The 70954-nt window shown below is 37.9% G+C and overlaps 2 protein-coding genes across 6 annotated transcripts; one reads left to right on the top strand and one right to left on the bottom strand.

Moving 5' to 3' along the window:
- Window positions 1-17393: 17393 nt before the first annotated feature.
- LOC140833063 (methionine aminopeptidase 2B-like) lies at window positions 17394-48295 on the bottom strand. 4 transcript variants are annotated; one of them, XM_073197471.1, is made up of 7 exons: window positions 48106-48294; window positions 47870-48022; window positions 36009-36108; window positions 35763-35908; window positions 35553-35644; window positions 35338-35432; window positions 19831-19877 (listed from the first exon to the last, which is right to left on the bottom strand). In XM_073197471.1, exons 4-7 carry the CDS (start codon window positions 35870-35872, stop codon window positions 19875-19877), a joined length of 300 nt encoding a protein of 99 aa, XP_073053572.1. In that variant the 5' UTR covers window positions 35873-35908; window positions 36009-36108; window positions 47870-48022; window positions 48106-48294; the 3' UTR covers window positions 19831-19874. The 4 variants fall into 4 exon arrangements, with proteins under 4 accessions (XP_073053569.1, XP_073053570.1, XP_073053572.1 ...); XM_073197470.1 differs by lacking the exon at window positions 19831-19877 and adding an exon at window positions 26346-27087 and having other exon boundaries at window positions 48106-48295; XM_073197468.1 differs by lacking the exons at window positions 35338-35432; window positions 35553-35644; window positions 35763-35908; ... (1 more) ...; window positions 47870-48022; window positions 48106-48294 and adding exons at window positions 17394-18446; window positions 18566-18709; window positions 20085-20170 and having other exon boundaries at window positions 19781-19837.
- On the top strand, window positions 37050-40934 carry LOC140833062 (uncharacterized). 2 transcript variants are annotated; one of them, XM_073197467.1, is made up of 5 exons: window positions 37050-37474; window positions 37994-38939; window positions 39019-39828; window positions 39951-40069; window positions 40152-40934. In XM_073197467.1, the coding sequence occupies exons 2-5, from the start codon at window positions 38003-38005 to the stop codon at window positions 40635-40637; spliced, it is 2352 nt and encodes a 783-aa protein (XP_073053568.1). In that variant the 5' UTR covers window positions 37050-37474; window positions 37994-38002; the 3' UTR covers window positions 40638-40934. The 2 variants fall into 2 exon arrangements, with proteins under 2 accessions (XP_073053568.1, XP_073053567.1); XM_073197466.1 differs by lacking the exon at window positions 37050-37474 and having other exon boundaries at window positions 37924-38939.
- Window positions 48296-70954: the final 22659 nt, after the last annotated feature.

Consider the following 70954-nt stretch of genomic DNA (forward strand, 5'->3'; position numbering starts at 1 on the left):
TAGTACACACTCTATACAAGCTGTCTCAGCCTTACTCTGATCATATATCTCTGATCCTGAATCGGTTCTGATTCAGTCTTTACAAATACATGCTGCAATCAACTCAGATAACAATACTACAACATGTAATAGGGAAAGCAATAAATCATGCTAGCACATCAAAAGCAAGGAAGATGACTCGATCTACCCCGCTCATTCTATTCTATCTCAGTCTACAGAACCTAAGGCTCTGATACCACCTGTTGTGGGGACCCGGGCTCTAACTCAATTCTTTTGGGATTTATTGAATATTTTCTAAAAATTGCGGGTCAAATTTTTTTTTTTTCCTTTTTAAAATTTATTCAAATGTATATAAATCATTCATAAGCAACACTTTATTTCATTCAAACATAAATAGATACAAGTCTTGTTCTATTTTCATAATACAAACTAGTGTTCACTACCAATTACAATTTACATAGAGTACATGTCTAGTAAGAACCACTAGTAATCCTCCATGCCCGTGATCACCACTCTATCAATCTCTCATTCTCGTCGAGACCCTGATCATGTCCCACCTGTTGCCATGCACACATACAGATACAACAACAGCCGGAAACTCCGGTGAGAACGAATCCCAGTATAAAACATGTTATACATGCATGAATAAGACGTCACTGTCTGTCACCTACCCTCCCAATCGGGGTAACGGTACGTCTTATTCCTAGATTTTGGTCCTGTCTGTATCGAATGTCTACAATCGGAGGAAGTCTGCTCCTATGCGTCGATACCACAGAACATCTAGAAATTTGGCAAATCTGCCAACGACTCTCCTATCTTAAATGCTTGAATATAAATCTATAAACAAAGCATTTACATAACACAATATAAACAACGACTAGTATGTGATTTTGGGAAACTCGAATCAATTCTAATTCGAGTCATATCTCTCCGAATTCACATGAATTATACCTTTCTTGCCGTTGGAATAAATCGAGATCTCGAAGTCGAATATCATGTCTATCAATCCAAATCTGAAATGGGAATGTTGAGAGGTACCATATCAAAATACAACTCAAAGCAAGTCTTGTACAAATCAATAATCGATCTCGGTACAATTTTCGACGACATAACGGCGTGATTTCTCAATACCAATCAACTCAAACAATGATAATCTATAATAATCAACTCATAACCATCACCATATATGCACCATCATCTCAAAATCGGTATATCCTTATATACATATAAGCTGGAATTTCATACGAATCACATACGACATTCGATAATCGATCCGTTTACGATTCTACGACATCTATGATCTCAAGAACATATAATCACAAACATATCCGAATTTCCTCAACATGTCAACTTCAAAACATGCTGAAAATATATAGAAAGTATACCCTTTTGAAGCCTTTGTCAAGAGGAACACGAATCTCGTCTCGGATTTAATTTTGGATGGCTAGATGTTGCACAAACTCAATTATAGAATGGGAGAAACTTTGAAGCTTTCATGCTGGTTGTCTCGGTGCTCTGGTTGCTGAAATGGAAAGGAAATGACTCATGTTCGAAGTATATATATATATATATATATATATATATATATATATATATATATATATATATATATATATATATATATATATATATATATATATATATATATACCATGCCATGTGTCAACTTAAGATGCAAAGGTGGATCTCTCGCATGCAGCACCGCGGGTGCGCTTAGCTCTCGGCAGCCCTATTCAAAATTCAGAACTAGCGACAGCGGGTGCTCTCTTGTTTTCACCGCGGGTGGGGTAACCCTACTGTAGCTGCACCGCGGGGGTGTTCCTTCTGGCACCGCAGGTGCGGTGTGGCTACTGTAAAAATGCTCCAACTCTTTGTCCATCAACCGCGTGTGCGGTAGCTTCCTAGCGCGGGTGCGCTCATGCTACTGTAATTCTTCCACATTTCATGAGTCAAAACCGCAGGTGCGGTCCATCTCGAGGAGCGGGTGCGGTCTTCCTTGCATTTGAAACTATAATTTTTCATGCCTTTTCCATGTATTCCTACTCCCATCTCACTTACTACTTCTCATTACATGTCATGCATACTCATATCTTCGAATATGACATCAATGAAGACTAATAAATCTCAAGCCTTACATTTCATGTCATGCATTCTCACATCTTCGAATATCACATCAATGAAGACTAATAAATCTCAAGCCTTACATTACAGAATTCAGGACACTGTCAGGACTCCTAATATTTTTCAAGTGTAAAATGACTGTTTTGCCCATGAAACCCTAACTTTCCCATTCTACCCTCTGACCTTAAAAAGACGACCCGAATCCATCCCAACTTACCATAACACCTTAAAATACACCCATAAACATTTCTTAGACGTAAACCTAAGCTCTTCGACTAAATTCGTAATTTGTTTTAAAACTTGAACTAAAGTCTTGGTTTTATCTCGAAACTTAACCAAACTTTGCCAAACTTTAACCATAGCTTCCTAACACTTAACCAACCTTTTTTCAACCCAATTCAAGCCATTTAGAACACATATAAACCACCTGGTAGGCTACTGAATTTTCTGCACTCATTCAAACAAAACCCTAATTTTAACAACCCCCAAGTTCCTTCGACCCTAGGCCTTAACCAACGTGACCAGCCCCTAACCAGCCATCCTAGGACCTAGAAAGAACCCTTAGGACCCTACTGGACCAACCTCTACATCCCATGCACGAGGACGTGCATGGTTCCTTCTAAAACCCGTGCGGCACGAGTAGCGCAGGCCTCCCTTGCGGCTTCTGCCCTTTCGAGCCTCTCCAGCCTTGCGTGTACCACCATGGCTCGTGGCTAGGATCTTCACGAGCTCCAGACCCTCGCTTGGATAGCACCCCACATGACCCTCTCCCTTATTTCTTCCCTAACCTGTGCCTTAGCTCTCTTGGCCCCAAAAATCATGCAGCCATTTTTCCTTCATGTCCATCCCTTGTGCAGCCCCATCTAGGCCTCATAAAAGTCCCTAATTCATGCCCATATGGTCCCTAACCTGGCAGCCCCCTCATGCTATCAAGAAACATCAAATTATGCAAGATAATTCAAGTTCTTCCAAGTGCAAACCCTTGAAACGAAAATATTATGATACTTTTATACTTTTTTTATGCAAGAACACATATTCACAAATAATATGGTATGAATGATGAGAAAAGAAGGAATAAAACGTGCCTTTGCGTGATTCACGCAAGAAGATTCAATTCTAGACACGAAGGGACGTTGCCAGAGAGATGGGGAAGCTCCTTGATGCATTATTCTTTCAAAAACCGATGTGAAAAGCAAAAACGTGGGTGTTTGCATGCGTGTGTGGTAGGGAGAGAAGCTCTAGGTTTCTTGTGTGATATGAAGTGTTTTGTAGTTTAGAAACTCCATCTTTTGATATAAGTAATTAGGTAAAAATATATGTCCAATAAAAGTTGGTATAACAGACCCATTAGATCCATTATAATGTAGGAAAAATATCTCGTTTAGGAAAGTTCTCGAAAATAATAACCGAGCCTCCAAAAAGTCCATGTTTTCTTCGAAAAACGATTACCGGTTTAAGATACAATTCGGCAAGTAATAACATCTCAAAAGACCACATTTTCGAAAATCACACCTTAAATATACCATATATTAAATAATTAAAAATAATAATTTAATGAAAATATTTTCCCTTTACAGTCTCCGGTCTCCATTCCTCGGTCGCGCTTCGAATAACCCTTGAAAATACAGTTTTATGGATTCTAATAGAAAATCATATTTTAAACATATAAGCATGCCTACCAAATTTAATTGGTGCCATTAAAATGATTTAATTAAGCATTTTCTATTTTCCTAGGTTTGCATGCAGTTGGATTACATTATCGCATTTTGGACCTTACAAATTAAATCCCTCAACTTTAGAAATATGACAATTTAAGAGTCCTTAAAATCCTAAATTCTACCCATAAATTAAATACTAACCAATTTACTTAATTAAAACATAAAATAATTATTATAATATTGTGTCATGAGTGAAAAGATTTAAATCCCACTGCTTTTCAAAATTTGCTAATTAAAATACTTAACGTCTTTATTTCACTTGATAAATTAAATTATACCCTTAAATGCTAAAATTCATAAATCCCTAAAATGTATAATTTTTTGACTTAAAATAAAAATACAACATTAAATTTTTGCCCCTCTATCGTCTCCGGTCTCCTTTCTCGGTCTGACATCGAATATTCGCATGAAAAGCTAAAACTCGAGAAAAAAAATTAAATTGCATGCAAATAAATATATATATATATATATATATATATATATATATATATATATATATATTCATTTAAAATAATTTAACACATAGCATGTATCACCTAAATTAATAATTAAATAAATAAACTATTTCAATCATGCATGGGATTTACGTGTACTGGTTTTTTGGCACTACAACTTTCCTTCGTTTGACCATTACCCTCACATATTTGGATCAGTTTCTCCCACATGTTCTTGGCAGTACAACACGTCTTAATATTGTTGAACGTATTCTTGTCTGGTATCCAAATTTTCCTTTTATTTCTTCACTAGTCCATTCCATTCTTGGATTCTCGATCATTTGCGGTGAACCTTCTGTAATGGCATTGGAAGTATTTGCTTTCATGATTTTTACCGGCCTGTCTCTGATACCTTGTCACATGTCATCATCATGTACAGCTAAATCAGCATGCATCCTTATCTTCCAATCGCCAAAATCTTTTTTAGAAAACAACGGAATATTATTGAAGGAAGCCATTTATGTATAGTGTTCAGAGACAATAATTAACCTTTTTTTATACCACTTGTTAGGATCAGAAGATTGGTTCAGATGGGGTAAATAAAAAATCTCAACAAATTTGCAAATTAATTTGTTTGGACTAACAACACTGAATTGTAATTCTTGTTAGTTGGGTATCAATAAGCCAACGTTGGATATTGAGCAAAAATAGGCTCACTGAACGGTTTGAACAACAAAAGGACAAGAATGAAATAAAATTAAGCTATCAAAGAGAATGTATGTAAAAGTAAATGAAATAAAGAGTGGCCAAAAAATGTTTATGGATGTTCGGAGATTTGAAGAATTCCTACATCACAATTTCTTCCACTCAGGAAGGATTCCTCTAGAAAGCTTTAGGAATTACAAGCAATTTGCAACAATCCACTTCAACGGGATTTATTTCTTGTCTATTGAAACTCCTAAAAATCTCACAGCTCAAATAAGATGATAATTAAGATTCTACTGTAAATTACAAGTATTTCTCAAAAGAATATACTAGCACGAATTGATACTTCATTATCAAATAAAAACTTTTAAGGGTGTGCAGTAAAATACTTTGATTCGTTTGACTTTCAAGAACTTGATATTCAGAATAGTTAGCGAGACTTGAAAGATAATCCAACTGATCTATTTATAGTCTTTGATTGCAACGATATTTGGTAGTCGCTTCCAAATAGAAAGATATTTGTGCCACATCATTGTTCTTTCTGACAAATGGTATGATTCGATAGTACGGATGGACTCTGACTCATTAACGGATCAATGAAGATGTTAAGGTACGGAAGATTTATCTGATATGTCAGTTGGGCTCTGATCCTTAATAAGAATAATATGGAGATCTTAAGATACTGTTTGTTGACGTGATTGAATGATTTAGAAGAATAAGTAGTAGCCCTTGAACCAGTGACCCTTGATTGGTTGTCTTCCATCAGTTTTGCTTTGAGATAAGTTAGTCTAGGAAGATTAGTTTTGCTCTGGAAATCAGTTACACGTGATTGTATAGTTATTTTTAAGAATTCAGTTCAGTTAAGCTCTATAAAAAATTCTCTTTAAATCAGTAACCTTGTAAATTCACCAAACCTAATTGATCCAACACTTCTTGAACTCCAGCTCACGCGTGTATTTTTAGAGAGATGTACTCTCCCCTCTCTCTAGGGAAAATTGCGCGCTGCTCGTGGTGATTTTTCTGCTTTGGCTTCGCGATTTCATTAGGAATCTTTTCTACTGATATTGCACTGGTTTACTTACTGATTAACAGCAAGATTGAAGATTCATCTCATTCAATCTCAGTTCCTCGGCCCTGCTGGGACTCGCGTCTCTTTTCTGTTGGCTTCGCGATTTTACAGGTACTTCGCTGAAACTTTTTGTAGCTTTGTTAATCGTTCAGAGGGTGAGGTGTTGGTTTGCTTGAGTTGCTGGAGCTCTGGTTTTCTTATCAGTGTTGTTTTTTGTTGGTTGCTATAATTCTTGATTGACAAATTTCACTGGTCCTTCAAGTGCTCGGCTAGTGTTTGGGTAATTGTCCCAGTGAGAGTTTTATGGCAAAACTAGATGCCAATTCTAGCTGCTCGCTTCCTGATGTAGTGACTAAGACAGGAACAGGGAAAAGTGGTTGTTTGATATTGAATAACACATAGCCTATATTGAATACGACAGCCCCTATTTCAGATGCTCATGGTTCGGTGGATTTGGCTTCGAGCATACTTCCTAATACAGATAACAGCAAGTCAGTGAGTACTCAAGAACAGATGAACATGGGTATCACAAATACCAATGAAGTTGTTAATGGTTCAGGGGATATGGCTATGAACCCAAAGCAAAAGCAACAGAAAGTTCCATTTGTTAATTTGTTCAAGGATAATCGTATGGCAGATGAGAGTTGCAAACTGAAATGTTTTGCTCCTGGCACAAACACACTGAAATTCTCTCTTGATGATATTGACTCAGTTGAGAAAACATATGGGTTCTGTCTATTGGGATATGTTATCAGTGGGAGACCATCTTCTAATGTGTTCCATGATTTGGTTAGAAGATGGGGGAAAGATGTTCGTTTCCAAACGCATGAGAGTGGATGGATTGTATTCTCTTTTCCATCTTCTGAGCTAAGGGCTGCCATTCTATGTGGAGGACCTTATTTGATCCAAGGATACCACCTTTTCATTAAGGAGATGCCTCGATGTTTCAGATTCAGAGAAGAAGGATCTTAAAACAGTTCCGATATGGGTTCAAATTCATGGACTGCCTCCAGATTGTTGGAATCATTTTATTCTAAGTAACATATCTTCTGAGTTAGGGGCTCCATCCACATGGATCTCCTAACTCAGGGGCGCAAATGCATGAAATTTTCCAGAGTGTTAATAGAGATTGAAGTAGCTTCCGCTAGGATACATGCTATAAAAGTAGAACTGCCTACTGGTACCGTGGATGTGCAATTCGTGTATGAACAAATGATCAAGTTATGTCCAGTTTGTATGAAGGCTGGTCATGTTGCTGACTGCTGTCCTACCAAGACAGGTGGGGAGAACATTAAAGGAGATAACAATCAAACAATAACGTATGCTAGGATGAGATCTAAGAGTGTGGTTGTGAGGACCCGGACGCTAATCATTTTCTTAATCATCCTTGGGATTTAATTATCAATTCAGATAAACAGGGTCTAAAAATTTTTTCTTTTTAAAATGTAACTGCGGAAGGTAATGGAATATTTCTATTATACAAATCAGTATAACCAAAACAAATCTTGTACAACATTCATCTAGTTCAACTAAGGTTCAACTACTATAATCAAGTAATGAAACCTATCTATATCCAAGTCCGGCATCACCACTCTAATCTCGATCTCTCATCATCTTCTCGACCCCGATCTTGTCCCACATGTTGTCATGCACATATACAAAACAAGACAACAGCCGGATAACTCCGGTGAGATATAAATATCCCAGTATAAAACATGGTATATATGCATGAACACAATATAAATCATAAAGCATACTATCATGCATAGAATCAATAACAATAGGTTCCATAGTCTAGGAAACCAAATCAGATAAGCATGCAATGACAATGGTTCTCCAAGTCTCTGAAACCACAATAAAATAAGCATGCAAGTAATAACAAGGGATTCCCTGATCTAGGCACCAATCTATCTAAACATGCCAGTCAAATCAACTCATATCTTGACTCGACTCGATTCTAACTCTAGGGATCCCGGTGTGAATAAGACGTCACTGTCTGTCACCTACCCTCCCAATCGGGGTAACTGTACGTCTTATTCCTAGACTTCGGTCCTGTCTGTATCGAATGTCTACAGTCGGAGGGTGTCTACGACCGAACATCTAGTTTGACAAATCTGTCAATGACTCCTATCTCAATGCTTGATTATAAATCTATAAACACAACATTATCATATCAGGAGGTTTGAATATAAATCTATAAACAATTCAAAACATATCAAAAGATACGATAACAATCTAGTATGTGATTTTGTTGGGAAACTCCAATCAAATCTGATTCGAGTCGTATCTTCCCTACAATCACATGAATTATACCTTTGTCTTCCAGGTCTGACGAAGACGAAGTCTGGTATTCCACTCTGTCCATATCAATCTGATAATGAAAATTCATAAAAATACTATATCAGTATATATCTCAGTTCATAATCTGTTCTGATCAATATCAATGACATAACAATGCAATCTCAATCAATATCAAATCTGATCAGATGTCAGTCTGCTGATGTTTCGACGGCATAACAATACAATCTGAATAACCCCGTCAATCTCAACATCACAAATATAATACCAGAACTCATAATCGGTATCAATACAATTCATAATCTAAATACTAACACAATTCTGATATAGAATCTCAACTGAATCAACTCTGAAATTCATAACAATTTCATAAACAGTCTGTTCTTTAATATGACTTCAATGGTACAATATCTACTGTAGCAGAAACATCATATCTGATTCATATTCAATTCTGACAATATCATAATTTCAAATCATGTCTAAACGTAATAAAACTTACGTCCTTGTGTAGCCTTTGAAGAGAGGAACAAGAATCTTAACTCGGAATATAATTCGGATGGCTAAATCTTGCACAAATTCAAGTTTGAATGAAAGAATCCTTTCTCCTCTTTTAAAATAGCTCTCGGTGCTCTTCAAGAATCTGAGGAAAATGACTCAGCTCAAGTATCTATATATATATGTGCCATGTGTCAGTACAAGGAATAAAGGTGGACTTCTTCGCATGCAGCACCGCGGGTGCGGTCTGCCCTCGGCAGCCCTTTCATTTTTCTAAAATTGCCGACCGTGGGTGCGGTCCTGATCTTACCGCAGGTGCGGTCACCCCACTGTAGCAGCACCGCGGGTGCGGTGATGCTTCGGTCTTCCCTTCATAATTTCATTTTTAATGACCGCGGGTGCACTCCTGTTCTAAGCGCGGGTGCGGTCTCTCTTGTACTCAAAAACTCTAATTTCTCATGTCTTTTCTCCCCTCATTGCACGTCATGCATTCTCATATCTTATGAGTCCCATGTTAATGAAGATTAATAATCTCGAGCCTTACATTTCTCCCCCTCTTAGATCTGAGTTCGTCCTCGAACTCATAAGTAATCAATTCAGATATACTAGAAGAATTATATAATAGAGTTTAAATCAAAACTCAAATATCTGATTCCAGTCTGGAATAAGAATTCACTAAGTATAATATCATGACACTTCTCTAAATTCTTTTGACAGCATCAATCTCGCATTACTGGCTATACAACATTCGTATATGCCAATCTATAGCTCATAACATATCAATACCATCAGCTGTTATCAAATCTGTTTATCCCATTCAAGGATATATGAACTCTTCGGTATCAAATACCAACAGTCATCGTCCGACTTTGGCATATTAAGTCTATCTAGTTTGAGCTATTTTCATTCTCTTCTGAATTTAGCTACATTTTCTTTGTCATATCTCTGACCGTATCAGATCCTGTTTCAAGTATCTTCGAGACACGATTCCTATACCAAAGAATCTCTGCAGTACTCACTGTATAATGTGTCATCTGTAACTATCTCATTATCCATCTGCTAATCTGAATGCAATAATTCACACAGCGACTATATATCATATCAATCAGTGCTAGCATCCAGCACTATAGCTCCATAAATATCTTCCAATATCTGGATAGTATACTCTGGCTATCTGTCAATCGGTGAATAATCTACGAAATAACTTGTGGTATAATCTGCCATAAGTGCAAAATAACTTAACAATCACAATCTGATATAGTCTGGTTCTACATTCTGGTCAATCTGACCATTTTTCTGACATCGATCTTTGTCATTTGGTCATGTTTGTACGTCATCTTGTACAAACTAATAAATATAGATTGAACAATCTGTCAATTACATTCATATCATATCGCCATCTGGAAAGTATTGCAGTAATCTCATTACGAAATTCATCAAATTATACTCCCCATGTCAAATCAAAATATACAAATTCTGTAATAAATCTTCTGATCTCTATCATTCTATCTTCATTTATTGGCGATTCAGACGTTTCAGTACACATTCTGCCCATATTTCAGCATAAATTCTGCCATAACCGATGTAATCTGTCTATATCAAAACTGTCTGTCCGAATATTATACATTCTTAGTCACCAGAATGAAAACTGAATTCATTACTGTACGCTTCTAACATTATCTGTCATTTCCGATTCGAACTATTGATATAACTAAATCCGTTAATAATAAAATTAAAGAAAAATACCTACCTGGTATTCGACTCTGACTATCAATATCAAATTCTGCTGTATCATTCTGAAACATTTGATATCACAAGATAATCATTCTTATACATTACAAATCACATATCTGTTACTCTGATCGATGTTCTGCTCTGATTATCGAATTCAAGTTCTTAACATTCTGATCAAATTTTTGACTTGCTGTCATTCTCGAATTCAACTCTGATTCGGTTTGAACTGTATATAATCTCAACGGTTCACAAAATCTGTATCAAACACTAACTCAGAATAACAGTAATATCAAATCAGATTCAGACAGTAAATAATCTATACTAATCTAGTAAGTTCAATAAGCTTATAAAACTGCAATTTCTGGCAATAATATCAAAATTCTGATTAACTGATCACATCTTCTGACTGTTTATATCAACTGCTATATCATCTTCAAATATAATATGCCCCAAACAATACAATCTGTATCAATACTGATCTAGAAGCAAACAACTCTCAAGCAGTTCAAAGCATAATCAGATCAGATAATCTGCCAATTCAGACAAAAATAAATTTCTGACATTTCTGAAATTTCTGATCTTTCTGATATCGATATTGTTATCAGCCCCTGATCACAATCTCAACTGCGTCAAAATCAATCGGTATACTAACTTCAGATATCGCATACTCTGAATATAATCTGTTTCAAGCAGGATTCTTATCTGGATAATTTCTGTATACAATCATCACAGTTCTCAAAATATTCAATAAAATCTTCAGATATTCGATTCGATCAATCAAATGCTGCAATTATATCAAAATCTCATAGATACAATGAGCATAAAATCATCAGAACATCTCTGAATTTACTAAAGCATGCCAAAGAGAAACACTCAATCAGATGTAACTCCTGGTCGGTATTCTTCTACTGATCTTTCCATTCATTCTGTATTATCCTGTACATTCAATGTTATTCTGTACTGAATTCTAAAAACAAGACCTAAATTCAATTCTGAAATTTATCTTTCTGATATAAAGAAATTCTAAAATCTTATCTGGCAACATCAGCCAATTCGCACATCATTGGCAAATCTGTCAATGTTAGGCTCGATTCCAGTACATCTACTGAATACATAAGGATACCATCTGTTCCTTTCTGTAAAAATCGAGTCATAAACAATCTAAATATCACAGGAATTCTAAATCTAGAATACTTACTGTGAAATCTCTAATCATCAACCCTTTCTGGTCTGAATCTTACATTCTCCTGAAAGGAATCTATAATAGTTCTGTACTTTTTCCGCATATTAACATCAATAATGCAGTCAAATCAGAAACACAAGTACATCATAATCTAACTCGGTCTCATTCTCATCTTACTGTAGTATACAACATGTTACGGAAATCTCTGATATCAATCTTTCTTTCTCAAACAGGAAGGGAATCAATACTACAGTAATTACAGACCCAACAGGTACAGCATATATCAATGCAACTCAGTCAAAAATAACTGTAGAAATGCATTAGTATATATCAATACATATGTAACATACTCATAAAAGAACAGTACCTGCCACTATATCATCAAGTGTCTCCTGGGGCTGTTCTTCGGTCACTGCCACCAGATGATTCTGCTCCCTGAAATCTTCGGGAACCTCTTTGGGGACAAACTCTAGTGAAGTGTCCCGACTGTTTACAGATATTGCATCAACCAAGTACTCCCTGGCAGTATTCGGTGGGATGTCTTCCTCCACAATTTCTGCAATATACACCAATATAACTCGAACTGGAAACACTGGGGCCAGATGAATCACTCGGTTCATTCCCAAATTCTTAAACTGTTTCTTCTGAATTTTCAGCTGTTCTGTCTTTTCACCACTGCTACTGCCAATCTCAACTCTGGAAGGCAGTTGATGTGAACTCAGTGCTGGAAGATCATATGATGCTCCCTTTCGTCCCATCAGGACTGTTTCTGCTCTTTTGGCCCTATTCAATGTATCAGCAAAACTACTCGATCGTTTCACATTCACCCATGTACGTATCTCTGGATTCAATCCCTTAATGAACTGATTAGATATAGTATCATCATTTCTAGCCACAGAAGGGGCAAAACGTAGTAAGGTGAAGAATTGTGCCAAGTACTCATCAATACTCATCTGATCCTGTCTTAGGTTTGCAAACTCTTCACTTCTGTCCTCTCTATACGATACGGGGAAAAATCTTTGATAGAATTCAACCTTGAAAATTTTCCACGTAATCACTGAACAACTCTGTTCTAAGGCTCCTTTGGTTAGTAACCACCATCTTCTTGCAGTCTCTTGCAACTGGTTCTCAATCAACTTGATTCTACAATCATCTGTGAACTCAAGAAATTCAAATAACATTTCTGTGTCCTCAAGCCAATTCTCACAATCTACTGACGTCTCAGTACTCTTCAGAATCGGCGGTTGAAACGACTGAAACCTCTGCAACTGTGTTTCCATCTGAGTTTCGGACATATCTGTCTGTTCAATTGAAGTATTACCTCTTTCCGGAATTCTTCGGGGAGGTATATCTGATTACCAAAAGCATTAGTAACCCAATACAACAAATCTGTTCTAATCTTTCTCTGATCATCTTACTGCAGATCAGGAATCAAATCCGATTCATATTCAGTGATACATAATACCAATTCCAATCAAATAATCAGGGAAACATGTACCTCACAGCAGTAACACATAGTCTCATGCTAGCATACATGTAAGTCAACACGATAATAAATCACATGCTAGCAATCACATGCAAGGAAAGAAAACTCATCTACCCCGCTCATTCTCTTCTATCTCAATCTAACTCAGTCTAAAGGATCTATCGCTCTGACACCACCTGTTGTGGGGACCCGGACGCTAATCATTTTCTTAATCATCCTTGGGATTTAATTATCAATTCAGATAAACAGGGTCTAAAAATTTTTTCTTTTTAAAATGTAACTGCGGAATGTAATGGAATCTTTCTATTATACAAATCAGTATAACCAAAACAAATCTTGTACAACATTCATCTAGTTCAACTAAGGTTCAACTACTATAATCAAGTAATGAAACCTATCTATATCCAAGTCCGGCATCACCACTCTAATCTCGATCTCTCATCATCTTCTCGACCCCGATCTTGTCCCACATGTTGTCATGCACACATACAAAACAAGACAACAGCCGGATAACTCCGGTGAGATATAAATATCCCAGTATAAAACATGGTATACATGCATGAACACAATATAAATCATAAAGCATACTATCATGCATAGAATCAATAACAATAGGTTCCATAGTCTAGGAAACCAAATCAGATAAGCATGCAATGACAATGGTTCTCCAAGTCTCTGAAACCACAATAAAATAAGCATGCAAGTAATAACAAGGGATTCCCTGATCTAGGCACCAATCTATCTAAACATGCCAGTCAAATCAACTCATATCTTGACTCGACTCGATTCTAACTCTAGGGATCCCGGTGTGAATAAGACGTCACTGTCTGTCACCTACCCTCCCAATCGGGGTAACTGTACGTCTTATTCCTAGACTTCGGTCCTGTCTGTATCGAATGTCTACAGTCGGAGGGTGTCTGCTCCTATGCGTCGATACGACCGAACATCTAGTTTGACAAATCTGTCAATGACTCCTATCTCAATGCTTGATTATAAATCTATAAACACAACATTATCATATCAGGAGGTTTGAATATAAATCTATAAACAATTCAAAACATATCAAAAGATACGATAACAATCTAGTATGTGATTTTGTTGGGAAACTCCAAACAAATCTGATTCGAGTCGTATCTTCCCTACAATCACATGAATTATACCTTTGTCTTCCAGGTCTGACGAAGACGAAGTCTGGTATTCCACTCTGTCCATATCAATCTGATAATGAAAATTCATAAAAATACTATATCAGTATATATCTCAGTTCATAATCTGTTCTGATCAATATCAATGACATAACTATGCAATCTCAATCAATATCAAATCTGATCAGATGTCAGTCTGCTGATGTTTCGACGGCATAACAATACAATCTGAATAACCCCGTCAATCTCAACATCACAAATATAATACCAGAACTCATAATCGGTATCAATACAATTCATAATCTAAATACTAACACAATTCTGATATAGAATCTCAACTGAATCAACTCTGAAATTCATAACAATTTCATAAACAGTCTGTTCTTTAATATGACTTCAATGGTACAATATCTACAGTAGCAGAAACATCATATCTGATTCATATTCAATTCTGACAATATCATAATTTCAAATCATGTCTAAACATAATAAAACTTACGTCCTTGTGTAGCCTTTGAAGAGAGGAACAAGAATCTTAACTCGGAATATAATTCGGATGGCTAAATCTTGCACAAATTCAAGTTTGAATGAAAGAAACCTTTCTCCTCTTTTAAAATAGCTCTCGGTTCTCTTCAAGAATATGAGGAAAATGACTCAGCTCAAGTATCTATATATATATGTGCCATGTGTCAGTACAAGGAATAAAGGTGGACTTCTTCGCATGCAGCACCGCGGGTGCGGTCTGCCCTCGGCAGCCCTTTCATTTTTCTAAAATTGCCGACCGTGGGTGCGGTCCTGATCTTACCGCAGGTGCGGTCACCCCACTGTAGCAGCACCGCGGGTGCGGTCCTTCTAGCACCGCGGGTGCGGTGATGCTTCGGTCTTCCCTTCATAATTTCATTTTTAATGACCGCGGGCGCACTCCTGTTCTAAGCGCGGGTGCGGTCTCTCTTGTACTCAAAAACTCTAATTTCTCATGTCATTTCTCCCCTCATTGCACGTCATGCATTCTCATATCTTCCGAGTCCCATATTAATGAAGATTAATAATCTCGAGCCTTACAGTGGTATGGCACAGAGCTACTTCTCGTGGCAGAGCTAGGATGTCTAGTACACATAACCATGCTCCACCTAGACAAGAGAGAGCTACGGCTGACACATCTAAGAATCATGGAGTGCATGCTCCGGAAAATAGTACTTCGGTAATTAATGTGGAAATTGAAGTTCAAGATGGCAGTAAACTCCCTACTGTACTTACCACTGATGTGCAGAAATGCATTGACAAGGGAAAAAGTGTGCTAGAAAGCGAGTTTCCCCTACTGGGGGAAAACTCGAAAAAACAGGCTGCTGATGATGGCCCTTATATCGAAGTTATAAGCAAGAAAAATAAGAAGCAGAGCAAACATAAAAAAAACAATCTTTGAGTAAGAAAGGGCAGGAAAATGTAGAATTGTCTAAATTTTTCGAAGACATGGGGGGAGACAGTTCATGTGTTACTGAATTGGTGAATTTTGAACAACAAGAACGGAGATACGAGATACTTTGGGAATATGGAAAAGGGTGGGCCCTGATAATGCCCCCAAATATCAATGATTATAGCTTGATGGAATGTTAGAGGCTTGCACAAGCCTCTAAAACAGAAGAGTGTTCAAAGCATTATGAATACTCGTAAGATTGATGTTATAGGTATTTTGGAGTCCAAATTTGATGAAAAAGCACTCTTTTCTATGATGAGAATTCGCTTCACAGGAATGAGAGTTATTCATAATTTCAGTCTCAATGCTAAAGGGCGCATTTTTGTCTTGTGGAACCCGAATAGGGTTGATTTAAATGCTGTGAGTATGACTGAGCAATCGGTGCATGTCAACATATCTTGTTTGGCATCTAAATTGAATTTATGTCCGTCGTTTGTATATGGGTTACATACAATTGTGCAAAGAAGATTTTTGTGGGATGATTTGAAGGATTATGGGGTAAATGTTCGCTTCCTTGGATGGTTTTAGTGATTTTAATACGGTACTATCACCGGCTGAAAAAAAGGGGGGCTAGTGGTTAGAAACTACGACATCAAAGATTTTGTTGAGTGTGTTGCTACCCTTGACTTGTTAGATCTTCGACAAATTGGGTGTGTATTTACTTGGAGCAATCCTAAGTTGTGTAGTAAGCTTGATCGTGTTCTTGTGAACCAAGCTTGGGTTGCATCGAATCTTGATGGTTTCGCTGATTTCGTAGCTCTGGGATGTGTCTCGAACCATACAATTAGTATTGTCTCTTTTATTGAGCCAACTGTGAAGAGACCGAAACCATTCAAATTTTTCAACATGTGGGCTTTAAGTGATAGCTTCCTCGAGATAGTTGCTAGGCACTGGAAGTTTACTCGGCATGGTACAGCGCAATTTAAACTTAGACAATTGCTGAGTAATCTGAAAAAGCCACTTAAGTTCTTAAACAAGAAACAATTCAGTCATATATCTTCAAGGGCCACCTTCGCTAAAATCAAGCTTGAAGATTTGCAATATGATATGTTGAATTCGGGGACCACTCCAACAGATTACAGTGTAGTAAAGAGGCATACTGAGTTGCTATTAGAAGCTGAAAGGTCATTCATTGCTCAAAAAGCGAAGCTCAGTTATTTGCAGCAAGGTGACAGGTGCACAAAATTCTTTCATGATTTGATTAAAAGAAATAACAAAAGAAATGCTATTGTTGCAATTAGGAACTGTGTAGGTGCTACTGTCACGGATCAAATTCATATTGCCGACCTATTTGTTGATTATTACAAGAGTTTGTTAGGAACACATGTGGACAGGAGTCATGTTGACAGAGAAACTATACTTGATGGACCGTGTGTTGATAGTGACAATTGGGCTGCACTAACAGAGATGGTGATAGGTGACGAAATCAGAGCTGCATTATTTGATATTGATAATGACAAAGCCCCTGGACCGGATGGTTTTGGCTCGCTTTTCTTTAAAAAAGCGTGGGAGATTGTCAAGCATGATGTTATAGCAGTTGTTCAATACCCAACCAATACAACCAATATCTTACACCTCTCTTGGAGAGGCCATGGTGGCAAAACTGAATCCATCATGTGAACAAGTACTGAGTAAGATGCAATATCAGAACTTCATATATGCGTAGAGCTATTGGCCATTACATTTGATTTTCCGCATCCCAACATTACAAGTTGGCCGACACATACCTAGACCCAAGATGACTACTAACAGTTCTATTGTTATTATATATTCTTTAGAATGGTCCGTTTAGTAACTTTGACCAGCATTCCTCCATAATTAAAATTACCAATAAGCTCATGCCAACTGATAGCTTCTTATTTTAGCTAGATATTTCTCAAATTAGGTCTTAAAAGAAAAGAGTTCAAGGCTAGAATCTCTACATTATTAGTGGCATGATACCATCACAATAACCGACACTATCTATTATAAAACTGTCTCCTAGTTTAATAATTCAGCTGGTGTATAGCTTTAATTTTTATAGCTTCTCTAACGATTCTTCGGATTTTTTTGTTCCAAAAACAATTATTTTAACCCAAAGACATTAGGCGAAGAGGCTAAGGTTTGAGCTAGCCAGGACTCCACTAATGCGTGATAGTAGTTTTAAAACCAACTTTGAGATTTATCGGAAAAATACTAGCAAAAATTCAACCTTGGGAGAAAAATCATTTCAAATTATGCAATATGTAACTGCAGGGTCATAGATGTTAAATCAAGCCCAAGCTTCATTTTCAGTTTGAATTTTCCAACATAGAAATAAATGCAGCTAAAATGTTCACTTTTTCTTGCCATAAGTAACGTGCAAGTTTCTTAAACAATAATTCATACCTGAACAATACCAACATCACACAAATTCTTCAGTGCCATCAAATACTTAGTTTCCCCCACGCGGTCTAGATAACGCCTGCAAAAAGCCAATGTTGAGAAATTTTTATTAATCGTTGCCAACAACTGCTTTGCTCTGGGCAACCGCAGAGGAATATGGCAAACGTCAAAATTCTTCATGTAATGGCTGCATTCTAGATCTTCTCTGACATATCCTTTCCCTGCATGAAAAACAGGAAGGAAAAAATAAAGCTTTTTGCATCCGGCATAAATAATTCAACAGTTGCATCCAGCATAACTAATTCAACGGTTTTATTTCAATGTATACAAAAGATGTCACCTGTAGATCCAAAAGTCTCAATGGCATAAAATTCACCCTCTTCCATTTTTGTTTGCTCCCCTCCTTTAACTATAGGAACAGATTTTCCAGCATGGATTAGATAACTCCCAATACTATGGCCATTCAAATTTCGAATACTTTTTACTGCCAAAATAGCCGAACCATCCAGAACAATCATATAACTTAAAAAAAAATTCTATACAGTCCAACTAAATGCTAAAAAAAAATAACCAGATGTGGAACCTGACATATTTAATCTTTATTTAGTAATTAATTTATTTTCATGTTTGGTTACTTGATTAACTAGACTATTTCAATCTTTCAAGCTAAATAGATGGATGATGCGGCTTGACTGTCACAAGTTGGAATAAATTTTCTAATGATCCAGGAATATCTAGAAACAGAATTATCCAGGAATTTTATAATCCATGGTCAACCTGTCAAGTGAAGTAATATTCAACATTTCCTTCGAAACAGAATTTCCAAGTCCAATTTCAAAATTCCAGATGGACTAGAACCTTTTATATCTATGAAAATTTGGGTGAGAGAGAAATTCCAGTCCAGTGACTTCAACATAGCTGTAATTTGCCATAAAGTAGCAATTGACATGGTGACATTCTTACTAGAGCAACAAATTATAACCACTATAAAACACAGGTTGGCGGTGTTTTTCACACAAAAAAATTATAATATTCATAAATAAGCAGTAAGCTTCAGATTATGCCTATATCAGTTTAAAGAGAGTGTTCTTTCTTGCGTCCAGTACATGTCATCTGAAATAAGAAAATGCAACAAAAATAACTCGAATATATATATGTTTAAGGTATATTTGGGAAAATCAGTATCTAGTTCTAGAAGTAATGACTTGGGGAAGGGGCAAAGAAAAACACAAGAGTAGGGAGTTGAGCAGGCTTATTTTGTTTGGGTGAGATTACTAACTTAAACGAGGGTAAAGAGAGTGGGTCTCTTCGCACATAGGACTACCGTACAAGAGTACCTCTGGGAACTCTAGTTTCATTATATGCCAATTAATTTCAGCCAAACGCCTTCTTTGTTTTGCTGATTATTGTTTGACGAATTAGTATACTTTTGCGGTTGAAACAATATACTTTCAAAAACAAATAAGTTCCCAATATAAACATTCTACACCAGCACTGAGCAGAGTGTATCTCACTGCTCACACAAGTTACTCAAATATTCTGCTCAAGGCTATACCTTGAAACACCTTTCCATTAATTTCAACCTCATATGACTCCATGACCTCCTGGATTGCTGCACCAACATCACATAAGCGCACATCAATTCCCGCTTACTGAAAATAAACAAAATTTCAAAAGTAGCACTGAGTTGTTCTCGTGAGGTTTATAATGGGTTTCTACAGAACTCACATCGAAGACACAGCGGAAATATAAAATTGTTCAATCTCTCAATCCCGGAGACGATCGGTTGCCTATGATTCAAATAATAAAACATGCATACAACTCATAATTAAATGCCTGAAAAAAATTTATCGCATGACCTTGGTCATGGATGGATGCTCTGGTCATGTACCACTCAGACCCCATGGTAAGCTTTGCCACAACAACGATTCTCCAAAAATCTGGTCCACACATGATCGAGCAAAACTTGCACAGTAAAATCCCTAATAAAAGTATGATTTTGTATGTTCAAAATTAATCGCAAGTGCACGATGTCAAGTAATAATATTGTGTACAAGAGTACGAGTATCGTTCCACTGAAGACTGTGTTTAACAATGATTATTTTCAGTTATTTAACATTTAGCAACGAAATTTGAGTTGTGTGATTGTTCCTACTATGCTCAAACAAATATGCAATTAAAATGATTCAACAAGTAATGAATGAGAATTTAATCTAAAATGTTGAGTTAAAATTCAATGAGAAATGGATTTGTTGGGAATCTCGGTTCACCTACCCCTCGTTAATTAATTAATTCGTTCGATCGTGATCTACTCTTCCGACAGGATTTCTTAATCTATTGAACACACTCTCTCGAGCTATGCCAAACTAATTCTACTCAATGAAGTAATTAAATATCTTTAATTATTTATCAAGAGCAAATCGCATTTCGACCTATGAAATCCCCTAGTTTTCGACCCTAAGGACTATGACTATCGGCACGTATCCAATTTCATACATCTTTGTAAATTGTAGATCCGCGAATTATACTACTCGATCATATCACTCGTTATTCTCTCGAACTCACTCGTGATATGAAAACGTCGTTAAAGTTAGCTACGCTTTAATGACACGACAAAACAGTAGTAAAATCAAGAATAACGCACAATCGAAATATCAATTAAGTTAAATCAACGTTCGGGGTAGGATCCCCTTTTATCCCAACAAATAATAAAGTTAGCTACAAGAATTCATTGTAAAAATAAATGCAACGTTTAAAATGAAAGAAACTAGATTAGAAATACTAGGCGAGACGAAATCTGCGAAGAACGGTGCTCGGAAAACTTCAAATCTTCAATCCAAGCGCAAAGTTCTCTCCAAAAGCTTGTGGCGGCTGCAAAATCCAGTATGAATCCCCTCTGAATGTCGACCAAATCCTCACCATATGATTTCCCTTTCGAAATTAAGGAATGGAATCGAGATTGATCTTTTCCAAAAATAGGTGGCGCTCGGGCGGTAGAAAAGTACCGCTCGAGCGCCACACCTTCTGTAAAGCTGCTTGAGACGTGCGGCATTCGCGCTCGGGCGGTAGAAAACTACCGCTCGAGCGCAGACTCTTTTGTAATTTTTCCTTTGGGGCTCTCTTCTCGCGCTCGGGCGGTAGAATTTCACCGCCCGAGCGCCAAACCTTCTGTAAAGATGCTTCGGCATTTCTCTTCTCGCGCTCGGGCGGTACAATTTCACCACCCGAGCGCCAACTCCTCTGCCCTTTTTGTCTTGACTTGGCACTTGGCTCCGATTTTGGTTCTTCCGGTCGTGTTTCCTGCAAATTAATCACCCAATAGTGAGATATGATAATATGCAATTGATTACTCTAAAATGAACAAAATGTAAATGAAATGCATGCATGTACAATGCAAACACAACTAAAACTAATACAATAAAACACGTAAAAACGACACATATCAACCCCCTAATACTAACCTTTTGCTTGCCCTCAAGTAAAATAGGTTATAGACCACAATCAAACACGAAACAAACACAAAGGTGAGGGTACCGAAACAACTAAAATGATGGTGAAGTAGCGAACCGGTATCTCCTGCCTCAGCGGGTGTTTAAACCACATCCCCTTAGCCAAACCCCAACATTCATCAATACCCCTTTTAAAACACCTTATAACATTTTGAATTTACCAGAAAGTGTGGTCGTGTGTGTGCTGTGGGTCTCACTAGCTCGTGCTTCAGACAGTTTCATTTGCAAATCATGCGAGTCACCAAATCAACAGTTCAATGCAAGTTTCCCTATCCCGAGTTCTGTTTCTAGTCGTGACCAACGAGTGAACACAAAGCGGCAAAATTTCAAGGTTGTACACCAGGAATTAGGGAGTCAATATTATGAAGTTTCGAACGGCTAAAGAAGATAGGACGTACACTGATCATTTTCATTATGCACTTGTCAGAATTTTTATCTGACATTCCTCAACGCCTTACTTCTCCATCTATTTAGCCTTGGGATAGGATTTCATCCCTTTTTGGCTCCCCCACACCTTACATACCCTTTTTTTCATTTACAACACTCTTGTTGTAATACTTCTCTTTTTTTTTTTTTAGTGGTGCATAATTTTCTCAAGTGTACTCCCTAAATTTTGAGTATATGGAATGTTTGTTTAGTTGGCTTGGGGATAACTCTTGAGGTATTATGCACAATTGGGACGAAAGTTATTCCGGTGGGTTTAAATGATCTATGCTATTTCATGTCACTGGTCGGTCGCGACTGTCAACAAAATTCATTCAAGTTCGACTTGCATCTCATGTCATTCCAGTTCCTCCCACAGAATCTTAAACTCGACTATCGTGTACACTACTAATAATACCCACAATGTACGCATATACAATAAACATTTTATTTCACTCGGGTATTCATGACGTGTGATAAAACTAAGTAACATGCAGTTCATTCACCCCACAATCATCATCGGCTACCAATTCACTAATGTCACCATCACTGCTACTCATGCAAGACACAGACGAATGCAAACAAATAAGAAGACGTACAACGACCCCCTCATACTAGACGTGTGCAATGTCCCAGTGCACAAAGACTCAAAACACAGAAATGCAAACACAAATGCAGACTAATAAACATGAAAGCTAATAAACATGCTAGACTGAAACAATGATAAGAAAGAAAAACAGAAAAGCGGCAAAGAAATAAAAGTGCGAAGTAGGGGAAACAGTAAACTCCCCTGATCAAGCGTCATCCTCATCATGCTCCGGCGGTGGCACTCCTGCGGCCTCCCCATGCTGAGAATAATCATACTGGAACGGGAATGGGGGAGGAGGTAGCGGAGTCGGTGGAATGGTCGACGGGTCAACGCCCCCGTGCACAAGCAAAGTGCGCATCATGGAGTAAATGTGCGATAAATGGTCCGCGACATAGGAGTTGAACTGACTCTGATGCGCTTGGAAGGCGAGATTTTCATCCATCTTATCATTCTGAGTTCGCCTGCGGGGTTGTGGTGGGAGGCGTTGTGGAACGGCAGTGCTTGATCCACCGGCATCCTCCGCCCGAGGGGGAAAGTCCGCTCGTCGTTTTGCCCTTTTTCCGTTGTTCATCCTCCCGACAAATTGGCTTCATCGGTTGAAGCCACTCCTCGTCGTCCCTGAAGTGCACCCCGGCCCGTGCACACAATTCGGAAATGATGTTCGGGAAGAAGAGACCTATATGGCTGTTGTGGGTGCTCAGTGTGATTTGCGAGTTGATAAGTTTGCCCACATCGATGTCGTAACCTCGGTGCAACGCAAAAAGTAACACCGCACGCTCCTTTTGCACCTCGCTTTTGTGCGAGACTGGCATCATCCGTCGGGGCACAAATAGATACCACAAGGCAATATCAGCTCGCAAGTACTTCTCATCAAAACAGCTCGGCGATCCACCCAATGGTTTCCACATCGCACCCGGGTGGCACAGAGTCTCGTTAATCAGGTTGTAGTCGGGATTAGCCATCAATGCCTGGAAATTAGAGTCATCTACCTCGGCCGTTTCCAATAGGGCGTTAATCGTGGCCGAATCGAACGGCACAAGCTTGCCCCTAACAAAGGCCCGACCATCAGTTCGTTCAACGGCATTGGCGTAGAATTCCCTAACCACCGACACCACAGCCGCCTTAGGTTGCTCGCCAAATTTGTCCCATCCCCTTCTTCCCAAGTCCACAAGAGGTGGCATATATCGATCCTCAAAAGTACGACGAAATCCCCTCTCGGTAATGGGGTCTTCTTCTCCGGCACCATCTTCATCTTCAACCCTTCAAACACAATGGCTCCCAAGAAGCAACGAGGTAATCCTAGCTCCTCCTCTTCATCCTCATTTGATAGAACACGTTTCGTGAGTGCGGAGGCTCGTGCTAGATATGACCATGCTAAAATTCATCGAAACCCCATTACCGAGAGGGGATTTCGTCGTACTTTTGAGGATCGATATATGCCACCTCTTGTGGACTTGGAAAGAAGGGGATGGGACAAATTTGGCGAGCAACCTAAGGCGGCTGTGGTGTCGGTGGTTAGGGAATTCTACGCCAATGCCGTTGAACGAACTGATGGTAGGGCCTTTGTTAGGGGCAAGCTTGTGCCGTTCGATTCGGCCACGATTAACGCCCTATTGGAAACGGCCGAGGTAGATGACTCTAATTTCCAGGCATTGATGGCTAATCCCGACTACAACCTGATTATCGAGACTCTGTGCCACCCGGGTGCGATGTGGAAACCATTGGGTGGATCGCCGAGCTGTTTTGATGAGAAGTACTTGAGAGCTGATATTGCCTTGTGGTATCTGTTTGTGGCCCGACGGATGATGCCAGTCTCGCACAAAAGCGAGGTGCAAAAGGAGCGTGCGGTGTTACTTTTTGCGTTGCACCGAGGTTATGCCATCGATGTGGGCAAACTTATCAACTCGCAAATCACACTGAGCACCCACCACAGCCACATAGGTCTCTTCTTCCCGAACATCATTTCCGAATTGTGTGCACGGGCCGGGGTGCACTTCAGGGACGACGAGGAGTGGCTTCAACCGATGAAGCCAATTTGTCGGGAGGATGAACAGCGGAAAAGGGCAAAACGACGAGCGGACTTTCCCCCTCGGGCGGAGGATGCCGGTGGATCAAGCACTGCCGTTCCACAACGCCTCCCACCACAACCCCGCAGGCGAACTCAGAATGATAAGATGGATGAAAATCTCGCCTTCCAAGCGCATCAGAGTCAGTTCAACTCCTATGTCGCGGACCATTTATCGCACATTGACTCCATGATGCGCACTTTGCTTGTGCACGGGGGCGTTGACCCGTTGACCATTCCACCGACTCCGCTACCTCCTCCCCCATTCCCTTTCCAGTATGATTATTCTCAGCATGGGGAGGCCGCAGGAGTGCCACCGCCGGAGCATGATGAGGATGACGCTTGATCAGGGGAGTTTACTGTTTCCCCTACTTTCGCACTTTTATTTCTTTGCCGCTTTTCTGTTTTTCTTTCTTATCATTGTTTCAGTCTAGCATGTTTATTAGCTTTCATGTTTATTAGTCTGTATTTGTGTTTGCATTTCTGTGTTTTGAGTCTTTGTGCACTGGGACATTGCACACGTCTAGTATGAGGGGGTCGTTGTACGTCTTCTTATTTGTTTGCATTCGTCTGTGTCTTGCATGAGTAGCAGTGATGGTGACATTAGTGAATTGGTAGCCGATGATGATTGTGGGGTGAATGAACTGCATGTTACTTAGTTTTATCACACGTCATGAATACCCCAGTGAAATGAAATGTTTATTGTATATGCGTACATTGTGGGTATTATTAGTAGTGTACACGATAGTCGAGTTTAAGATTCTGTGGGAGGAACTGGAATGACATGAGATGCAAGTCGAACTTGAATGAATTTTGTTGACAGTCGCGACCGACCAGTGACATGAAATAGCGTAGATCATTTGAACCCACCGGAATAACTTTCGTCCCAATTGTGCATAATACCTCAAGAGTTATCCCTAAGCCAACTAAACAAACATTCCATATACTCAAAATTTAAGGAGTACACTTGAGAAAATTATGATTTTGTATGCTCAAAATTAATCGCAAATGCACGATGTCAAGTAATAATATAGTGTACAAGAGTACGAGTATCGTTCCACTGAAGACTGTGTTTAACAATGATTATTTTCAGTTATTTAACATTTAGCAACGAAATTTGAGTTGTGTGATTGTTCCTACTATGCTCAAACAAATACGTAATTAAAATGATTCAACAAGTAATGAATGAAAATTTAATCTAAAATGTTGAGTTAAAATTCTATGAGAAATGGATTTGTTGGGAATCTCGGTTCACCTACCCCTCGTTAATTAATTAATTCGTTCGATCGTGATCTACGCTTACGACAGGATTTCCTAATCTATTGAACACACTCTCTCGAGCTATGCCAAACTAATTCTACTCAATGAAGTAATTAAATATCTTTAATTATTTATCAAGAGCAAATCGCATTTCGACCTATGAAATCCCCTAGTTTTCGACCCTAAGGACTATGACTATCGGCACGTATCCAATTTCATACATCTTTGTAAATTGTAGATCCGCGAATTATACTACTCGATCATATCACTCGTTATTCTCTCGAGCTCACTCGTGATATGAAAACGTCGTTAAAGTTAGCTACGCTTTAATGACACGACAAAACAGTAGTAAAATCAAGAATAACGCACAATCGAAATATCAATTAAGTTAAATCAACGTTCGGGGTAGGATCCCCTTTTATCCCAACAAATAATAAAGTTAGCTACAAGAATTCATTGTAAAAATAAATGCAACGTTTAAAATGAAAGAAACTAGATTAGAAATACTAGGCGAGACGAAATCTGCGAAGAACGGTGCTCGGAAAACTTCAAATCTTCAATCCAAGCGCAAAGTTCTCTCCAAAAGCTTGTGGCGGCTGCAAAATCCAGTATGAATCCCCTCTGAATGTCGACCAAATCCTCACCATATGATTTCCCTTTCGAAATTAAGGAATGGAATCGAGATTGATCTTTTCCAAAAATAGGTGGCGCTCGGGCGGTAGAAAAGTACCGCTCGAGCGCCACACCTTCTGTAAAGCTGCTTGAGACGTGCGGCATTCGCGCTCGGGCGGTAGAAAACTACCGCTCGAGCGCCGACCTTTCTGTCGAAGCTCTTGGGATAAGTGGCATTCGCGCTCGGGCGGTAGAAAACTACCGCTCGAGCGCCAACCTTTCTGTCGACTTGGTCACCTTTCGCGCCCGGGCGGTAGAAAATTACCGCTCGGGCGCCGCTCATTCTGTCCGTTGCCCTCTTTTTTGTACACTTTGCTCCATTTTTGGTTTTCCGGCCACTTTTCCTGCAAATTCATCATGCCCGAGTGAGATATGATAAAATGCAAATGTTTACTCTAAAACGCACAGAATGTGATGGAAATACACGTATGCACAATGCAAAACACACACAGACTAATGCAATAAAACACGTAAAAACGACACATATCAACACACCAAAAGAATCTACCACGAATAATTGACACTAGACAACTATTCGATTTATACGAACAAGAAATCTAGTATTGCAACCACAACACAGTCTTAACGTTATATAGATAGTACAAAAACATGAAAGAGAAAAAATTTATTAAAAACATTTTAGGCCGAGAAGAGAGATTCAATTCTCAATTTGCAAATCTCAAACTTCAAAATCTGAACTGCCAATCTCTGTTCGGCAAACCTATCAATTATATAGTATTATTTTATTTATTAGATTTTGTCTTAAATTAAAATTTAGATTTTATTTCAAAAATCATATTTTTTATTATCTTTCCATCTTATCTTCCTTTGTGTAGATCAATCTATCCACATATAAGATAAGAAACAAAATAATTTCCTTTTATTTGATAAGTGTTGAAAATAATATATTTGAATATTGAAAAAGTAATAGTTGAATGTTTGAATGTTGAAAATAAGAATTGTAAAGTTAGAAATTTGTGTGTGATGATGTAGGTAATGATGTATTTTATTTTTTGGATTATGTGTAATGAAACTCTATAAATAGATCTCTCATTTGTGAAGAAAATCACAATTGCGTAGAGAGAAAAATATTATAAAGTGTGTAGTTTGGTAAATTTTGAGAGTTTGAGATTTTTACTTTTTACCATAAATTTTTACTTTTTCACAACACGTTATCAGCACGAAGCTCTAAAAGTCCTAAATACTTTTTCAAGCTCCAAACAGAAGAAAAAGGTAACAAAAGTAATTATATTTATTTTACTGTTATTTATTTATTGTGTATTTATTTAATATACAATATAATGTTATTATAAGAAATAATAAAAATAAATTTTTCATAAACTTGTTATAAATCCTGGGAGGATGTTAAGCCGACATCCCACACTCCCGGTAAGGGATACGACAAGTATAAAAGCCTATAAGGTTTTTAAACAAAATAACTTATGACACTCATTATAATATTATGATATGATATACATAATTATTTAAACATATCTAATATTATATATACCATATTATTACCATAAAATTATACAAATACATACCTTTATTTTTTTGTACACCAACGGTCATAAATGGTAAAAAACGGCTAGTTTTTGCCCAATAAATATGATCTCACAAACACATTCAATCACTCCAACTTTCTATTCTTCTCTAAAAATTATTCATCATCAAATTTTTCGAAGAAAAAAGAAGATGGCTTTCTCAAGGATATTTTTAATTATTTTGGTTATCATATTCACGAGTCTTGTATTTATCAAAGAATATCCTCCTCGTGCGTTTTCTTTATTTTTACAAATGCTTGTACTTGTTGTTTATCCGTTACTTTGTATTGCAATATTTATTAACTAATAAAATGCATCGTAATTTTTTTTAGTACCACCATGTCAAATTTAACAAAGCTCGAATTTGTTGCGCTCGACATCACGGGAAAGAATTATATGCCATGGACTCTCGATGTAGAAATGCATCTTGAGTCATTGGGTCTAAGCGAGACTATTAAAGAAAATGGCATATGTACATCACAAGAAAAGGCAAGAGCCATGATATTTTTGCGTCGACATCTCGACGAGGGATTAAAATGCGAATATCTGACTGAAAAAAATCCCATGGCTTTGTGGAAAGGATTGAAAGAAAGATTTGAACATATAAGGGAAGTTATACTTCCGACCGCCCGTGATGAATGGAATATGTTAAGATTCCAAGATTTTAAGAAAGACAGTGATTATAATTCAGCGATGTATCGAATAATCTCGCAGCTAAAATTTTGTGGACATGAGGTCATAGAAGCTGAGATGCTTGAAAAAACATTTTCCAAGTTTCATGCATCAAATATTACTCTACAGCAACAATATAGAGTACGTGGATTCGCGAGATATTCTGAACTCATCGCCTGTCTTCTTGTGGCGGAAAAGAACAACGAGCTATTAATGAGAAATCATCAGTCCCGACCGACTGGATCAACAGCATTTCCAGAAGTAAATGTTGTAAATAAAAATGAATTTAAACCTCGAAACCAAAATCAAATTCAAAGACAAGATTTTGGTCGAGGTCGAGGCCGAGGTCGTGGACGTGGACGTGGAATTGGCCGTGGTCGTGGTCGAGGCCGTGGTTTTGAAAACAATAGAGATAGTTATTTTTATAACTCATCTCAAAAGAGCGTCCCAAACCATCCACAGAAAAGGCATCATGAGAATACAAGTGTTAATGAGAATCACTCAAAAAGATATGAAAGTTCTTGTTACAGATGTGGTACTCCAGGACATTGGTCCAAAAGTTTGTCGAGCCCCTGAGCACCTTTATAAACTTTATAAAGAATCATTAAAGGGGAAAGAAAAGGAGACCAACTTCACTGAACGCAGTGACCATTTGAGTGATTCAACTCATATTGATGCTGGTGATTTTATGAATGATTTATCTGGAAATGATCAATATGTTAGTGGGATAGAATTGAACAATATTGATGCTGCAGATTTTCTCAACGATTTCTCTGAAAATGAACAATATAATGGTAGAATATAAATGTACAATAATTTATTTTTCATGTATTCATAGAATAATGTTTTATTGTATAATTATGATATGTGTTATATTTAAATATATATTGCCAGTAATTTATTTCATTGCATATTTTTTTGAAGTTCAAATATGGAAAATGCTATGAGCAAAGCTGAAGTTTGCATACCCGATAGTGGTACAACGCACACTATCCTCCGAGATAAAAGATATTTCTTGGAACTAAAACCAACAAAAACAACGGTGAATACAATATCAGGTCCTGTAGACTTGATTAAAGGATGTGGTAAAGCACAATTTTTGTTACCTAATGGTACAAAATTTTTGATCAATGATGCTTTATATTCACCACAATCGAAAAGAAATTTGTTGAGTTTTAATGATATATATTCTCATGGGTATGATACTCAAACAATGAATGAAGGGAATGAGAAATATATGTGTCTTATCACATATAAATCAGGAAAGAAATATGTGATTGAAAAACTACCAATGCTCCCTACTGGATTGCATTATACACATATAAGTCCCATTGAATCAAACATGGTAGTTGATAATTTTTCGATATTAACCAATTGGCATGATCGATTGGGACATCCTGGTTCAACAATGATGCGAAGAATTATAGAAAATACACATGGTCATCCACTGAAAGACCAGAAGATCTTTCAGAATAATAAGTTTCAATGTAAAGCATGTTCTCTTGGAAAACTTATTATAAGACCATCACCAGTCAAAATTCAAACCGAATCACCAATGTTTCTTGAACGTATTCAGGGTGATATTTGTGGACCAATCCATCCACCATGTGGACCATTCAGATACTTTATGGTATTGATTGATGCCTCCAGCAGATGGTCACATGTATGTTTATTGTCAACTCGAAATGTTGCATTTGCAAGATTACTTGCTCAAATAATAAAATTGAGGAATCAATTTCTCGATTATACAATCAAGAAAATTAGACTTGATAATGCTGGTGAATTTACTTCCCAGACTTTCAATGATTATTGTATGTCTATGGGAATCATTGTTGAGCATCTTGTTGCTCATGTACATACACAGAATGGATTGGCTGAATCATTGATTAAACGTCTGCAAATGATTGCTAGACCAATGATTATGAAAACAAAGCTCCCTATTTCTATATGGGGACATGCAATTTTACATGCTGCTTCATTAATTCGCATCAGACCAAGTGCATATCATAAATACTCCACATTGCAGCTTGCATTTGGTAAAGAACCAGACATTTCTCATCTGAGAATTTTTGGATGTATGGTGTATGTGCCTATTGCACCACCACAACGAAAGAAAATGGGACCTCAAAGAAAGGTTGGAATTTATATCGGTTATGATAGTCCATCAATCATTCGATATCTTGAACCTCAGACAGGCGACGTGTTCACAGCACGTTTTGCTGATTGTCATTTTAATGAGGAAATCTTCCCAATGTTAGGGGGAGAACAGAAACATACCGAAAAGGAAATTACATGGTATGTATCATCATTGTTACATCTGGATCCAAGAACACAACAATGTGAAAAAGATGTACAGCAAATTGTGCACTTGCAAAGAATAGCAAATCAAATACCAGATGCATTTACAGATGCAAAAGGGGTAACTAAATCATATATACATGCTGTAAATGCTCCTGCTCGAATTGTAATTCCAAAGAAACAAATTGAACAAAGTCATGATGTCGTAAAACGCCTGAAGCGTGGAAGGCCAGTCGGTTCCAAGGATAAAAATCCTCGAAAAAGAAAATTAATAGAGAAACACAATGATCACAAAATAAAGAATGATGTTTCTGAAGAAACACATGATGATCAAAAAATAGAGAATGGTGTTCCTGAAGAAACACATGATGATGAAAATGTTCTGTCAGAACCACAAACTGACGAGAATCATGAAATCTCTATCAATTATATTAATACTGGAAAAATATGGAACCGAAAAGATATAGATGAAATTGATGATATATTTTCTTATAATGTGGCAATCGACATCATAAATGATAACGAAGATCATGAACCAAAATCTTTTGGTGAATGTAAAAATCGGCAGGATTGGATAAAATGGAAAGATGTCATCCAGGTTGAATTAGATTCGCTAAATAAACGTAATGTTTTTGGACCTATAGTCCTTACACCTGAAGGTGTAACACCTGTTGGATACAAATGGGTTTTTATTCGAAAGCGAAATGAGAAAAATGAAATAGTAAGATATAAAGCTCGACTTGTTGCACAAGGTTTTTCTCAAAGGCCTGGAATTGATTATAAAGAAACGTATTCTCCTGTGATGGATGCAATTACGTTTCGGTATTTGATTAGCTTGGCGGTATCTGAAAATTTAGAAATGCGTCTTATGGATGTTGTTACAGCTTACTTATATGGATCACTTGATAGTAATATATATATGAAAATCCCTGAAGGATTTAAGATGCCTGAAGCACAAAGTTCAAAACCCATGGAATGTTATTCTGTGAAATTACAAAGATCGTTATATGGGTTAAAGCAATCAGGTCGAATGTGGTATAATCGACTAAGTGATCACTTGATGAAAAAGGGATATGTAAATAATTCAATATGCCCTTGTGTTTTCATTAAGAAAACAACATCCGGATGCGTAATTATTGTTGTATATGTTGATGATTTAAACATCATTGGAACGAATAAGGAAATTCAAGAAGTTGTGTCATACTTGAAGGAAGAATTTGAAATGGAGGATCTTGGAAAAACCAAGTATTGTCTGGGTTTACAAATTGAACAAAAAGAATGTGGAATGTTTGTTCACCAGACAAATTATACAGAAAAGATCCTTAAACGTTTTAATATGGATAAAGCAAATCCTTTAAGTACTCCAATGGTTGTTAGATCATTAAACATAGAAAAAGATCCATTCCGACCATGTGAAGAAGATGAAGATATTCTTGGTCCAGAAGTACCATATCTAAGTGCTATCGGTGCCCTTATGTATCTTACAAATTGTACAAGGCCTGATATATCTTTTGCCGTAAATTTGTTGGCAAGATTTAGCACATATCCAACAAAGAGACACTGGAACGGAATTAAACATATATTCCGTTATCTACGAGGAACGACAGACTTAGGACATTTGTATTCAAAAGATGCTAATCCAAGTATAATTGGTTATGCTGATGCTGGATACTTATCTGATCCACACAAGGCACGTTCCCAAACTGGATATGTATTTACTCGTGGAGGCACTGCAATATCTTGGCGTTCACAGAAACAAACGCTGGTAACAACTTCATCAAATCATGCCGAGATTATTGCACTACATGAAGCAAGTCGTGAATGTGTGTGGTTAAAATCAATGACCCAACATATCCAAATCTCATGCGGATTATCATTCGACGAGAAGCCTGTGATACAATATGAAGATAATGCTGCATGTGTTGCTCAAATGAAAGAAGGATACATAAAAAGCGACAGAACTAAACATATTCCTCCTAAGTTCTTCGCATTCACCAAAGAGCTTGAGAAGAATAAATGTATTGATGTTCGTCACATTCAATCAAGTGAAAACTCATCAGATCTCTTCACAAAGGCACTTCCTACGACAATATTCAGAAAGCACATATATAATATTGAGATGCGCAATCTACGAAATTTTGAAGAATTGTTCATATCAACATGAGGGGAGTTTACGTGACTGCACTCTTTTTCCCTTACTATGGTTTTTATCCCAATGGGTTTTTCCTAGTAAGGTTTTTAACGAGGCAGTACAAAACACGTAATGAAGACATCATCGTATCATGATCATCATCACAAGGGGGAGTGTTGAAAATAATATATTTGAATATTGAAAAAGTAATAGTTGAATATTTGAATGTTGAAAATAAGAGTTGTAAAGTTAGAAATTTGTGTGTGATGATGTAGGTAATGATGTATTTTATTTTTTGGATTATGTGTAATGAAACTCTATAAATAGATCTCTCATTTGTGAAGAAAATCACAATTGAGTAGAGAGAAAAATATTATAAAGTGTGTAGTTTGGTAAATTTTGAGAGTTTGAGATTTTTACTTTTTACCATAAATTTTTACTTTTTCACAACAATAAGGTATATTTTATTTCATGTGTATTTTTATTCCATAAAATCTATCAAATATAATTTAAATACTTAAAAATATTCTCATAAAATATATCATAACTTTTATATTATAATCAAGAAAACTAAATCAAATTTATCTTCACGGCAAGCGTGACAAGCTCGTTATTACAGTTCTTATATCAACATTTCTACTTTCAGACTTTCCAAAAATAGAAAATTTACTACAAAGAGATTTTACTCGATTTTCTTGCCAACTTTGAATTAACTCAAATCAATATAATAAGCTTAGAAATTTAATATAATTAAATTTCTAATTCTTAAATTCAACTCATTGAATTTAATTATCTTGTTCATGTAGATCACAATCAGCATTTGTGTGACCTTCAATAGTTTAGGCATGTTAGTTGTGGGATCACAACTCTTTCTGATTTTAGAATAAACCCATCTAATTGTCCCTATTAATTTATCAAACTCTTTTAATTATCAACAGCCGAAATCGTTTAGGTTTAACCCACTGAATCGTGATTAGCGCCCAACAACTTCGCGTCACGATCCACAATATACAAACTGATAGTGCTTGCAAGAACTTTCAGTTACAGTTATAGTGCAGTACGATCCTTTCAGCTCATATGTCCCGATTAAATTTTGGGACATTGGTTTGCCGAGATCTCAATATAAATCCAATAGTTATGCGTACGTTCCAAAGTGTCATATCCCATTGTATGTAACTAGGTAAAACTTTTCTCTAAAACATACATTTTACTCTGGCCAGAGATTCCTAGGAATATTAACTTGACAGAACACAAAGAACATCCACTAATATAATCGAGCGCCTGAATTCCAACTACAAGTCACAAGCTCCTATCCAATTTACAACATACTGAACTTGCAACCTTGTGACCCTCAGGGAGTCAGAAAACAAGTCACAGTGCAGTGTTCGTTGAAAAGAGCTATAGTGGGGTATTGGATTGTTAGGATTAATGGTGCACAACTGTAACTAAAAATTCTCTGGTCGACCAGTGGTAACTAGTTAGAAAATTTAGGGCGAGCATAGTTCAATGTAATTATCTCATAAGCACCTATTCGAGTATGTGGATGTCCAAACATCCATGCTAATATGAACATAGCATTTTCACATTATGAATATAAGTCTCAAGTGAGCTAGTCAATATCATTTTTCTGGAGAGCTCATCGACTAGGTACTACTGTAGAGATTACAGTGACTAAAAATGTGTTTCATGATTACCAACAATTACGTAATCACATTTCTCATTGACGGTAGTAAATTCAAGGTTTTTATATAATGCAAATGCATGAATATAAATATAAAAAAATGTAAGATAAATAACAATTTATAGAATAAAGAATGTTTGATAGAAAAAGTCACAGCCACAAGTTGGTTTGTTGAACACCTACGCTAACAGTTTCTCCGTTTCACTACTAATTATTCAGAATATCGGTTTAAGAAAAAAGGTGTTAGCATAAAATGTTGTAAACCCACCTTGATTCCCATATTCGTAGCTTCCCTCGAGGCCTCAAGCAGTGGATAAAACATTGGGTTAAATGCGACAGTAAATGCACAGTCAACTATATGTCCTGAAGATAAAAAAAAAAAAAAAAAAACCAATATAGCATTAAACCTAAGTAAAGCAAAACAGTCTGGCAAAAAGATCAAGGAGCCTCGAAAATATTAACACAGAGGAAAAGCTATATCACCATCAATATGAGTTCCAAAGTCCAGTTTCATCACATCATCATACTGTAGTACAGTTTTATCTCCAGTGTTTGGTGTCCAATGAGCAGCCACCCTGAAATAAGAAGAGGCAGAGCCGCAGAACGAAGAGAATGAATAAGTGCATTATCACGGAAAGCCTATCTAGGCCTAAACATCACGAGGTCAGATGCCTCAGATGACATCAAACTTACCAGTTCAATGAGCATCCCGTAGGAAATGCAATTCCTGCTTGCAAACCATTTTCTGATATTAATTTACGAACTGTATTTTCTAAGGTTTCACAAAGCTCTGTCATCAACATTCCAGGCTTCAAATTTTGTTTTATGTACTTTCGGACCTGTCAAATATTAATATAACTTATGAGCGCGTACTGATTCTTAACTAAATTTTGTTCAATACGCGCCCAATTATACTTCCATATGATAAGTGAAAGCTACCTGACGGTGGACTTCTGCTGCTTGGCGAACTGAATTATAAATTGGCTTTTCCAGTCGTTCTAGTTCTCTCTTCTCTTCGGATGTAGTTCTCCACAAGTTACTATATTGAGTTACCAATAATAAATGAGCTTTTCAGTTTCTTTCAATAAACCATATATACAGTAGGTGAGAATTTCAGAAATAAAGTGAATTAACAATAAAAATTATTCATAAAATTCATGACACTTAAAATAGCTAATTGATTATATTGATACAGAGGCAAGGTCCAGAAACACTAAATGAAAGGAAGATGAGCCGCACTGATGCATATAAAAGAAAAATTTTCCCCCCCACATTCAAATTTATCATGAGTATCTCGCAGTGACGAGGAAGAACTACAGTACAGGTGGAGATACATTTCTTTCTTTGATGCTGATTGTCCTTGAGTAATTTAAATGACAATCCCTAAGTTTACAAGAACTTTTAACACTAGTCCCCAGAAAATTGAAAAGCCTTTTACATTTAAGGACCAGATTATATCATACTATTCAGCCTTGAAATACTTAATGTCTAAAAAAGATGCGAAACCAAGGCTAATTCGTTTGATTCTTCTGTTGCAGGAATTTGACCTGGAAATAATCGATAGAAAGGGCACAGAGAATCAAGTTGCAGACCATCTTTCTCGTTTGGAAAACCCGATTCAAAGCAATGACATTATTCGAGACAGTTTTCCAGATGAGCAACTCTTTGAGATCACCAATCTGCCATGGTATGCTGATTTTGTTAACTATCTTTCAAACGGTATAATCCGTAGATGTGTACCCCAGGAAGAGGTAAGTCAAATTTTGTTTCATTGTCATGCTGGTCCGGCTGGAGGCCACTTTGGGGCAACTAGAACTGCGTCCAAAGTCCTCTAGTCTTGTTTTTATTGGCCTACTTTGTTTAAGGATGCGCATGAATATGTCACAAAATGTCCAGATTGTCAGCGAACAGGTAATATCTCTAGGAGACATGAATTACCTCTCAATAATATTCTTGTGTGTGAATTATTTGATGTGTGAGCATAGTTGTAAAAGGCGCTCGCCTCGCTCGCTTAAGCGCGAGGCGAGGTGAGGCGCCATGGATGGGCTTCGGATTGATCCGAAGCCCATCAGGTGGAAGAAGCGCACGCTTCTGTGCGCTTCAATTGTGATGTTGGAGCGATCGCTTTAGCGATTCTGCGTTATAGTCTTTTTAAAATCTGTCCAAGTCCAAGTTTAGCCCAAGTTCAGGTTTAGACCAAGTACAAAATCCAAATATAAGCCCAGCCCATGTCAATATTTCTATTAAACACTGTGTCTGCACGTCTTCTGCTGCATATTCTCTGCGTGTCTCCTCTCTGCTCAGCCTTGCCGCCGACAATACCGCCGCCGCCGCCGCCGACCATACCGCCGCCGCCTCCCGTACCGCCGCCGCCGCCATCACCTTGTTCCTTTCTTATTTGCTAGGTAAATCCTAATTTTAAGAATTATGTATCCAATTGTATTGTTTCGCTTAGTATTAATTGCTGCTATAATCTATGAATTATAAAAAAAATTATATTAAGTTTTATTTAAAAAAATAGATGCAAACACTGTCTTCATGTTCTCGTTTAACTAAAAAATTATTAGTTTTCAACTTTATTTTATATATATATATATATATATATATATATGTATATGTATGTATATTATTTCTAAAAAATCACGTAATCAATCTAATATTTTTAATGATAGAATTAGAAAATAAATAAAATATTAAAAATAATTAATACAATAAAACAATAAAATAAATAATTTTAAATATATGGCTGATTATCTTAACATAGTTTTAATCCAATTTACCGTGGATTGATTTTAAGGGCATGTAAAGCACATAGTTATAGACTTACAGTCATATATTGATTCTAAAATGTAATATTTCCACGCTAACTTAAAAACTGTGTTTTTTTTTAATAATATAATAGTTGACTTGTATTTATATTTCAGTATTTCATCATGTCAAACACAACAATTCCATCAAATCGAAAGGACATTGCTTGGAATTATGCAACACTTCCGGATCCTAAAAATCCAAATATTGTATGCTGTTGTTTTTGTTCCAAAATAACAAATGGTGGGATTTATCGGCACAAACAACATTTAGTTGGGGGCAATAGAAATGTGAAAGCTTGTCCGAAGTGTCCTGAGCATGTTAAAGTAGAAATTAAAGAGTTCATGCAAAAAAAGAGTGTTTTGAAGAATCAAATGGATGATATTCCTCATTTAGATGATACTGTTGATTTGGAAGAAGATGAGGATGATGATGATATTCAAGCTAAAATGAAAGGGAAACGACCAATGTCAGGCCCTACAGTGCATGGTAAAAAGTGTAAACAAGCAGGGCCTATTGATCTTTATTTTGCAAAAGATGTAGAAGAAATTGTCAGACAGAGACGTGCAAAAAATAAAGGCCAGTTTGATGAAAATAAGAAGAAATTAAGAGAGGATGCGGTTCAGAAATTTGCTACGTGGATGTATGATGCCGGAATTCCTTTTAATGCTGTTAAATATGATTCTTTACAACCATGTATTGATGCTATTGGGACTTTTGGAGTGGGAATGAAACCTCCATCATATCATGAAGTAAGAGTTAAGTATTTGAAGAAGGAGTTGACAAATACGAACCTGTTTCTCAAATCCCACGAAGAAGATCATGCTAGGTATGGTTGTACAATCATGGCAGATGGGTGGACGGATAAAAAAAGTAGAAGTCTTATAAACTTTTTGGTAAATGGTCCTAAAGGAACTATATTTGTTGAATCTGTGGATGCTTCAAATTATTCTCACACTGCTGATAAGATGTATGAGTTACTTTCTAAATTTGTGAATCGAATTGGAGAACAGAATGTGGTTCAGGTTGTAACAGATAATGCAAGCTGCAATGTTAGAGCAGGTAATATTTTAAATTGCAAATTGAATTAAAAATTTGATTTTTCGATTTTTAAAGTAAATAATGTACTTCATTTTTGCAGGTCGTCTTTTGGAAAACACTTTTCCACACTTGTATTGGACTCCATGTGCAGCTCATTGCTTAGATTTGATGCTTGAGGAAATATTCAAAATTCCTAACCTCAAAAAATTGCATGAACGGGCATTGATGGTGAATGGTTATATTTACAATAGACCACAATTGTTGAGCATGATGAGAGAGTTTACTGGACAGAGAGACATGATAAGAACTGCAAAGACTCGTTTCGCAACCGCTTTTTTGACTTTAAAGCGGTTTCAAGTTCAACAAGCAAATCTGAGAAAGATGTTTACATCTGAAAAGTGGGCAAAAAGTCGATATTCAAGAGAGGCGGCTGGAAAACGTGTTGCAGAAGTGATACTGATGCCTTCTTTTTGGAAAACTACAGTTTTTGCATTAAAAGTTGGCGGCCCATTGCTGAAAGTATTGCGGCTAGTAGACGGTGAAAAAAGGTCCCCAATGGGTTACATCTATGAGGCAATGGACAGAGCCAAAGAAGCTATCTCTGCATCATTTAATAATAATGAAGAGAAATATCGTGGTATTTTTGAAATCATCGACAAAAGATGGAATGTTCAACTCCATCATCCTTTGCATGCGGCTGGATATTTCTTAAATCCCGAGTTTTTTTACTCAAACTGTGACATAGAAAATGATGAAGAAGTGTTGGAGGGTCTGTACAAATGCATAGCTAGATTGGTGCGAGGTGAAGATTTACAAGATAAGATTACAAATCAATTGGATAAATACAAAAAAGCGGAAGGACTTTTTGGTTTACCCATGGCTATTAGACAAAGAGCTTCAAAATCACCAGGTAAATAACATTTAGTGCAATATTAATTTATTTCTCAAACTTTACTTATAGTATTGAATATTGATACAAACTTTGAATGATAAGAATTTAATCTTATATTTTTTTGTGTTTCAACTTTCAAGCTGATTGGTGGTCTTCTTATGGTGCATCAACACCTGAATTAAAAACATTTGCAATGAAGATTTTGTACCTCACATGCTCTTCTTCAGGTTGTGAACGTAATTGGAGTGTATTTGAACATGTAAGTTAAAAGTTTTTTTTACATATTAAATTTTATATTATGGAGTATGAAACTAACTTCTTACTTTCTATTTTTTTGGCAGATACATTCTAAAAAAAGAAATAGGTTGTCTCAACAACGATTGAATGATTTGGTATATATCAAATACAACAGAGCGTTGAGGCGAAGATATGCCATGCGAGATACGATTGATCCTATTTCTTTGTCAGAAATAGATGATAGTAACGAATGGTTGTTGGGAAAGTTGGATGATAGTGATGACGAGAATGATGATAATGATTTGGTCTTTGAAGATGATGATTTGCGTTGGAGTGATGTAGCACAAGCGGTTGGGGTTGGTGAAAGTGCATATGACTTTCGATCTCGAAATGCATCTACTTCAAAAGGAGCGTCATCATCCACTTCAGCAAAAAGAAAGCAATCTTCAGCTCGAACTAGTCTTGTGGATGAAGTGGATAAAGAAGAGATCAACATTGATGATGAAACTGAAGAAGAAGAAGATACCGATGGATACAAATCAAGTGATGGGGCTGATGACGTAGATTTGGAAGATGAAGACGACGATTAAAATGACATTTGATATTTCATCTATCACATTTTAAAAGACTTTTTATTTTATTTTGATTTTTTTGATAATATTTTGTTTATCGTGGCATGACGTAGATTTGGAAGATGAATATGACGATTATAATGACGTGTGACATTTCATCTATCACATTTTCAAAGACTTTTTATTTTATTTTGCTTTTTTTAATAATATTTTGTTTATTGCGCTTTTTTCCGTAAAGCGTGCGCTTCGCTTTGCGCTTTGCGCTTGAAGCCCCAAGACACTTGAGCGCTTTTTTGCGCCTCGCGCCTTTGACAACTATGTGTGTGAGGTATCGATTTCATGGGTCCGTTCCCGGTTTCTTTTGGGAACAAGTATATTTTGGTGGCTGTAGACTACGTGTCTACATGGGTGGAAGCAAGTGCATGCAAAACTAATGATTCTAGGGTTGTCGTTCAATTTCTTATGAAAAATATTTTCTCACGTTCTGGCACACCTAGAGCCATTATCAGCGATGGGGGTACTCATTTTTGTAATCGTCAGTTTGACAGTCTGTTGGCTAAGTATGGGGTCCGACATAAGGTGGCAACACCTTACCACCCCCAAACTAGTGGCCAAGTCGAGGTTTCGAACCGAGAACTTAAACGCATTCTTGAGAAGACTGTCGGTGCTTCGAGGAAAGAATGGTCTAGGAAACTCGACGATGCACTATGGGCATACCGCACCACTTTTAAAACCCCCATTGACATGTCCCCTTTCAAATTATTGTATGGAAAGTCATGTCACCTACCTGTACAACTTGAACATAAGGCTTATTGGGCTACTAAATTTATAAATTTTGATGCTAAAGCCACAGGTGACGAGACAGTGCTGCAGCTAAATGAATTGGATGAGTTTAAGTTGGAGGCGTATGAGAATGCCAAGCTTTACAAGGAGAAAACCAAACGTTGGCATGATCATAACATTGTTCATCGAGAATTTGTGGTGGGTCAACAGGTATTGTTATATGATTCTCGACTGAAGTTGATGCCAGGTAAGTTGCGTTCACGGTGGTCAGGACCCTACACCATCACGCAAGTTTTCCCTTATGGGACAGTGGAGATCACTAGCGAAGCAACTGGAACATTTTAGTTTTATTTTTCTTTCATACGTTTAGTTTATTTTATTTGTTCTAATTTACTTTCTTTTTGTTTTTCTCGCATTGTTCGTGAGTTAATCTCCGTGAATGGTGGTGCAGGTAATTTATCTACTGGCGGTGGAATTTCTCAAGTGTGGGAGAATCTATCAGGGCGATCGGTTTCAAAACCACAAATTGACCAGAGAAGTTTCTGTACAATTCTTGCATCTTGTGTGCTTGATTGAGTTTCAAATTTCATGTATAGATCTATAGAATTGTACATTTATGGCATCGCATTTGGGTTTGGTTCGTATATTTTTCAAAAAAAAAATAAAAAATTCGTTTTCTGATACCGAGTCTGAACGGACCCTACCCCGGACCCCTACACGGGGTCCGTGTACTTAACCTTCAATAATGCCAGATTCCCGAGTCTCCACGGACCTCGCCCCGGACCTCTACACGGGGTCCGTGTCTGTCACTTTCAAAATAGCCGATTTCCAGAGCCTCCACGGACCTGTGTAGGGGTCCGTGCCCTCAAATTTCAGGAAATCTCATAATAAAGTCGCGCAGACCCTCATCCCAAATCCCTAAAGCCCCAAATCGATTTCCCTCCATCTCAACCACCACCCACTCTCGTTGCCGCCTCTCACACCGCCACTCGCCGCCGGCCACCTATCAACACTGTGCCGTCACCTCCTACTTTCCGGTAAGCGTGGTTTTCTCTCACAACTCCACTCTTCGCCTAGCCCCGTTGGGATTTTGTGCCATCTATTCGATTATTGTGTGGGTCTTCATCATCGATTGTTAGAGTGCCAGATTTTACTTGTTTTAGGCCTTTTATATCTTCATGTTGGTTTAGTTTTCGGATTAAATTGTTATTGGAGGCGATTGACCGTGGATTTGGGGTGTGTTTACTAATTCTTAAGTTGTGCATAATTTTGGTAGCTTGGGATCAATTGAAATGTGTTTCTAAGTTGGGATTGTTGTGCCTCTTTGATTGCCTCTGTGAGTCTAGCCGTTTACATTGTCATGTCTCCTCGTCGCCTCACCAGTAAGCGGGCACGAAGCGGTGCCTCCTCATCATCTAGACACACCAGCGTCGAGTTTGATGCCTCTAGATTCACCTCCATCGAGAATTCTGAATGGTACTCGGCTCTCCACGGGAACTCCGTGATTGTTGAACGTTTTATTCATCCGAGGATTGACGCCGAGGTGCCAATCCGAGCCGAGTTTGACAAATTTGGATGGGGCCCTATTCTGGACATCACTGGCCCGTATTTCCCTGATCTAGTGTGGCAATTCTATGCTAATTTTGAAGAGAAGGACAAAACTGGGATGCAATCGATCCGTACTTACGTTAAGAGAGTCCCCATCGAGTTGCGAGCGGCTATTTGGCGGCTATTCTGAAGGTTCCAAATGACGGACCTCCTGTGGTATTCAACCAATTGGATTTGTTCCTCTCAGACATCACTTTTAGGATCCCACAAGCGCGGAACCGTCTGCAGTACGACACGTCCCAAACCGGCTCCCGCTCCAGCGTTCTCCCGACTTCCCTCCCGCTGCTGGATCGTTTAATCTGTTATTTCACTGGCGCAAACATAATTCCGAGGAAGGCTGGAAACAATGAAGTCCGTCATATGGATCTGTACATCATTGACAAGATGCTGAATGGATTAGGGGCCGTTCCTGCTATTCCGGTGGCGTCGATCATCATTTCACATATGCGTTCAGTCGCTCACATTGACCCCACCAAGAATAAAAGGCCGTATGCCCTGTTCCCCATCATCATAGCCCGAATTTTGGCTGCCCATGGGATCGACTTCACTGGTGAGACACCCTTCCTGCCTACGTCTACCCATATGCTCACTACTCAGGCCATGCAGGGCATGTTCTTCATTTTTCGACAGGGTGCGTGGTATCGTAACCCCGGGAGTCGACATATCAGTCCTCATCCCCGTGATCCCCCAGTGCCGCCCCCTGCACTCGATGATCGGGCCTGGGAAGCTCGTGTGGAGGAAGAAGCGGTTATGGATGCCCGAGCTGGCCCTCAAACTGGTGTACCCCCTAGACAGCGCAACTCGCAAGCCAGACGTCACTTCTACTCATCCTTACTGGATTGCATGGACGACATCCGCAACCGCTTGGCTCGAATCGAGCAACAGTCTCCCGACGCCTATGCCCCACCCTGGAAAAGAGCTACACTCGATGAGTTCATGAACTTAGAACTGGGATCAGAGGACGAGCAGTAGTTTTATTTTGTTAGGATGTGTGGAGAACTTTATGCGTTTTTCTGGATTTAACCATTTCATTTTTTATGTTGGTATTGATGTTTTCAGACATGTTGTTTCTCGTTATTATCATTTGAACTTTAATCGTGTGTTTCTGTGCTTCCCCTGTTCCTTTTTACGTTTCCTTGTGTGTTCGATGTCGTGCCTTTCAGGAGTTGCTGATTTCTACCACATTTTCAGCACTGACTCGACATTTGTCCAGGGAAGTGTTTTATTTTGTTTGATCTAACTGTCTTCATCGGTCATTTTATATTGCTTTACACTGAGGGCAGTGTCGTTATCAAAGTGTGGGGGTGGGTCAGTTTTGTTTCACGTCGTTACACAAACACTTAACAACACTTTTAACGTAGGATGAGACTATTGATAGATAGACAAAGAACTCTTGTTTCACTTAATAATCGGATTAATTTGTTAGATTTTGGATCACCCGGAAAATTGTTTCATGCCTAGTATTGAGTGAGAGGAGTCGTAGTTTCAAGGAGAGAGTCAAACATGAACCAGTTCTGTATCAATATTTTGTTCAATGCACGTGGTCAAACTTTTACTCATTGAATGCGAATTGGTGAAATGTGAACTTAAAAAAAAATAAAAAATAAATATAGAGAAATCGAACAACGATCCCTAGAACTTGTCTGATTAGCCCTCGAAGCGAAAATACGAACGATGGTGACTTAGGGATGATTTAGGCGATCTTTGGACCATTTGAGCCTTTCAAGCCTGACCGATACATCATTTATTGTCTCTAGTAACCCTTTTTGAGCCTGTAAAAATCGAATGGTGTGTGTCAATGACACACAATTAGCCCCCATTCGTACTTTATTCAATGTCCCGCATCAACTACCTGAATCTTAGCCTATACACTTTTTCCTACCTACACGTGAGAGGAATAAACCTCCTGTGCACATTGAAATGTTTGAATTACTCTAATGGGTTGAAAAATTATGTGTGAAGGAGTCGATGAATCTTTATTCATGAGAAAAAAAAAAGAAAAAGAAGTGTATGGTATTGAAAACACCCGAAAAAAAAAATCCGTGGGTGAAAGTTGATGGACAATGAGAAAGAAAAGGAGACGATAGAGCTCTGAAAATGATGAAAATACAGTAATTGGTGATAAGTCAAAAGTTGGATGACTGTGGTGCAGGATTATATTTTTATTCCCTCTCACTTTTGATTTTCATACCTTCTATTGTAACCGTGAACCGTGGCCTTACGTTATAAGCTTGAAAAGACCTATTAACCAAGTCATCGTCGTTCAACATTTAGTAGAGAGGGGTATGAAAGTCAAGCATATGGGGCGTCTCGATGACAAATGAAAATAAGTGATCATGAAACCAAGTAGCTGGTGATTAGTACGATTCTGACCTGCACACTACACACATCTTGTTCTGTTGAACTTTACTGGGTAAATGTTTGAATCTTGAATTGCGGCGAAAACGAATCTTGTGATATGCGAAGCGTGATCCTTTGACCGGGGGTGAAAGAGTTTGACAAATTGAGAAGTTTTGATTGTGGTACTTGAGTTCTGAATCTGAGATATTTCTCATCTTTATTTTTTGACTGATTTGTTCGAGGACGAACAAAGGTTAAGTGTGGGGGAGTTGATAAGCACGAATTATATAGCATTTTAGGGATCTTATTTTGTCGTATTCGTGCTTATATGGCATTTTTATTCCGAGTTTCGCGCTTATTTCGTCTCATTATGGCTATTTGCATGTTTGACCAAAAGAGGGTGAAAGCCAAAGAAATGAAAGAAAAGTCAAGCGTCGCAGTGTCATGTCATGAAATACCCGGAAAAATAGCAAAACTTCACAAGGAGAACACCCGGACCCAGGGACGGACCCCGTCTAAGGGTCCGTGTACATCAACCCCCAAAGAAGATAAAATCCGAGACTACCCGGACCCATACACGGACCCCGTGTAAGGGTCCGTGCCTCAGAAGCTCGAGGAAGCAAAATCCAGAGTCTACACGGACCCCGAGACGGACCTCTACACGGGGTCCGTGTCCAATATTCTTGAAAGAAACATTGACCGAGTCTACACGGACCCCTCTCCGGATGCAGGCACGGGGTCCGTGTACACGATATCAGATCGAGATTTTGGCGAAGATTTGCTCGTGATTTGGAAGAAAATAAAAGGGAAAAAACGGGGAGAAAAGAAGGGTGGTTAAAAATTCTGAGGAGACGGCCGACTTGGAGGAGAAAAAGAGGCGCAAGCTTTGAGACTCTTGAAGACGGCGACGACTGGGAGAAACGAGAGGAAAAACATCACACTTTACACGCAAGATCCGCGCACCATCATTGAGAATGTCTCCTCTCTTGTTTTCTTAATGTTTTAGACATGAATTCGAAATATTAAATTTGATTTTAGTTTTGAATTTATGGAGTAATTCCCTCTTGTGATCGGGACCACGATAGGGACAAACGATTGATTTTTGTTTATTCATTGGGTTGTTTGATTTATGAAATTAGTCGTGTTATTGATTAATGTTTGCGTAATTTTCGTGCTTTTAATCTGGCCAATTATTTGCATGTTTGTCGTTCGATCTTGACTCGAAAGGGAATAGATTGAATTTAGCTTCAAAAATATTAATCAACACACGGTTAAACCGACTAGAAATAGTATTCGGTTTCAGTGTGCGATTTTAGGCGACAGCTGTAAATCTATCGTTGATGCATGCGTTTTTGTTTAATAAATTCAATTAGAAATAATTGGACTGTTAAATGAAAATAGGATTATAAATGCTAGAAATAGATTTATAATTAAATTGGAGGATTGCATCGTGACTTCGAATAATTGCTCGTTGAATAATTCCAGTGCTTGAATCTAATCAGAGTTTGTTACCGTCGTGAGTTCCAGGTCATTCTATTAAAATTTGAAAATCCCAAATTCCAAGCTTCTCTGATATTTGATTTAGCCATTAAATTAGCATAAATTAGTTTAAAATTCACTTAGTTGAAATAATAATCAAATCGCTCGTTATTGTTTGCCTAGATTAAATAAAATAATTAAATATTAATAATTAAACAATAATCTCTGTGGGATAGATACTTGGACTGTTCGTCCATTTACTATAACTTGACCTAGTCCGCTTGCTAGAATTAATCCCAACCGAATTCCTCGGTCAAGAATCGATGGAACAAGCTGCTAGGAAGTATTACTTACTGATAAATTTTGCAAATAGAACCTTCAAACAATTTACTTTGAATTCCATCAAGGGATTGCACCGCTCTCAACTATCTAGTTTGATAGGTAGTAAAATGTTGTTTTCTAGTTTCTCAATTAAGTAATTTGCATAGATAGATCTTTATAATATATTCCCCGAGATATGACTTTGTAGCTGAAACAATCATAAATTTGTTTCTTGTCAACATATGTAATTCAAGAATTTTAAATGAACTAATGATTTATGCAGCCACGGGCGGTTTCGAATGCAAAAATGCATATTACCTACTTCTATTAAGACTGATGTTCTAATTCAAGTTGGGAAGCAGAAATACGTGTTGGAACCTTCCAATTTCATTTCAATTTGAATGCACAGACGCGCAAAAAAAAGCTACAAATCTCAATGAAAGCTGAAGCCATCTTGCAGCACCAAAAACCTCACAACTATCCTGACTACGTAAAGCATTTTGCGTTCAGGACACGACCACGTGTTTCCCAAACAAAGCAGAATTAGAGGCATTAATTAAAATATTAACCAAAAGAATCAAGTTCATTTTTTTATGAATTCACATAAAGTTACCCTCTTTACCTTCTTCACAAGAATGACTCCACCCCTTGATCAAATACCCAAACTTTACATGTTCACTCTTAATACAACAACGTTCTTCAATGCATGAGAAAATTACCTTGTGCCTCATCCAAAGTCAAATCAGCAACTTTATCCTCAACCTCCTCAAATTCAAGATTCTTACTCGCTGATTCACCAACCACAAGCTCCGATGCTCCTTCCCCAGTACACTTTCCTGCCAGTAAATCATCAGCAGACATCTCCATCGCAGCTGTAAAAACAACAATCAGTCAATACATCTCCTTTTGAAATTATAGTTATAACAAATCAGAAAGAAAAAATTTAGGGCTCAACTCGAATCTATATTATTCTTTTCAGGCCCGGTGGTTAAAGTAAAACTTTAGATTGACAATCAGCGCCGCCGAGGGAAGAGGAGAGGGTCTAGTTCGGAAATATTTTGGTCCGACTTTTACGTATATCTACTCTCCAAAGTCCAAAGTGTGATACTAAATCAGCTTCCAGGATATACGTATTGTGTTTCTCCATGTATAATGGAAGTTAATGGTACATTATATATAATAATTCAAGAGTATAAATTAATAAAGGGCAGTAATAAAAGTTGTTGAGCCCAAAAAATAGCCTGCACACTTAAAAAAAAGCCCATAATCCATCATAAAAAAAATCTATAAATAGGTTGGAGAACCCTATTTTGGAGGTGGCTTCACATTTTTCTCTCAAAAGTTTTTTTTTTTTGGGTTTTATTTGGTTTGGGATAGCGTTGATTTGAGTATCAAATAGTTTTCATCGAGTATTTTGTGGCGTTTCTAACATTCTTTTTGTGATGTTGGTGACAATGAGAGGTGCACAGCAGTCAAAAACAATTGTCTCAGTGCCTCTATTACTTGAAATGGTGGTTCCAAGTCGAGTAGGGTGTGCCCTAGCGGTCAAAAATCCAACCTCAGTGCCCCTACATCAAAAAAAAAAAAAAAAAAGATGACCAAATCAAGCAGGGCGCGCTCCAGCAATCCAAAAAGCTCGCCCCAAAGCCCTGCAAAATTAGGGCACACTCCCTAGCAGCTGAAAAGGGCCAACCCAGTGTCTCGTCTGCGAAATTTTGACTTAAAATGTGAAAGCTTCAATGTTTTAATCATTTCTCACATCCCTTATACAAAAAATTGAGAGAGAATCTAGGGTCTTCACTTTTCTTCATTTAAATCACTACAAACATCCATCTTTACTTCTAATCAAAGATGTATTAGTATTCTGCACAGAATTTGCAACTTAAGCTTGTAAGTTTTCTTCAATTAATAAGTAAAGGTTATATAAACATATAATATGAGTGAATTTTGAGATTTTTCCTTGGAATTATAATATTGAGTGATGTTAATGTAACTGTGACAGCCTAGGATCAAGGAAAATCACTTCAACCATTGTTCTTAAGCTTTGATAGTAAGCTGGACTTATTCGAGCATAGTATGAACTTCATCATGGTTTTCAAAGGATTGATGTGATTTGAAGATAGATGTACTTGTATTATGCATTTCTATATGATTCGTAGTAAAATTATCATCGTTACATTGATACAATTAAATGATATGCTATGGAAATGAAAGCAAGTTATATCATAAAACGAGCATATTGATGAATGAACATCGAATCTATTAGCCAATCATGATTATATATATGGATCGTACGACCCTTCACAATAGCCTGTGAGCATCATGGATATTATGATCAACCACAGTGGTATATGAACACAATAGAATATGACCAACCATAATAGCTTATGAATATCATATAAATTGATCATGGTTTTCATGTTATAAATGTACTATATTTCCAAGAATTCATAATGTAAACATGAATTGAATAGTATACCCCTTTCTATGCATATTCATGTGTACAAAATCCAATTTGCTGAGTTTATAAACTCACATAGCTCATGTATTGCATGATCAAGTAATGAGGATAATTAGGATGCCGATTCACCGATGGGTGTTTGACATGTTTCTTACCTCGACGAGGACCTAGGCATGATATGGATATTGTTGATATTATATATATGTGAAACGCTTCCTGTATGTATACGTAAACTGAAATGATATGTGGTGTTTGAAAATTATTTTAATATGTGCATGGTTGTAGAAATGAAGATTTGGCATCACTATGATGAATGAATGTCAATTGTGAGATAAATATGTTTTTTTTTATAAATGGAATATCAGATGATAATATATTTTAAGTGTTGTTTGTGCTATAAGATAGACCAGAGTACCTTTGTTTTATGAGATATACTAGAGTGCGGGGATACTCTGCCAAGATTTTATAGAACAAAAAGAAAATTTTATTAGAATTTTCACTAAGTTGGTTTATCCTATAACATATATACTTGTTGTCAAACTCTAATTTAAATATGAAACTAAGCAAAAGTATAGTTATAATATATGAACATGTGTCACACCAACTGATCAAGAATCTGTTAGGCACACACCTAAGTGTTCATAGCCGATCTTTTGAGGATCAATTGTGTTAGTTGTATTTTGTTTGAAAATACATGTAATTGACAATAAAAGTTTTACTGATCAGATTGTGTTAGTTTTGATAATAGCTAGGAGTTTTAGTGGCCAGAGATAAGCCTGCTCAAGGGAGTCATTGCAAATTGCTTGTAATCATGAAAACATTTTAGTGATATTTTTTCGGAAACAAAAGAAAGAGAGACATATGAGTTATTAATTATCCAAAATTTCATAAACAATTGTGTTGTGCATTTTATTTAAATTTTCATGGCCTCATAATTTTGAGTCTTACCGATTATATTTTTCAACCGGTTCAATGAGCTTACTTCCGTGCAGTTTCTATTCTACTGGTTTACTGAAACCTGACCAACAAGAACTAAAATTCAAATTGTTTCTAACCAATCGAGATTTTGTGTAGATTGCTTATCCAACCCCCGCTAATGAATCTCCCTTTCCTAACATACTTTCAACCATGCACGTTTAAATCAACAATATTCCCAAGAATTATAGAAATATGTTTCTTGAGAGACTCGAACTGTAAAGGTCCGTATTTCGTATTCATAATTTTGCGGAATTATTAAAATTTTTCTAAATAAGTAAATAACTTGCCCAATTTATAAAATAAACATGTAAATAATTTTAACTTTAAAATAACAGCGGAAGTCAACATTGTATTTCAAACAACAATTTAAAAATAATCCGACATGTTAAAATCGAGTTTGAATGATAAAAGGTGCATAAACTAAATCATGAGGTCCTCGGGTTTACTACTGATGTCTCAAGATCGCTCACTGATCTCCGCCCGCGGTCTCGACCTCATCAATACCTACAACAATCAAGTCTAGTGAGTCTAAAGACTCAACATGTATATATCGTGAATAACAAGTAAATAAATCATAAAATCGCATGCAACGTAAAAATAAAGTATCGTAAAGCGCATGGTGAAAATCGTATCATGAATAATTATAATTACGTGCATATATGAAAATCCTACGTAAAATCTTTGCTCAATAGAGCTCTGTCTTATCATATCATAATTTTCTGGTAGAGATAATGTTTCTAAGCTAGTGGCCCATAACATAACGTGAGCGCTTGATCAGACTAAACCACAGTATACTAGGTGGTAGAGATCAATCACAGCCCTTGGACTGGATGTCCGTTCCCATACATAATCATAGACCGGTCGTAAGTCACCGGGTGGAGAGGTCCTCGGTTGCGCCTACCAACTTCCAAACCCATAAACATAAGGTGGCCACAAGACATATCGCATATATCTCAAAAATAAACATTTTATAATTTTATGCACGTAATATAATTATAACCTTATTTTTACCGGATGAGTTGGATCGCTCCCAGGCTTGCTGCGACTTAACTCTAATATGTGACACGTGCAAATAATATTATCTTGACTTAAACTTGACAATATAACCAAAACTCAACAATAGAACCAAAAATGAGGCTATTAGGACCAACCACTTGATTTTTAATCATGGTATCGTACCAACCCGAACCGACATTAAACCGACGTTAAACCATGATTAAAAATACCCCAAACATACTGAAAAAATATGCACAAGGACAGTAAAACACGAAAATAGGTGAATGAAACACAACAACATAAAACACTCTTTCGAGAGTCATTTTGACACCTTTCACCGTAAATTCTCGTACGACCTCTAAACTCGACCGAATCACAAACGGCCAAAAACACGACTTTCCTAAATATTTAAGGTACTGTCCAGTCCAAGGCCATGGTCTACAAGCCAACCAAGAACCCAAACAAGCACCAAAACCGAACTGCAAGTTGCTGTCAAATTACAGCAGTAGCAGCTTGTGTGTTTGTGGTGTAAACTCTGAAATTTAATGACCATTGGCTTGAATCACTGCCCGAGGACTCTTACCAACATCCTAAAGCATGGCTTGGACCATGGATAAGGGCTAAAAGCCAACCACAACCCAAGCAACCACATAGAACAAGAACAGCATACCAGCCGAGAGCACCCCATGGGAAGGAGTGTCTTGTATTGAAATTTGTTATTGTCTTGTCTCGTTCCAAGGGTCCTTTAATCGACTATGGCTCGATCTAGATATGATGGAGTGTTGTATGAACCATGGCTATGGGTTATAAGCCAACCATAATCCATACAAACACTCAAAAACCGAAACACACTCACACGAAAAAAATGAAGGAACCGATGTGCCCTTGTGTAGTTGCTGTGATATTTTTAATGGATCTGTGAATTAAAAAGTAAATGAACGATTTGGTCATGTCATAGACATGATAAGTGAGGGTTCTAACCATGGCTACAGTCCCTAGGACAGCCAAGATTCGAACACACACCTTAACCACTCAAATGGCCAAAACCGTGACTCATTTCTGCACCTATGGGAAGATTGCTGTCATTTCTGTTTTTGTGCGTATATGGACTGAAACAAATGAACCAGAAACACTCTAACACATTCTAATTTATGCCTAGAAGCAGCCTTGGAAGCCTGGAACCGAAGCAACTCCTGAAACCAACAAAAAATGCAGCAGCCGTGAAGCACCATCAAAAGCCGAGAGGCATTTCCAAATTTTCTAAAAACTTGCTGTAATTTCGTGATGTCACATGATTCTGGATTATATACAGATTTAAAATATCTACTATGACTTGATTGAAGAACAAAGAAGTAATATATACATGCCTGGAATTTTTTTTGAAGAAAACAAATCAAAACGACGAATACGAGCGGCGGGATCGGAGTTAGATTTCTTTTCTTGTTTTCTGCTGCTGTCTCACGCCTCTAAGCTGCTGTTTTTCTCTGATTATTTCGGTCACAGGGATGGAGAAGTGTTATGTAATGGAGGTGATGGTTACAAGAGGTTTTAAAGGTGCCATTATATGCATTAAGGTGGGAGTTACAAGTCAAGAAGTTGAAGAATTTTGCCATGCACTTTGGATTCCCTTATCTGCCGATTCCCTTTTCTATTTTGCTGCATATTTCGATGATTTACTTAGTAATTAGTTGTGGAGAAATAAGGTGTAACATTATGTTTGAATTACTATTAATTAGTGAATTAAAAATGGGAAATGAATACTCCATGAAGTGCAATTAGGAGTGGTTTGAATGGAGAGTTATCAACTTTTGAATTATTTTAAATGTTGAACCCAAAATTATTATTACTAATTTGCATGGTATTTTATTGTTTAAATCTTGTATTTTAATTGCTTAAGGTTTTAAATACTCATTATACATTTTAGTGAATTTACACCTTAATTTAAAAAATGAACTCTTGTATGGCATTGCATGGTTAACAATTTAAGTATTTAAATGTTATATTTGAATATTTTATACCTAGATTAATTTATCCACACTTGCTTACATATTTTAATTTAAGCTTTAATTAAATATTGAATCTAAAAGAACTTGTTTAATAATTTAGCTCCAATTAATTAAATAAATTCTAAAACATTCTATTTCTTTAAATTAAATTATACCTTGACTTAAATTAAATTTAGGAATATTTTTCTTATTATTAATCTTATCTCAAATCTCCAAACTCCGGTCCGACCTCACGTATTTATCCTGAAAAGATAAAACTAAACATCTACTTTTAAAATAAATAAAACACTTCATATATTTAATTAAAATTCATTTTTAATTTAAATAATAACAATTATGCATTGCTTATACGTAATCTGATCTTCGGGTTCTACAACTCTCCCCCCTTAAAAGAAATTTCGTCCCCGAAATTAAAACTTACCGAATAACTCAGGATAACGACTCTTCATCTTTGGCTCAGACTCCCACGTAGCTTCCTCCTCCGAATGATTGAGCCAGTTGACTTGCACTAGCTTGACCATTTTGTTCCGAAGCTTTTTCTCCTGTCTGTCTAAAACTTGCACTGGTCTTTCCTCATAAGACAAGTTCGGAGTAAGTTGCAACGGTTCAAAGTTCAAGACATGTAATGGATTCGCCATGTACTTCCTCAGAATGGAAACGTGAAACACGTTGTGTACTCCGGCCAGATTCGGCGGAAGAGCAACACGATTGAAATGGCCCGAAAATTCGTATTTGAAAATTTGCGGGAAATTTAAAATTTTCTTTTAAAATAAATAGAGTTCCTCATTCATACCAAAAACTGATAAAATGTTTAACGTTCAAAATAGCAGCGGAAGAAATTAATACTTGCCAAAAATAACAAGTTAAAATTTTCAACAACTGATAAAATGTTTGAGCATAAATAAAAAAAAATAGCAAGTGCTGAAACTGAGGTCCTCGGGTGCCACTACTGCCGACCCAAGCTAGCTCACTGGTCTCCGCCCTCGATCCCGACATAATCAGTACCTACAACAATCAAGTCTAGTGAGTCTAAAGACTCAACATGCATATATCGTACATAACAAGTAAATAATATAGTAAAATTTGCATGGGATAAAAATATCATGTCATGAGGCATAATGTAAAGTATCGTGTCAAGATTAATTATAATATGTGCATAGCGGAACTAGAAATCATAGTGAAACTGTTTGCTCCTTAGAGCCCTGTACTGAAATAGCTAGTAATAATTTTCTGGTGAGATTATGGTCTACGCAAGTGGTCCCTGAACTGAACTGAACTGAGCTGACCGATACTGGGGACCGGACCGATACTGGGGATCGGATTTACGTCTGATCAGACTAATGCCACAGTACTGGGTGAAACAACTGAACTAACCGGTAACTGGTGACCGGACCGATACTGGGGACCGGATTTAATACTGATAGTAAAGTGACCACAAGCAATATCGCATAAATCTCAAAATTTGTATTTTATGCACGTAATATAATGAAATAACTGAATTAAATATCATGTACCCATTTTACTGATTGGATTGGATCGCTCCCAGGCTCGCTGCAACCTAAATATGCCATAAAAAATATGCAATAGATTTATGGGGACCAAACTATGCAATAACCTTAAAAAAATGTGACAATTACGCCTACCGACTTCGTATTTAATCATGACTCCGAACCAACCCGAACCAACACTGAACCATCATGTAGTCATGATTAAAATACGCCTAAATGATAAAATAATGCTCCTAAAATGGTGAGGGCCGAAATCTAGGTGAATGGAGGCCAAAATATGACTACATGATGGTTCAGTCCTAAATGATAAAATAATGCTCCTAAAATGGTGAGGGCCGACTTCTAGGTGAATGGAGGCCAAAACATGAAACGCTCTTTCGAGAGTCAATTTGGCACATCGCACCGTAAATTCTCGTACGACCTCAAAAATGATTCGAATGATGAACAGTTAAAAACATGACCTTCCCACCTCAATGAAGCACTATCCAGTCCAAGGCCATAGGCTAAAAGCCAACCGAGAACTCGAACGAGCCACCAAACCGACGCAGCAAGTTGCTGTCCAAAAATACAGCAACTGTGCTTCAGTTTATTTGCGTCGTTTGCGAGGCTAATGGCCATTGGGGCTTGAACCACCGACCAAAACCTCTTACCAAAATCCTAAGGCATGATTTGAACCATGGCTAAGGGCCCTAGGCCAGCCAAAATTCGCATCACACCATAACTCAACCGAACGTCACACCCGAGAGCACCCTTGCATGTGTGTGGTGTCTTGCTTCGTTTGTTGTCTCGTGTCGTTCCAGTGGCCATTTTATTGACCATGGCATGATCTAGACATACAGGGTCCTGGTATGAACCGTGGTTAGGGGCCATAGGCCAACCAAGATCCACACCATCCCTCAAAACCAAATGTTACACTTGTTGAATTCGAAAAGGGCGAAGGGCTGTTCTTATTGTTTGATTTAAAAACCGATTCAACCATGGACCAAGCCTCAAAAGGGTGACTTGGTCACGTCTTAGACATCACCAGGAGGTGTTCTAACCATGGCTATAGCCCTTAGGCAGCCAAGATCAGATCCATCAACCTTTGACTTCAAACAAGAAAATCGAATGCAAATGGTGACATGATTGGGGAGTTGTTGTCATCTCGATTTCCAGCAAGCATGGGGGCTGAAATAATGGACCAAAGTGGTCCTTATCCATCCTAAAACATGTCTAGATGTAGCCTTGGGAGCCTGGAACCGAACCAATACCTGAAACCCACAAAACAAAGCAACCCGTGAAGAGCATCATGAAAGCCGAAAAATTCTGCATGTTTTATTTCAAAATGTTCTTGACATATTTCGGTTTTTGCATTAAATGATGGTCATGTAATATAAAAATAATGATAGTAGGACTTGATTGAAGAGTCAAGGAAGAATATATGCATGCCTGGTTTTGTTTTGAAAGAAAACGAAAGAACGAGACGATCTGGCAAGGAGGAGGTGGAGCGCTTTCTATTCTACCTTGCTTCTTACTCGATTTTCTCCTATCTTCCTAGCTATGGAACCCACGGTTTTTCTTCTCAATTTCACTCTGAATTTCGAGATTAGGGAGAGGAGAATGATGGTTGGAAAGGTGAGGAGGAAGATCCACTAATAAAGGGATTGAAATGCAAGACCAAGTCTACCTCTCATTCAAATTTTAAATTTGTTTGAACAAGTCTTCTTGGAGTTGCATGGCCGATTGTCCATGAATATTTATACTAGGATATTGCTTACTAATAATTTAATTAAGGTTGATTAATAATTAAAAAGATTATCACAAAAAAAATGACAATGAATGGGTCCAAGATGATGAGTTGGCAAGGCAATACACAATCCACTAGGGGGCCGAAATTCTCACAAATAAATGGAGGGGAATTCTTTTCTAACTAGTAAATTTATAACCCTTAAAAGCCTCACTAATCCTTTAATTAATTTAGTGAATTAATCCTTTAATTATTGGAACTTAAGTGAACTTATTTCCTACTCACCTCAAGTAAATAAATTAAATCCTCAAACCTCCTTTTTAACTTAAATGAACTTACTTGCTAGCTAAAATAAATTCTAGAAATGTTTTCTAAATTTTAAGTTTTATCTCAAAACTCCAACTCCAGTCCGGCCTCACTGAAATAACTGAAAAGATGAAAATTAAACTACTACGTAAAATAATTAAATTTAAATACTCATGCAATAAAAATTATTTTAATTTAAATACTAGAATTATGCATGGCTTATACGTAGTCTAATTTACGGGTCCTACAACGATAAGTCAATGTCCCAACTCTATCGAGGATCTCAAATGGTCCAATGAATCTCGGACTGAGCTTTCCTATCTTCCTGAACCGCATATCACCTTTCATCGGTGCTATCTTCACGAAAACATGGTCACCAACAGCGAACTCTAAATCTCTCCTTCTCTGATCCGCATAACTCTTCTGTCTACTCTGAGCAGTCCTCATCCTATCACGGATCTTGACTACTACATCAGTAGCCTGCTGCACAATCTCCGGACCCAATTTTGCTCTCTCCCCTACTTCATCCCAATGAATAGGCGATCTACACTTACGACCGTACAGTGCTTCATATGGAGCCATACCTATAGACGACTGAAAACTGTTGTTATAGGTAAACTCCACCAACGGTAACTTTGATTCCTAACACCCGGAGAAATCAAGAACACATGCATGAAGAAGATCCTCCAAAATCTGGATAACTCTCTCGGACTGACCATCTGTCTGTGGGTGAAAAGTTGTGCTAAACAACAACTTCGTACCCATAGCTGAATGTAGACTCTTCCAAAATGATGAAGTGAATCTAGGATCTCGGTCAGACACTATAGAAATGGAAATACCATGGGTTCTGACGATCTCCCGGATATACAACTCTGCATACTGGATCATGGAGAAATTCGTCTTAATAGGCAAGAAATGAGCTGATTTCGTAAGACGATCAACTATCACCCATATAGCATTCGACCCTCGGACTGACTTCGGCAGACCGACAACGAAGTCCATGGTGACATTCTCCCACTTCCATTCGGGAATAGGAAGAAACTCGAGCAAACCTGCTGGTCTCTGATGATCCGTCTTCACTAGCTGGCAAGTCAGACACTCGGATAGAAAACGTCTGATATCTCTCTTCATTACGGGCCACCAATATAATAACTGCATATCTTTGTACATCTTTGTACTCCCTGGATGAATAGAGTACGGCGACATATGGGCCTCAGCTAAAATATCTGCTCGAATAGAATCGCTGCTAGGATCCCACATTCTGTCTCGATATCTCACAATACCGTCTCTAACTGTATACAAGATACTGCCCTTGGCCTCATCTCTCTGCCTCCACTTTGCCAACTGCTCGTCTGCTAACTGTCCACTGCGAATACGGTCTAAAAGAGAAGACTGAATCGTCAAAGTAGATAGATGAGGGACTCTACCTCGAGTATATGTCTCTAGATCAAACCTCTGCATCTTAGACTGAAGAGGTCTCGAAATCACCAAATGAGCCATCCCTGCGAATTTCCTGCTCAACGCATCTGCAACTACATTAGCTTTGCCAGGATGATAGCTAATGTCACAGTCATAGTCCTTCACTAGCTCCAACCAACGCCTCTGCCGCATATTCAAATCTTTCTTTTTAAAGAAGTATTTGAGACTTTTGTGGTCGATGAAGATGTAAACGCCCCACATTCGATGACTGTCCTCACTGTACCAAGACGAGTCTTTCCAGCGTGCTTATGTCCTCACTCACACGCACCCTAGGAAACTTCCCAGGAGGTCACCCATCCCAAAATTGCCCCAAGTCAAGCACGCTTAACTTTGGAGTTCTTATGTGATGAGCTATCGAAAAGAAGATGCACCTTCGTGATATGAGTAGTACAAATCAAATCTTTTTAAGCCCTCTTCAACTGTACAGTCCATTACATTGAACAGTCTCGGAATCCCTCTCATTCCCGTGTAGGTCGGTTCATTCATTATCCCTCCACCTAGAAGCCTGCCAGGAGCCGCTCATTGTTCGTGCAACTTGATGGCACCGGCGATCACCCCCCGCCCTCTTCGGCCCCGGGCCTCACATGCCCACCAGCTTCCGCTTGGTTCATCCCCGAACCACACCGTACTAAGAGAGGTCGGCTCTGATACCACTTGTAAATGCCTCAGATTCGATGACTGTCCTCACTGTACCAAGACGAGTCTTTCCAGCGTGCTTATGTCCTCACTCACACGCACCCTAGGAAACTTCCCAGGAGGTCACCCATCCCAAAATTGCCCCAAGTCAAGCACGCTTAACTTTGGAGTTCTTATGTGATGAGCTACCGAAAAGAAGATGCACCTTCGTGATATGAGTGGTACAAATCAAATCTTTTTAAGCCCTCATCAACTGTACAGTCCATTACATTGAACAGTCTCGGAATCCCTCTCATTCCCATGTGGGTCGGTTCATTCATGTTCACTCCACCTAGAAGTCTGCCAGGAGCCGCTCATTGTCCGTGCAACTGATGGCACCGGCGATCACCCCCCGCCCTCTTCGGCCTCGGGCCTCACAGAAGATCTGACACTTCTCTCCGTACAGATAATGTCTCCAAATCTTCAATGCAAATACTACGGCTTCCAACTCTAGATCATGGGTAGGATAATTCTTTTCATGAATCTTCAACTGACGAGAAGCATATGCTATCACCTTCCCATGCTGCATCAATACTGCGTCTAAATCGAGTTTCGAAGCATCGGTATACAGAACAAAATCTCCGAATCCTGAAGGCATGGCCAATACTGGTGCAGAAATAAGAGCTTGCTTCAATGTATCGAAGCTCTTCTGACATTCCTCGCTCCACACATACTTAACATTCTTCTTCGTGAATGATGTGAGTGGAACTGCGATGGAGGAGAATCCTCGAATAAAATTCCGGTAGTATCCTGCTAGCCTAAGGAAACTACGGATCTCTGATGCATTTTGCGGCACAACCCAATCTCTGACTGCTGCAACTTTCGTCGGGTCTACCTCAATACCGCTGCTAGACACGACGTGGCCTAAGAACGCCACTTTCTCTAACCAGAACTCGCACTTGCAGAACTTCGCGAATAGCTTGTGCTTTTGTAAGGTCTGCAATACTGTGGTCAGATGTCTATTGTGATCCTCTTGATTCTTTGAGTAGATGAGAATATCATCTATGAATATTATCACGAACTGATCAAGATACGGCTGAAATACGCGATTCATGAGATCCATGAAGATCGCTGGCGCATTCGTCAACCGAACGGCATCACAAGGAACTCGAAGTGTCCATAACGAGTCCTGAAAGCAGTCTTGAGAACATCGGCGTCTTTCACTCTCAGCTGATGATAACCAGAACGCAGTTCAATCTTGGAGAATATTGAAGCTCTCTGCAACTGATCAAATAAATCTTCAATCCTCGGGAATAGGTATTTATTCTTCACTGTAACTCTGTTCAACTCCAGGTAATCAATGCAGAGCCTCATGGAACCATCTTTTTTCATCACAAACAAGACCGGTGCGCCCCATGGCGAAAAGCTCGGGCGAATGAACTCCTTGTTAAGAAGTTCCTGAATCTGTTTCTTGAGTTCTGCCATCTCTGTCGGTGCTAATCGGTATGGTGCTTTCGATATTGGTGTGGTACCTGACATAATCTCAGTAGAAAATTCCACCTCTCGCACGAGTAGTAAACCAGAGACGTCGTCAGGAAAAACGTCTAGAAAGTCCCGGACAATAGGAACATCGAATGCTGACTATTTGGACGTCTCGGGAACAGATACAAGAGTAGCTAAAAATGCTCGGCTTCCTCTATGAATGAGCTTCCTAGCCTGGACACAAGATATCATACACGGTAAATTAAAATACCTGTCTGGTTCGAATAAGAATTGCTCCATTCCAGGTGGTCGGACTAGAACAGATCTCCGCTGGAAGTCAATTAGAACTCGGTTCCTCAATAGCCAGTCCATCCCTAGAATTATATCAAATTCTGGCATCGGCAGAACGATAAGATCCGCATACACGAGATTACCATGAAGTTCAAAGTATATATCTCGGATCACATTAGTTGCTGTCATCTCTTCTCCAGAAGGCAATGCTACTGAATACGCTATGTCTATCCCAATTGACTTGATCTTGAGAGAATTTGCAAAGGTTTTTGAAATGAATGAATGAGTAGCCCCTGAATCTATCAAAGCTTTCGTAACTGAACCGGCTATAAAGATTTTCCCTGAAAGATTGGACTATCATGCTAGACCCAATAGTTTTACAAGAACTATGCTTATAGACATGCAAAGGTCAAAGTTCTTCTAACCTAAATTCTCGTAGCTAACACGGATTAGAACATGCAATCCTATCATAGATTCTAAGTTCAAAATCTTAACCCAAAACATTAAACTTCAAATACAATTTAAGGATTTAGGATACTTGTCATGAGGATCGTTTCCAGGTTAGTCTCCACAGCATGGAGAGCAAAAACTCTGCCTTGGGTAGCCAGATTCTTCTGAGGGCAATTCTTCAACATGTGGTCAGTACTACCACATTTGTAACACTTTCCCGAACCATACATACAAGTCCCAGCATGACGACGTGAGCACTTGACACAGACTGGATACTCCACTGTCCTCGGGACTGCTCGTCCCTACTGTTGCTGCTGCTGCCCTCTGATCCTGGGTGGACCGTGGAAAGGTCTTTTATTCTGATGCTGCTGCTGAGAAGGACGGTGTGGTGCCTGAAATGGTCGTTTACCCTGGCGATCGCGCTCAATATAATTCTGGTCTTGCTCTGCCGCTAGAGCTCTGGAAACAGCAACATCATAGGTAGTAGATCGGCCGATCTTGCGCCGTGATCGATCTTGCGGCCGATCTTGCGCAGACCATTCAGAAAATGCCTCAATTTGGCTCCAACATCATTACCAATTAGGGATACAAAATGACATCCCCTCTCGAACTTACGGATGAACTCCGTAACGGTCAAGTCTCCCTGCCTCAGGGTCATGAACTCCGTGGTCAACCTGGAACGCACCTCTTCAGTAAAATATTTAGAGTAGAATACCTCAGTGAAACGCGCCCAGCTCAAAGTGGCCAAATCCAAAGCTACAGATGCTCCTTCCCACCACAGACGAGCGTCCCCTCCAAACAGATAACTCGCACAACGAACCCTATCTCCATCTTCGAGCCCCATGAACTCGAAAATAACCTCAAGGGACTTAATCCAGCCCTCGGCAGCCATAGGATCTGACGTCCCTAAGAAATCCTTCGGTCGCATCTTCATGAACCGCTCATAGATAGCCTCCGGCCCCGTCTGTCTGGCTCCCACTGCATTGTTCCCCGCAAACTGTGCGAAGAACTGAGTCATCCCAGCTAGCATCGGGGCATTCATGTCTGGTGGAGGGGGTGGTGGTAAATCTCTCTTCTCGTTCTCATGACGATGCTCATCACCTCCCGTGCGATCAATAATGCATCTAGGCGACATTCTGTTCCATAATTATAACCCATACGTGACCAACATGCATAATTCCACTATTTCTTTAAATTTTAAATAAAAAAAATGCATAATCGTAATTTTGACATAAAATTTTTCATGCAATCATGATGTAAAAATATTTCAAGCTTTTAAATAAATGCGTAATCGTAAAACTTACAGACCGAAGACGTGACTTCATGAGCTTCTCGAGAGCAGTAGTAGTAAAACCCTTTACAAGATCATAGGCTCTGATACCAACTGTAAAGGCCCGTATTTCGTATTCATAATTTTGCAGAATTATTAAAAATTTTCTAAATAAATAAATAACTTGCCCAATTTATAAAATAAACATGTAAATAATTTTAACTTTAAAATAACAGCGGAAGTCAACATTGTATTTCAAATAACAATTTAAAAATAATCCAACATGTTAAAATCGAGTTTGAATGATAAAAGGTGCATAAACTAAATCATGAGGTCCTCGGGTTTACTACTGCTGTCCCAAGATCGCTCACTGGTCTCCGCCCGCGGTCTCGACCTCATCAATACCTACAACAATCAAGTCTAGTGAACCCGAATTGACGATCCGACGGCGCCAATGTAGCGGATAACTCTTTTTTTTTTTAATCTAGATTTAGTTAATTTAGAATTTACTGATTAAATAGGATCAGGAATCTTACTCTATAAATATACCGTAAGGGGCATATAATATAAGAGTATTTTTGCTCACAATACAAGTACAAAAATTCACCAAAACTCTCCTCACTTCCACATCAAAGTTTCGGCCACCTCCAAGAATTTGGTTTGGAAATTCGGACAATCCAGTCTCAACGCATAAATAATATGGCTTCTCTAGTGCAATTCAATCGAGGAACACAGTCTCTAATCGTGGACCAGATTTGATGATCAAGAAATAGAAGATCCATTCATACGGATATACAAGAAAAGTCATTTCCGCTAACCTCGAATTGGTTTGGTGCCCAACGTTACATACGTATAATTGTAAAAAAAAAAAACTAAACACCCTATAGATGATTTAATTCATACGATGCCCAAGGACAGTTTCGAATGTCGAAACAAAATTTTAACACTTTCGCAAGGTGCGAGAAAACGATGTCCCAACATAAAATTTCTAACAGTGTGGCTACTCTAGTTTCTTTGAATTCATGCAAAAGCATTTCTGTCATTAAACGCTGTGGGGAAAAACTCAGTAATTGTTAGGCAGAGCATATCTTGAAAATGATTGGACCCTGCTGCTTACCTCCTCAGTGGTGGACTGGTGGGGATCCAACCAACCATTGCCACAAAGGAGATGCACAGTTTGTGGGATTTAAATTGCTTGTCCAAGTATAATATCTACTTATATGCCTTTGTGCTGCCCCTTAAACAGTGGATGTCAATGCTTGCTTGACATGTTTAGAGCCTTGGATGGGACTGTAGAAGGCTCAAGTTAAACAAAAACGACTTTCTGCCATATTCTTTCAGATGTCAGCTTTGAAGTCAGCAAACAAAGAGCTTAAAGGAATGATAAAGAACGTGAAAATTCAAGACATCGATGTTTGTATCTCACTCTTATTACTTTTTCTCTTCTGCGTTCAGGATGTTATGTTAAATATATTTTCTGATATTGCGCTGTTATTTGTAATGTTTGTAGAACTTACAAGATGAGACGATGGACTTATGAACCTTAGCAATGAAATCCAAGAGTCCCTGAATAGAAGCTATAACGTACCTGATGACATAGATGAAGATGAATTCATGGGTGGTAATACTCAATTCGTTACTATATAATTTATTAGAATCAAGGACCATTAGATACCATTGGGGAATTTTGTTCTTTGATCAAGAACCAATGGTTACGATTTGACCCGAACTACCCAAACATGATTTTTTTCGGGTTGAACCGTGTCGAGTTGTTGGATCGTGTCTAATTTTGACACCTTTAAAATTGCGCAGAATTTAAAGAAGCAGTCACGGATTCCTTAGAACCTTTGACTGTGTGTCACGGATTCTGAATCTGTCACTCATATTTTTTTTTTAAAAAAATATAATCCGAGCAAGAAACTTCGGAATTGCAAAATTTTTGCACGAACATCACTCTTTTTTAATATTTCAATGAATTGTTTTTTAAATAGTATTATTTTTTTTAAAAAAAAAGCCATGCAACCTAGTCAAACGTTTTCATGTTCAATATTTTTTTTAAAAAAATAAGCAAGCACAAATAAATAAGGGGAAGTTGGTTAAAAATCCCCAATCAAAACATTTCTTTGGCTTCACTCCCTACCCACAAAATTGTGGTACTATGTCATACAAAATGTGGTACACTTCATGTAGAAATGTGGTACACTTCATGTGAAAATGTGGTACTAAAAAAACACCTAGGGACCGAACACAAAAAAAAAATGACGCCTGGGGACTGAACCCAAATTTCCCGAATAAATAATTGCCACAGGATTGGTGGATGTGAAGTAACATTAAATTTGGAATTAGTTTTAGACGTCAGGAATCCGCAGAGCAGAGACAGAGAAATTTTGTTCGTCACAACCACTTTGATTTGGTACAATGAGCACCAGCGGCGGCACAGAAAAGCCGCAGATTCTTTCAGATCTTTGCTGGAGCCGCTACGTACCCGGCCCCACCCTTCAACTTTTTAATTTAACTTTTTTTTATTAAATGCTTACACAAATTTGTTTCCCACAGATTTGAGAAGCTATAACGTACCTGTTGATTGCTTCATTAATAATCAAAGTTTCCGTTTGAGATATGTGACTGCCTGACTCCGGGTAGAATCGTAACCATCATCCAGAAAATCATCATCTGTATCCTCAATTTGAAAGTCATCAACATCATCCTGCTGAAACTCCCCTGAATTGTTTAAATCTTCTCTGTCCATCTCTTCTGTCTTCTTCCTAATGCTGGCATCGTTGGTGTCCAAAACCTCCTCAGTAGCTTTGTTATATAAAATGCTGCAACCCTCAATTCCTCTGTCCGATAGTGAATCAATGGGAGCTTTTCTGAATTCCTCAATCTGTTTAGCTGAAATTCGTTGGAGTATTTTTTCCACCTTCCTTCCCATCGTTTGAACAGCCGGCAATCCATTATCTTTTCTGATCGTGTGATTGCTGTCCGGCAAGTCTTCATTCATAACCTTTAAACATTTTGAGTACACCCCTTTGTCATCGGTGTTGCCACATAATTTAGTTGCCTCAGAAATTTCAATATTATCATAAATGGATTATTTCATGCAAAATAATGCTGATGCTAAAGCTGAAATTTCTGTGGTATCATTCTCGCAAGGTGATATCTATGTATATTGTTATAATTGAAATGATAGATTAGGAGGTATTTCAGTCGGAAGATTGATTGTGAGGCTTGAGCGCATAATTAGAGGTGTAAACAAAGCGAATCGAGCCAAATATTAGTAAAGTTTTAAGGCTTGAATGGAGCTCGAATTAAGTATATTCGAGTTCGAGCTCGATTGCAAGCTCGAAATTTTATTTTTTTTGCTTGAGTTTAGCTTGAAATGATGTTTGTGTTCGAGTTCGGCTCGAAATGTTCGAACGTATTCGCGAGTTATTTGAACTATTTTCTAGACATTAAGGTTCAAGAATGAATGTTCGAAAACTCAAAAATTTCCAGGTTTCTTTCTTTGATTCTCGATCAACGTCTTCTTCTGCAGCAAACAATCTTTCTTCATCCATCCTTGCTAATGTGAGGAAAGACTCGAAATGTATTTATATTTAATATATAATAATATTATGATAATAAAATATTAAGGTTCGCGAGCAGCAGCTCACGAACTATCCAACAAAATAATTTCGGTTCGAGTTCAGCTCGAAAAAGTTCGAAAATATTCGGGTTCTGCTCGAGTTCAATAAGTTCGAATACGAATCAAATATTTATCTCACCATCTCGAAAAGTTCGCGAACCTGTTCAATTAGTTTACATCCCTATGCATAACCATGAGTAGGTTCAATATCGTTGTCCTTCATACTATGTACTTGAGTTTCAGCTATATATGTACGGACTGGTGTCCGTCTGAACCCTGTTGATCGACTGTTTTCTTACAAAACAATGTCATAGGGGATAATTTGTGAACCTACCTTTTTTCCAACAGATTCTGCAGTGTCTATCTGTTCAAGGCTTGACATCCTCTGGTGGTGGCAGTTCTGTCAGCGTCGATGGAGGAAACAGTAGCGGAGTTTCTCGGGCAATTATTAAAGACAGGTATTATATGAGGTTATTTCGATTAGATGTGCAGTTTGTTATTATTGAAACTTCGTAGGAGAACCGTGCATATCGATGTAAGCAATATAGTTAGCGTAACTGCACTCCTTGAGATGTTGAATATTATTTGAATTATTACAGACACTCCTTGAGATGTTGAATATTATTTGAATTATTACAGACACCCTAAGTTTGAGTAATTAAATAAGCACCCCCTTGAATAATGAGGACCTTAAGTATCATTCTTAGTTGTACTTAAGGGAGGTAGCATTTGCGATATTTATACATTAAAGTACGCCAGTGCGCCAGAGTCAAACTACAAGGAATATCAATATGGATGAACAATTTACTCAACTTTTTTTTTTTCTCAAAATCAATAAATATTCTGGTGAAACAGATAAACCCTTTTTGACATTTAACAGGCCTTTGGTTGAGAATGGTAAGAATGCCCAGAAGTACATCAGATACACACCGGAGGATCTTGAACACATGCTTGGTGAATTTTTCGAGGGGAAGACCTTAAATGAGCCGAAGCGGTAGTAGACTTTTGATCGATGCTGTCCTTGCTTTTCAAAGTTGCCACTATTCTCTGCAGTTTGTTAAGTTACCGATATGTATTATCTCAGTGCCGCAGGAGGGTTCTCTGTTCCATTTGTAAGATTCTTTTTCCTACAGAATGAAGCTAATAAAAACGTTTGAAGCATTTGGCGTGTAATAAGTGTAGTTAATCACTAGTGTTGTATTATTATTGTGTAGTGAAGTTTGTATCACCGATATTTGGTGTGGATACGCCACTTTTTAGCTCCATGACTTGCAAATGTATGATGTCGCACTTTTTCTCAGGGAACAGGGCAGCGACAAGATTAAAATAAATGTATAATTATATGAAATACATATTTAACTCTAAAAATAATTTTATAAAACTTACATAATAAAGTTAGTATAAAGGTCATGTTACGTGGAACAATTGCAAATATTGAGATATCTAATACTATTTACTAATCATTTGAGTCTTTGAAAGCTCGAGAAAAGATTGGAAAGGCATGCTTATAAATCTCAGCGAATTAAGAAGACTTGAATTGAAACTCAAGTGTCCTCAAACTATTGATGGTATCACCGCTGACCCACAACCTCATTGGGCTTTTGATACTGGAGAGACTTCCCCAGCCCTCGTATGCTTTTAGATAAGTATGTTCGGTAGTAGCTGCTTCGTCAGCTTGCTCATCAGTTTGTTTATTGTTTTCTACAGCTAGCTTATCCAACAGTTTTAGGTATTTCAGTTCTCTTGGCCTACAATGATTCAAAAATACTATATAAAAAGCAGCTATTTAAGACATAAAACAAATGGTGGATATGGATACATATGCACATAACCCTTGCTACAACCAATTTTTTGGTAAATCTAATGAATCCAATTCCATCGTTCTGAGTACAATTATCCGAGCAATTTTCTGATGGTTGGAAACTATCAGAGTAGATTTATGCTAGCATCGTGACAAGATATGGGAGACAATACCAAGTTATAATATCTAAACGATTTTCATCTATTAAAATTTGTTCTCATTTTACGGTTTATACAAAAGCCAAGTGACACGATATCAGTGGACAAAAAAACCATACATGTTTGAATGACTGTCAAATCCGTTTCATTTTATTGATTCAATCGAATTACTTTTCCTAGAACAGTCTAAATTTGAGATAAAACTGAATGGTTTCCATAACAGAGAGAAATAATTTAATTTAAGCATAGCATGCATTATGCTTACTATTAGTTGTCCACATCGGTTGGATAAAATACCTGAGAGTTGTATATATGGTCTTGAACAATCCTCCTCTTTGAGCTCGTTTTTGGGGTTGAGTTAGGTCCAAGTTCTAATCTTAACACGATATCAGAGCCATATGATTCATTCCTAGGGCTTCGTTTTCAATTCAATTGTTTGATTGAATAGCTGTAAAAGCAGATCGATTCCATCAAACGAATTGATGGCAAACAATTGCAATTTCAACAATCCGTTATACATTCACCCGTCCGATACTTCGGGCATGAACTTGGTCAATGATCAGCTGATTGGAGTTGAAAACTATGTTATTTGGAGCAGAGCTATGCTGATTGCGTTGCCGGCAAAGAACAAAATCGCGTTGATATATGGAAGTTGTCGAAGACCACAGGTTGATAGCCCAACTTTACTTCAATGGGAAAGATGCAATGCACTTGTGCTGTCATGGATAATGAACACAGTGTCGAAGGAGATTTTCGGTGGAATTGTCTATGCATCAGACGCTTCTTCAGTGTGGACGGATCTGAAGGAGCAATTCGACAAGATCAATGGATCGCGAATTTTCTCGTTGCATAGAGAAATTGGACGTCTAACCCAAGGTAATAGTACTATCTCAACATATTATTGCAAGCTTAAGCTACTTTGGGAAGAATATTTAGCTCTTGTCATCTTGCCTTTTTGTGAGTGCGACACCGTTAGGACGTATTTGGAGCATGAACAGCAGCAAAGGCTCCTTCAGTTCTTGATGGGACTTAATGACAGCTACATGAATATAAGGAGCCAAATTTTGATGATGAGTCCCTTAACCACGATTGGACAGGCTTTTTCACTGATATCTCAGGAGGAATCTCATAGAGCATTGTCCTCAGTTGAAGCTCCAACAACAGCTTTCTACACTAATCAGACCAGAATAGGTAGCTCCGTGAATGATAGAGTAAACTTGAATCGTAGTTGCATCGATGATGTAATCTATGAAACACCTTTCATAATTATCATTATACTCTGATTAGAGATTTCAAACTACATACACATAGGATATCCATACCCGAAGGTAAGAGGCGAATCCCCGACTACAATACATCGACTCTTATATATTTCGACAAAACACCCAATCTTGCCACCTGATGACCCCATATGAGTCGGTAAACAAGTCAAAGTGCAATATTAGCATATAGAGTCTCAATGTTGTCCCGGGTCATAAGGACTAATGGTGTACAATCATAAACTAGGACGTTTCCACTCGATAAGTGAGAACCACTTGGAAAGTCCTATATGGAGGGTTGTTCGATGCACTCTACCAGGAGCACCTATCTGCATGCTCGGACATCACAATGTCCTCTACTAATGAAACATGGTACTCACATCGCAGATACTAGTCTCAAACTCGAGCGGCCTATATCCTTCTTAGCGGCGGATGAATCGACTAGGAACTGTTTAGAATATACAGCATTACAAATATGAGTTTCATGATACTCATCATATGAGCATCTCATATTCTTTCTACTATTTGTATATTCAAAGACTTTATCTATGCAACTAGCATGGGTATACAGATAAAGATGTGTCAAAACAATAATTTCAAATATTATTAAAATAAAGATTGTTTATACATAGAGTTTCATTGTGAATACTCGGCCAACACTTGACTCGACGGGAGCCTACTCTAATATTCTCTCCCCCCCACCAATTGTTAGGATCAAGCACTTACTACTAGGCCAAAAGTTATAATTGTTAGCCAAGGCGCAACTTTACTTTCTTATACTTGTGGCAGCGCATAGTGCAACTAATTGGATGCTAATTAGTCGGGCTGTAAGGCCCATGAGTCCAGGGACATACGTGTCTATCTGTTGGTGCTGTCTCATATTCCTTAGATATCAGTCTTGTCATTTTCCTACCGTCGGTCATGTCCCCAGCAGAGACAGTATTACCCATTAAGATATGGTGTCACTCATTTACGGCCCACCTAGCCAACCAAATAAAGCGAAACAAACAGCTCGACACATGAGAACCTCTCAAGAGATCACACATCTCAGTATTGCTCTCACTCATGCACGCTTAATCCAACAAGGAGTTTCTGGCCAGAGGAAGAAATGTGTTTTAGGAAAAAATGTTTTCTAGTTGCACATACCATGTCACTATTAGTACTCAAACATAAATTACATCGTTGTCGGATTCATATGTAACTCTCGAACACCAATGGTTGCAGATTAAATAGAGATATATGTGTTGAATGGACCGTACTATACGCTAACCATAACTTAATGTTCTTGCAGGCACTATCAGCAATACCTAGGGGATCATGGGGCAATGACACCAGGCGCTCTTACCCTGATTAGATGAGTGCAATCAGAAATGAGTTCTGACATTTTTTATCA

This window comes from Primulina eburnea, chromosome 5 (genome assembly GCF_022965805.1).
Source record: "Primulina eburnea isolate SZY01 chromosome 5, ASM2296580v1, whole genome shotgun sequence".
NCBI lineage: Eukaryota > Viridiplantae > Streptophyta > Magnoliopsida > Lamiales > Gesneriaceae > Primulina > Primulina eburnea.

Excerpts from the sequence above, each read along its gene's own strand:
- LOC140833063 (XM_073197468.1), bottom strand. The coding sequence starts at position 20,130 with ATGGGGTCTGAGTGGTACATGACCAGAGCATCCATCCATGACCAAG. Across the intron at positions 18,710-19,780 it reads TAATGGAAAGGTGTTTCAAG|TAAAAAGTATTCGAAATTTG; the intron begins GTATAGCCTTGA and ends CTATTTTGGCAG. Across the intron at positions 18,447-18,565 it reads TGAGACTTTTGGATCTACAG|GGAAAGGATATGTCAGAGAA; the intron begins GTGACATCTTTT and ends TTTTTCATGCAG.
- LOC140833062 (XM_073197467.1), top strand. The coding sequence starts at position 38,003 with ATGTCAAACACAACAATTCCATCAAATCGAAAGGACATTGCTTGGAAT. Across the intron at positions 38,940-39,018 it reads AAGCTGCAATGTTAGAGCAG|GTCGTCTTTTGGAAAACACT; the intron begins GTAATATTTTAA and ends TCATTTTTGCAG. Across the intron at positions 39,829-39,950 it reads AAGAGCTTCAAAATCACCAG|CTGATTGGTGGTCTTCTTAT; the intron begins GTAAATAACATT and ends TCAACTTTCAAG.